The 62,676-nt window shown below is 35.4% G+C and overlaps 5 protein-coding genes and 1 pseudogene across 5 annotated transcripts; 5 read left to right on the top strand and 1 right to left on the bottom strand.

The window, feature by feature from the left end:
* Window positions 1–9,414: 9,414 nt before the first annotated feature.
* On the top strand, window positions 9,415–12,402 carry LOC146937342 (exopolygalacturonase-like). The gene is made up of 4 exons (XM_085757776.1): window positions 9,415–9,653; window positions 9,751–10,056; window positions 11,209–11,730; window positions 12,125–12,402. The coding sequence occupies exons 1-4, from the start codon at window positions 9,522–9,524 to the stop codon at window positions 12,350–12,352; spliced, it is 1,188 nt and encodes a 395-aa protein (XP_085613902.1). The 5' UTR covers window positions 9,415–9,521; the 3' UTR covers window positions 12,353–12,402.
* Window positions 12,403–14,359: 1,957 nt separating this feature from the next.
* On the bottom strand, window positions 14,360–15,038 carry LOC146937341 (uncharacterized; annotated as a pseudogene).
* An 8,804-nt stretch (window positions 15,039–23,842) lies between these two features.
* Window positions 23,843–38,906, top strand: LOC146937340 (uncharacterized). The gene is made up of 2 exons (XM_085749399.1): window positions 23,843–24,019; window positions 37,731–38,906. Exons 1-2 carry the CDS (start codon window positions 23,843–23,845, stop codon window positions 38,904–38,906), a joined length of 1,353 nt encoding a protein of 450 aa, XP_085605525.1.
* Window positions 38,907–39,898: 992 nt separating this feature from the next.
* On the top strand, window positions 39,899–40,507 carry LOC146937339 (uncharacterized). The gene has a single exon (XM_085749398.1). It carries the CDS (start codon window positions 39,899–39,901, stop codon window positions 40,505–40,507), a length of 609 nt encoding a protein of 202 aa, XP_085605524.1.
* Window positions 40,508–46,237: 5,730 nt separating this feature from the next.
* Window positions 46,238–46,750, top strand: LOC146937338 (uncharacterized). The gene has a single exon (XM_085749397.1). The coding sequence runs from the start codon at window positions 46,238–46,240 to the stop codon at window positions 46,748–46,750; it is 513 nt and encodes a 170-aa protein (XP_085605523.1).
* Window positions 46,751–59,117: 12,367 nt separating this feature from the next.
* LOC146937337 (transcription factor PRE3-like) lies at window positions 59,118–60,777 on the top strand. Its single transcript, XM_085751706.1, has 2 exons — window positions 59,118–59,529; window positions 60,437–60,777. Exons 1-2 carry the CDS (start codon window positions 59,401–59,403, stop codon window positions 60,584–60,586), a joined length of 279 nt encoding a protein of 92 aa, XP_085607832.1. The 5' UTR covers window positions 59,118–59,400; the 3' UTR covers window positions 60,587–60,777.
* The last annotated feature ends 1,899 nt before the right edge of the window (window positions 60,778–62,676 follow it).

Below are 62,676 nucleotides of genomic sequence, written 5' to 3'. Positions count from 1 at the left end.
TATTTTTCTATTGTCATCTAAAAGTGACAAATAAGTTGCCCAAGTTCTTTTACACTTCGATCAATATTTTTTTGTCAAGTAGTTTAATAGATAAAATTTCACCTTTAAGATAAACTAGTAATAGTCCTGTGCTTCCGCACGGGTCAAGTAACATTAAGGTAATGATATAAAAAATAATTACATTGTTAATATTGTTAATTATTTAAAAAATATTAAATGAAAGTTATCAACATTAATATAATGTTTTTATTGAATATTTTTTTCTTATATATAGAAAAATATGTTAAATATTTGAACCGCGTATGTTGTGGATTTTGTTTTCTTATGTAAGCGAAAACAAATTTTTATATACATATATGAAAAAGTCAATCAAATAATTTTTTTAAAACTCATGATTATTTTCAAAATATCAATATTGTGCGCTCTCCTCTCTGACTGCCTAGCCATGTTCGACTGGCAGGCGGAACTGGCTCCTCCAATCCCAATTCCACTGGTGCAATCTCAGTCTCCACCCTCTCTAAGTGTTGTGCGTTATGCACTTGTTGCCCTCGTGGTTGCTCAGACTGTTCCACCTCCTCCCAAATCGTTTGCTGCGATTTTAGGGGGTGCCTCAACTTGTGTTGCAGAAGATGTTCCTTTCCCGGTTCCCTGCCTGAAGGGCGATACTCTCTCAATCAAAATTGGCTAAGACGAATACTCTAAAGGCTTGGCTGAATGTCAGTATGCACTAAAGGCCCAGCTTACCTTGATTAAGTGCGACAAACCTTACACGGCACACGATTTGGCTTCCAAATTAGGCAAGATTTGGAAAATGGTTCATGAATGGAAGATGGTCTCGCTCGGACGTGCTTTTTATGATTTTCTTTGGGCAGCGGGCAGTGTTTCTCTTCAACCGGGTCTTCTTCGTCTCTCACATTGGACGAAAGACTTCCATCAAGATTCTCATAAACAAACTCATGCTTCATTATGGATTAGACTTGTTGCACCAAATTTTTTTTCATCCAGCAACTTTAGCTTTGCACTCAATAATGTCGCCAACTCAATCCCTCAAGGTGCGCTTCCTAGACCAACCATTCCCGTGTTAGATTTGGTGACAGTTGATGAGCATGATGATGAGAATATTGCTGAAGAGGAGGGGATGAAAAATACGGTCTCTAAGGAACCTGTTCTTTCTTCTCCATCTGTTTTGAATGTTGAGCACTCTACTGTAAATGATGATAATGTTTCCCGAACTCAAGTTATTCCCTCGAATTTTCCAAGTATTGATGCTCCGGCTGCCACTGCCCTTGTTGATACTGACACCCAATTGGCAATAGCTCAGACATCCACATAACAAGTTATGGTTTCACCTACAGCTACTGCAGCTTGTGTAGTGGCACCTTCAAAGTCAAGTACTGCAGCTGATGTGCATTTGATAGGCAGCTCCATCGCATCCCAGGATGATGTCCCTGTACAACATGTTAATCCAAGAATTCAACAAGATTTAGAGCTTTGGCAACGAATTAAAGAGTATGATAAAAAAGCGGCAGAGGAATCTCCATTCACTGCGGTTTTGACGAAGAAGCAAAAACAAATGATGAGGAAGGAACTTCTTGATGGGAAGCCGTCGTATATCACCCGTTCTGGGGATCCTCTCCAACTCCCCAATGAATTTTTTCTATTGGAATATTCGAGCTTCAGAGGTGTTTTATAAGCAGTCTACTTGTTATATTGCGGCAATTTAGAAGGCAATTGTTGTGCTGACAAGTTGGCTGCCATGGGACATGCGGCTCATGTAACACCCCGTTTTCCCAATATATAAATAATATTAAATAAATCAAAGTTCATCACAACAGGATGTCACATTTCGTTCTTCAAGATATCACTAAATGTAAATAGAGTTAAATCCACTATATAATTAAACAACTGCTTTCAATAATTAAAACAATGTCGCAGCGGAAAATATTCAATGTTTAAACAATACTTGGCACTAAGGCCTCAATTCAACAACATAACAAAATTCCACGTAAAAGTGGTCCAAGATGAACTTAGAAAAAGACACGTAACAAAGGAAAAACAAAACACATAAACATCCCCATCCCGTTACGTATCAGAGCATGACTCCTATGATGACACGAGGAATCAACTCACATCAGCGGTTACTTCTGGATATCTGCACGTTACCCACGTAGAGGCAACATTCAAACAGAAGGGGTGAGATTTCACATTCGATAATAATAAGTAATAATTCTGTAAAGGAATTTAACAACACAAAACAGCAACAATTCATCATTAACAATGCTTCACATAAGTCCAACTACAATCATCAATTAACTTCGCTCAACAATGCAACAACAACGACTCAACAAATGCAATGTCATGCGATTATGCATGTGGTACCAACAGAGCTACAGCTCCCTTCGCTAATGTCGTGATTCGGCTTGACAGGCTACAACCCCCTTCGCTTATAAACAACAGAGCTACAGCTCCCTTCGCTATTGCCGTGATTCGGCTGGACAGGCTACAACCCCCTTCGCTTGACAATGATTATGCAATGACACAACTAAATGCTACAACAGCAACATCAACTTCACATCATAATCTCACAATTCTTTAACATGAATAACATCATATAGACATCATATTTAACAACAATAATTCATTCATACATCTTCGTAAAAACATGTTAAATTATCCACAAAAGATTTTCACGTCAAACCAAGACTACTGGAAAGTTAACACAATTATTTTAGACCCACCGCTGTCATTGTTAACTAACTTACACTCACCATTACTCCAAAGGTATCATTTTTAAACACGCTTAATTATACTTCTCCTGCTTAATTACCGTACTTACATAACTTAATTAGATTGTTTATATTGGTCCTACAATAATTTTAGATGGCCAAGGGGTGTTAAAAATAGCAAAGTACAAAAGAAATGATCTCACAACATCGTTTTTGACACTTGCCATCGAAAATCGCTTCATGATTTGGAAAAATCGCTTCATGATTTTGACAACATCAAACATACTGAAATTACAGATTTTCTGTCAATATCGCCTCATGATCACTGGAATTGCCTCATGATTTCGACAGCATCATACATGCTGAAATCACAGATTTTTCTGCGATTTTCTACCATGGGAGCCTCCTTGGCTCCGTTTCTTGACCCTAAACTCTCCAAAATAGTCCAAAATCATCACCATATGATTACCCTATCATGAGAATGTTAATCCCTCACTAACCTACCTGATTAACCACTCTTTCCATCGTTCAATTCTATGGTTCACTTTACCCTAGGTTATTTCTCTCAAATTATAATCTCTCAACAATCAAATTTCAATTCAAACCTAACTTCTATAACATCAAAATTATCAACAACAACAAAATTAAACCCTTTTTCAGAATTATAGACTCATGATTAAAGAAGGTTAGTCCCACCCTTACCTTAGATTGGTTAGATTCTGGATTCTACAAGCTTTCCCTTCTTCTCACAAAGCTCTTCTCTTCTCTGACTTTTCACTTTCTCTTTTTCTCCCAAAAACTGTTTTTACGTGTTCTGACTCTCTATTCCTAACCTCTCTTATTCTTAACTTACATATTCTCCTTTATTCCAATTCTGCCCTTATGCCTCATTAATCTAATTTAATTATATTCCCTCACTAATAATGCTCATATTAAGCTACTAATAATTTCCAACATATAAGACATCACAATTATTCAAATAATTTATACAAAAAGACACTAAACTCGATAAAATAAATATAAATTATACAAAAATACACTAAACTCGATAAAATAAATAATTAATAAAATAGGGCGTTACAGCTCACGACACAGTTTAGTTAATTACTTTACCCCCAGCTTTGAGTACATATTTTGTTAGGGACAGAGTTGGTCTGCCTAATTACATATTCCCTTAGTCTGTTGTTTTTTATTATTTTTTTTCGGTTTTCATTTTTTTCCTTCATCGAGGGTCTTGGCCTAGTCCCCCCTATTGTACATATTTTTCCCCATTTTTTAATAATATTTTGAGTTTGACGGCATAGGATAGAGGTTCTCCGGAGTGCCAACCTAGTTGGGATGTCGGTGCTTCCTCTTGATGCTTGCCCTCTCTCCTGGCTTATCCAAAAAAAAAAAAATCAAATAACTTTTTATTTTATATGCAAAACACTGTTTAATGTTTGCATCGCACCCATTGCAGATTTTAAGCATTTTATGTGCATAAACAAATTTTTATGTAAATATATGAGAAAATTGATATGATAAAATTGTGGAAACTCGTTAACATAGTCAAAATATAAACATTAATATGGTGTTTCTATTGAATAAGTTATTTTTTTATATGCAAAACACCGTTCAATTTTTGCACCGCACCCATTGCAGATTTTATGTGCTTATATATGCATAAATAATTTTTATGTAAATATATGAGAAAATCGATATGATAAAATTTTGAAAACTCATGACTATTTTCAAAGTATCAACATCAATGTAGTGTTTCCATTAAATAATTTTATATTTTATATGCAGAAAATCGTTCAATGTTTGCACCGCATCCGTTGCAGATTTTATTTGTTTTATCTGCAGAAATAATTTTTTATGTAAATATATAAGAAAGTTGAATGATAAAATCGTGGAAACTCATTTATATTGTCAAAATATAAACATTAATATAGTGTTTCTATTGAATAACTTTTTATTTTATATGTAAAACACTGTTTAATGTTTGTACCGCACCCGTTGCAGATTTTATGTGCTTATATATGCATAAATAAATTTTTATGTACATATATGAGACAATCGATATGATAAAATTTTGGAAATTCATGACTATTTTCAAAATATAAACATCAATGTAGTGTTTCTTTTAAATAACTTTTTATTTTATATTTAAAACACCGATAAATATTTGCATCACACTCGTTGAGGATTTTATAAGCTTATATATGCAGAAGAAATTTTTTATTTAACGATATGTGATAGTTGATATGATAAAATTTGGAAAACTCGTGACTATTTACAAAATATCAACATCACTGTATAGTTTTTCCAAAATACCGTTAAATATTTACACCGCACTCATTGTAGATTTTTTGAAAACTAATGATTATTTTATAAATACTAACATTAATGTATTGTTTCTATTAAAAAAAATTATATGCAAATTAGTAAGATTAATAGAGATTGGAATAAATTATTTTTCTATACTTATGGCATAAAAGAGTAACATAAACTATTTTCTTAAATTCCTTGTCAAAAAAATTGTTTTCTTAAATTTATGAGATAATACACTGGTTTTTCTTATTATTTAATAGCAAATTGATCATGAAACTCGCTAAATTAATGATATTAGAAGCCTAACCGAGGGTTTTTTGTACAATTTATTTAAAAAATAAAGAGAATCAGATAATAAGAAAAAGAAAGAAGAAACAAATTGGCTTTTTCATTTGCAAGATATATAGGGAATTAGTTGTAGGCTTCATAGTGATAAACCAAAAAATAATAATTAAATATATAAGATAATGAGAATTATATCATAAGGAGATTAAAGATGAAACAAATTGACATTATTTATTTGCAAGATTCAGGGAACAAATTTTAGGCTTAAAAGTGATAAACCAAAAGAATTGGTTATGTTTTTTTTTTTTCTGTGGTAAAAAGAATTAGTTATACTTGAAAGTGATAAATGTACAAAATGACGATATAGAGACTCGGAAGTGATAAATATAGAAAATAACAATATATAAAATTAGTTAGGCTTGGAAGTGATAAATCTAAAATATGACGATAGATAGGGAATTAGTTAGGCTACGAAGATAAACAAAAATATATATAACAATTTTTTAAAAATGAATAAATTTGATTTTTATTTTGTAAAATGACGATTGAACCCATAAAATAAAGAAGATTATGAGTTTAATGAAGGATAATTATGAAATTTCACTGGAGTAAGATTTTCTTATTATAGTAGTAGTAGTAGTAGTAGTATAGATTAGTAAAAGTAGATATTTAAATTTATTGTGTGGAATTGAAAAGATAGTTGTCTGTAACTATCATGATAATAATATATTGACTTTTAATAAGGACAATTATGTAATTTTGTTGGATTTTGATTTTTTAAATAATTTTTTATATATTATTAGTAGATTAAAAAAACAAATAATATTTTAAATTTAAAAGTATTCCAAAGACTTATTAATTTTGCATCCAAAAAACAAATATCAGTGGAAATTTGTTATATCAACTTATCCGTGTTAGTGCAAATTAGTTACAATTTTTTTTTTTGAAGAGAAACAATTTGCTATACCTTTTTGTTTTTAATTAAAATTAAAAAACAAATAATGTTTTAAAAGTTTTTCGAAGACTTATTTGTAGAGAAAAAATTTGCTACACCTTTTCCATGATATTTGTTTTTAAGTCATTTTTTTCAAAAAAAAAAAAAATGGCCCGTTTGTTATAGCTTTTCTTAAAATAGATTTTGGTAGTGTAATGTGTTTTTGTTATAATTTTTTTAACAAAGAAATTTTCAACGAAAGCTTCAAATGAAAATTCTGTTTGAATAGTTTATCTTAAAATGTCATTCTAAGTATTTCATACTTTGATTATAATTTTTTTATACTAAAATTTTGAAAAAATCTCTAAAAAATTTACCCCGTTTGAATAGTTTATCTTAATTTTTTTTATGTAACCATAAATTATTTTTTAACAAATAAAAATCATTTTTGAAAGATGTCATTTTGAAAAAAATATGTGATTTTTACTATGTAAAATCTCGAACAATGAATATTTAAGTTAGTGAATGTCAAAATCTCTTTTTTAACTTATCTCAAATGAGTTTGAAATAACTTATACTATTTTTGAGTAAATTTTAAAAAAATCCATTTTAAAAAATACAAAGGAAAATCCATTTTTTTTAAATCTAAAACAAACGGGCCCTAGATTGATCCCACAGTTATCCGTGAAATTTTTCCGTAATTTTTTTAACAAATTAATTAATTTCATAGTTATCCGTGAAAATTTGTTACAGTTGTGAGGATCATTATCAATAATTAGTTTTTTTTAAACAATTAAATTAAAATTTTTAAAACAAATAGATTGATTCCATAGTTATCCATGAAAATTTGCTTGAGTTGTGATGACCATTATCTGTAATCTTTTTATTAAATTAATTAATTTCATAGTTATCTGTGGAAATTTGTTACAGTTGTGAGGATCATTATGATGGTGAGAAAAACACAAGAAGGGGGGTTGAATTGTGTTTTTCAAAATTCTTCGTTTCTCTTAAGAACTGAACACACTGGTCAGAAGCTAAGTGAGACAGCTTCTGAAGTGGTAATCAAAATCTAAATGCAGTGGAATAAAACAGAGAGAGAGAAGAAGAACGACACGAAGCAATTATACTGGTTCCTTCCACAATCCGGAAGTAGTCCAGTCCCCCTTGCACTTCCAAGGAGATTTCACTAAGAGTAATATCTGATTACAATTGCTCAAGCACACCTGCAAGAGACTTCCTTTGCTCAAGCACACTTTGCAAAAGTCTTCCTTTGCTCAAGAACACAATCAAGAGACTTCCCTGCTCAAGCACAACTGCAAGTGACTTCTAACTAAACAAAATTACACAGAAAATTGTTTAAGGTTGAACACTTGATATACAATCAGAGGTGCTCACAATACAAATCAGATACAGACTCAATAACTTAGGAATTTCTAAGATGAAACTTTGAGACACAAAAATTCTAAGTGAATGCAGAACAATTTCAGCAGAGGTTTGACACTTGTAAAAATGTTGTGAATCTTTCGTTCAGCATTGCCAAATCTCTAAGTCTTTACTCCTTTATATAGAGGTGTGAAAGAGACGTTGTGAAATTGCCAGCACATCAAAGAGTCGTTGTTGAAGCTTGATCTTTCACCAATGATCTTTTGCCTGATTTGGTTGTTGTCCTATGAAGAACTAATTTGAAATCCATTCCCATTGTGAAGGAACATCTTTACAGGCATAGCTGTTATTCTTGAGCTGTTTTCTTGTCCTGTAGCGTGAACACAAAACAGATTAGTGGATAAGGTGGTTGTACAGTTCGTTCAAAGTACAATGTCAACGCTTTTTGAAGATAAGGTTCCAAGGCCTTCAAATCTTCACCAAAATGACCGTTGCAACCATCCACTAATCTTCTGCAGTGTTTTCGAATCCAATAGACAGCTTTCGAAGTGTTGATCTTTGAATCTTCAGCTTGTGGTGATAATCAACTTCTGATGAGCTTCAGCTTCTGATGAAGTTGCTTCTGAACTATCTGCTTCTGATGGCTATACGCTTCTGAAGGCTATCTGCTTCTGTTGACCTTCAACTTCTGATGACCTTCAGCTTCTGATGACTTTCAGCTTCTGATAATCTTCGGCTTCTGATGACGTCATCATTCTTCAGCAACACTTATGGCTTCAGATGCACTTCTTTTCAGATGCTTTCAAGCTTCCTTTTCTTTAGTCCATAGCTCTCTACTTGTTCTTCAGAACCTTTATATGATGTAAATTTTTAACTATGGTCCTGTACACTTGAACAAATATTAGCTAGTCCAATTTACAATTTTTAATACCTTGTTATCATCAAAACTCTTTAAGGTTCATTGTTAAACACATTTTGTTCCAACACATTATCCATAATTAATTTGTTTTAAAACAATTAAATTAAATTTTCAAAATGACTATTATGCACATAAAATAAAGGAGATCATGAGTTTTAAAAGAAGACGATTATGAAATTTTGTTGTACTTCAACTTTTATATATTGTCAGTAAATATATTGTTAGTATATAGATATATTGTTAGTAGATAGATATATTGTTTGTAGAAGTAGATGTTAGTAGATAAGTGAAAAATTTGAAGTTCGAAGCGTAACTCCTACAAATTTCAATGTATTATCCCTTTCAACCGAGCTATACTTACGAAGACCTCACTTGAACAAATTTATCATTAGTCAACATTATACTTTTTTTATAAAATAAAAAATATCTCAACTTCTGTTCATTCAGAATAATTAATAATAAATTAAATAGTTAATAAATACAAAAAGTAATGTATATTAATTTTCAATCAATCAAGTAGACGGACTTACATTGTTCATTCAGAATAAATGATCTCCATTATTACTATCCATTTTTCCTATAAGTTATGGAAAAATTTGTACAAAAAAAAAGGTTATAGAAAAATTATAACCAAAAAAATGTTTTAGAAAATCGAAAAATTCATTAATTTGCTTGATAACAAAATTGTAGTATTTCCAAAATAAAGTCACTGAATTCTCTAACGATCTTCATAATAATCAATTGACCTATTGTAAACCTATTGCAAATCAACAGCATTAAATCAATTTTAATGCTTGTTTCAAGGAAAAAAAAAACAATTTCAATGCTGAACATAATATATAGAGCTCGAGTGCTATACTTTTATTTTTACACTATTCTGAACAGGTGAGATCCAAGTCAAAAAGTTTGGTATTCTGAAAAGTGAGATTCAAGTATAAAATTTGGAAGAGAGAACATAAAAATGGTTGGAAATTTTTTGTTTGTGTTTTTCTTACTAGCAGTTTGTATTTCAAAATCACAAGCACGAGTCACAAACGTTTTTAATGTGTTAAACTACGGTGCAATCGCAGATGGAGAAACTGATAATAAAGAGGTATATAACCATAACCATCTTCACTCCTTCTCTTTTTTATTTCTTAAAATTTTGATTTAGATTACCTAACTAATTTGTTATTCTCTTGTAAATATAGGCGTTTTTGAATGCATGGAGTGATGCATGCAAATCAAAAGGAAAAGTCACTATTTTGATCCCAAAAGGAACATATATGGTGAAGCAAGTAATCTTCATTGGACCATGCAAAGGATGGACAACTTTCAAAATTGAAGGGACCTTGAAGGCTCCAACTGATCCATATTTTGCGACTGATAAATGGATTAATTTTCAGTACGTGAATAATTTGATCGTGAGTGGACCTGGGACATTGGATGGTCAAGGATCTTCGGCTTGGTCGGTAAATGATTGTAAAAACAATCCTAATTGTCCCCATCTTCCGATTGTAAGTTCATTTCTTAAATCAAATTCTATAGATCCTTAACAAAAATAAATAAATCATATTCTATAGATCGATCAATGGATTTTTTTTAACAAAAGTATATATTTTTTATCGTATATGTTGATAACATTTACCAAGAGAAAGTAAATTGGAATAACCATAACAAACGATGCCAAAGTGAAGGGATTGTTACTATCCGGAAACAATAAGATTAGCAAAATTGTTACTATTCATTAATAATAGAAAAATAGTTTTAAATTTGTTTGTTACGATAAGAGGAATAACTGGGAATTTAGTTTCTATACTATCGTGTTATATTATATATGTTTAAATAGTTTCTAGCGATCCCTTTTGTTATAATGTTCTAGTGATAAATTTGTCATAGCTACCATCAAATCAAAATTATGATACATACCAATATGAAAATAAATCATGAAAAAAATCATCAATAGAAGAAAAACAGTCCCGTGGTTGTTCTTTTTGTTCCCGCATTTTAGTTTTTATTTCTATGGGTTAATTAAGTAAATGGTACCTATAAATATTCAAAATTTTGTTTTTAGTCCGTATAAAATAAAATCACACTTTTTAGTGACTGTGACATTTTCCTTAAGCATTTTAGGGACCAAAAATGTTGACAGAAATATTTTACAAGGACTCAAAATTATGAAATTTTTTTATAGGGACTAAAATTAACTAAAAATGCTGACAGAAAATTTTATAGGGACTAAAAAGTGTGATTTTATTTTGTAGGGATTAAAAACAAAATTCTGAATATTTATAGGGACTATTTACTTAATTAACCCTATTTCTATTTATAGCGTGTGTGTGTGTGTATATATATATATATATATATATATATATATATATATATATATATATATATATATATATATATATATATATATATATATATTATATTTAAGAGTTTTTTTTTTGAATATATATATATATATATTTAAGAGTTATTAGTAGTTATTTTTTTAATTGAAGTATATCTTCTATGGATTAAGAGAACAATTTGTAGCCAGACCAATATGATTTATCTTTTTAACGGGAGTCTACCAATATGTTAAATGTTACATATTTTTTTATTATACTAGTTATTAATTTTTGTTTAGCATGATATTAATGCATTGGTGTTTTTTGTTTTCTCAGTCCATGACATTTGATTTTGTCACAAATGGTACCATTCACCATTTGAGATCTTTTAATAGCAAAGGAGCACATTTTAAGTTGTTTGCTTGCGAAAACATGATTTTCACAAAAATCAGAATTTCAGCCCCGGGTGATAGCCCAAACACAGATGGAATAAAAATAGGCAAGTCAAACGGGATAACTATTAAAAACGCGAACATTGGCACCGGTGATGATTGTATCGCGATGGTCTCTGGCACTAGGAATGTTTGGATCTCTGACGTTTTTTGTGGTCCTGGACATGGAGTTAGCGTTGGAAGTCTTGGAAAGTTTGATGGAGAAGAAGATGTTGACAACATAAATGTGAAGAACTGCACCTTTAGTGACACAACTAATGGTCTTAGAATTAAGACTTGGGCTTCTCCCCTCACTAAAACTTTGAAGGCTTCTCATATTGTGTATGAAGATATTGTGATGAATAACGTGGATAATCCCATTCTTATTGATCAAGAATATTGTCCAAATCGTGGTTGCAGCAATAAGGTTAATACTTTTAACCTACATCCTAATTTAATATTAAATTTAAATCACTTTTTTACTCACTTTTTTTTGTTAATTTGAAATATTTAATATTCATAAAATTTGAGATGAATTTTTACGCCAATTTGATTTAATCGGGGATATGAGTCGTCAAATTTTCATTCAAACTATGATAAAAACATTACCATAGAGAGTTTGTATTTTTTTTCCTTCTTTATTGTGCTGGTTATTGGTTAAAAGGTAAAATTTTGATTTGAGGTTTACTAATATTTTTAGGATACCTAATTTTGGGAGATATTTTATAAGTATTGATTGAAAATATAGATTAAATACTGATAATTGACATGACCTTACATATGTACCATAATCTAATTTCTGCCAATTAATTTTGCTGTAGGTGGCATCAAACGTGCAAATAAATAGTGTGTCGTACAAAAATATCAGAGGAAGTGTGAATAGTCAACTTGCAATGAACTTGAAATGCAGTGAAAAAGAGCCATGCCAAAATATCATAGTGGAAAACCTTGATTTGTGGCCTAATGATGGTAAAAGAAAACTAAACAACTGGTGTTCACATGCTGATGTCTCTTCTTTTGGAAAACAAAATCCTCCATCTTGCCTATAGTGTTAAATATTTTTCTTAATGCTGATGATGTTCACATACTTTCTGAAACTTAGTTTTTTGCAATCTCATTGATACTTGATAGTCTCTGTTCGAAGACAAGAATATTATTGTTTTTTTTAGAGGAAGGATATTATTGCTATTTTTGTTATTATCATTTTTTTGAAGGATCTTCATGTTTAAAGGATCTTCAATTCTTTATGGTATAATCACTAGGTTATAAATACCAATAAATAAATAAATAAATAAATAAATAATCACTAGGTTATAAGAAATATAATGAAGGTCAGTCCGGAGATCACCATCTCCCTTGTGATGGCCGATGGGGGTTTGGTCGAAGTCTAACCACGAGACTAGCTGCCTCATTAACATTTAAACATATAATTCAAATCAACTCTCAACATTATATAATAAGTTAACAACTAATGGATTAGAGTTCTCTCCTAGGGTTTCATCAATCGTCTCCTTTGTAAGAGTTTGTTGTCGATTAGATTGCCTTCAATCTTAATGGTGCTCCTTAATTCTTGTTTCACGTTGTCATGGTTGATTATAGCCAACAATATCCACATGTGTTGAGATTTTAATCCTTTGCTTTTTCTCTTGCGTTGAGATTTCACTAATATTCACCTTGTCATGGTTGGTAAAGATTCCTAATAAACATAATCCGAGTGGCTGGTATTTATTGAATTATGACTACATGGTGGTGGTGTTTCAATTATGGTTCTAATTGTTTGGTATCGGCAGGACTGATCTCCAGATTATGCTTTCAAAAAGGGGTAGGCCATGAGTACGATAAGATGCTTTCCTTACTCCAGTGCAACATCACACAAAGTTTGGTACAAAAATGAGTTGTTAAGCTGGAACTGCCTTGGTTTAGATAGCCCAAGTGCAGTTCCTAATATAAAATACCTTGTCCGACATTATAAACCAGAGGTCCTCTTCTTAAGTGAGACGACACTAACCCATTGAAATAAAATTGAGGAACTAACTTATGTATTTGGTTTTGACTCTTGCTTGTCTGTTGATTGTATTGGTAGAGGTGGCGGTTTGGCTCTTTTCGAACAACCATATTACTTTTGAAGTTAATGATAAAGATATGGGTTTATGGCGTCTCATCGGCTACTATGGATATATCCAAATGGAGGTCGTTTCCGCATGGGATTTTCTTTGATAGTTGTCACAACAGTCATATCGACCTTGGTGTATATTTGGTATTTAAACCATATTATGTTCGCAAGTGAAAAATGTGGCAGAACAACTCGTTCCAACTGGTAAATTAATGGATTTAGATAGGTTGTGATTGACTATGATTTATCTAATGTCCATATTGAGGGGTATCCTTTTACTTTGTTTAAGTGTGTGGCACCCCATGTGTTGTTGAAGAGAGGATTGAAAGAGCGTTAGCTAGCAATGCTTGGCTCAACTATTTCCCCAGTGCAAAGCTTGAAAAACTTGCACTTGCAACATCAAATCATTATCCAATTTTGCTTGACCGTTTTCTTGATGTTCGGCTTCCCTGTACCCAACACAATTTTCGCTTTAAAATCGCATGGAAGCTTGAATTAGGCTTTGATAATATGTTGAAGGAGAGTTGGTAGGCGCATAGTGAGCATTCGGTTCACACCCGTTTGAATAGATGTGTAGAAGACATTTATGCATGGAGTCGAGATCATTGTAACACGCTAAAGAAAGATATAGAACTGAAGGAAAATCAAATACAATAATATACAACGAAATAAAATTTTCGATTTTCTTTCCTTGGATCATTACGAATTTGACATGTCCAGCGATAGGTTGTTACCTCTTGTAGTGCAGAAAAGATTCTCGATCACAACAAAGCAAAAGAGCAAAGCCAGGAATTTTATTGAGCCTGGGCGAAAAATTTATCGCAAATTCATATGTCACATAATATATATAAATAATCATAAATCAAAATAAAAGAAGTTTGTCATTTGTTCAACAAAAGTACAATTTGAAATAAGAGATGATATATAACATGTCAATAGCGTGCTAAATAAAATTAGGAGGTAAATGCCCTTTCCGAGACCTCTTTATGATGAATGTTCGAATAATATCAACATCATCAAGTAACTTGAATATCTCCCGCTCGGTCAGATCTTAAAGAGCTCGCTAAGTCGCCATTTCTGTTGCGTCATTTTTCGGAGATCAAGACTATTTGATTAGCGTTTGACTCACTAATTTATTTCACGACTGAACATTTTATTTTTTTAAGAAAAAGGGGAAAAAAGTTCAAACCACCCCATTTTGAAAATATCATCAAGTCAATGAATAACACATTGTTGATCTTGTTGCACAATTTAGTCTTAATAATCTTCATAGCTGAAAAGCTCTTTCAACGGATACTATCGACACAGACAATATCAAAGCCAACTCAATGAGTTTGTAGACAAATGGAAATACCAAATATTTCTCACTTTGAACCATCTTCATAGTCAAACTTTGAACATCTTCACAAGAAGAAAAGGAAGCATGCCTTTTCACTTGAAGTACATAAGTGTCAAGTTGCTCCCTTATTGTTCCACGGTCATCATAAGAAAAGTCTGCATGATAAATATCAGCAAGACGAGCAAGCTTATCAACATCAAACTTGAAGAAAGAATTCTTGGAGGTCAAGACATAAGAAGCAGTCAAGCACAATGTTACTTCCTTCACTAAAGCGATGATCCATCTCCACCCATACGATAAACATCTTTGAACTTATATGGTAATTTTTTTTTTAAACTATTCTTATAAAAAAAACCATGGATAAATAAATACCACCCACCAACCAATCCCTCACGTGACAGTTTAAACCCACTTCAATTTTTACCTCCTACACTTATAGGAAAATAAATACCACCAACCACCACCTCTTCCTTCCCTTCCAAAACTCATAACAATTTCTCTCTCAACGCATTCAATTTCAATTCATAGTACACTACCAATAACAAAAAATCTTCATAAAACTATTTCAATTTCTATGATATTTGTTGCAGCACCAGCTTCAGCCGTCTCTCCTTCGACCTCCTCCCTTCCTCCTCACCGGAATCTCTCTTCATCAAACCTCACCGCTCCTCTGACTTAGCCTACACCCCCATCCGCAAATTCGGCCTCACCTTCCGTGACTTCCATCTTCTCCGCCGTATAGGCGCCGGCGACATAGGCACCATTTACCTCTGTCGTCTCCGTGACTCCTCTGCAAATGAACTTCTTTACGATGATAACACTTCCTTCTACGCCATGAAGGTTGTTGATAAAGACAATGTTGCTCTTAAGAAAAAGTCTCATAGCAGAAATAGAGAGAAAGATTCTTAAGATGCCCAATAATTCTTTTTTTAAGTGTGTTAATGTGCTTTTGGATTGGACCTAATGCAAAGAAATTATCGATTGAGCCTGGGCGAGTGCCCGGGGTCGCCGAGCGGTGAGACCGCCACTGTGTGTAGAAGACATTTATGCATGGAGTCGAGATCATTGTAACACGCTAATGAAAGATATAGAACTGAAGGAAAATCAAATACAATAATATGCAACGAAATAAAATTTCCGATTTTCTTTCCTTGGATCATTACGAATTTGACATGTCCAGCGATAGGTTGTTACCTCTTGTAGTGCAGAAAAGATTCTCGATCACAACAAAGCAAAAGAGCAAAGCCTCTACTCGTCCACACGAACGGTGCTCCTCTGGTTCCAGTGCTAGCCAAGCGATAAGAGGTTCAGAGAATTAGGGTTTCTATGATGTGTAACCTCTGACTTCAGCACAAGGGTTCTATTTAAAGAACTCCAAGTGTGTTCTGAAAGTCAGAATTCACTATTGGGCTTCCGTAAGACCATTAACTCGTTTAGCCTTTTGCTATCTAATTAGCCTTATTTGCTAAACGCACCCATCATACAAGTCTTACTCGTATTTCTCTTTTGACCATTCTTTTGTGTCTGACACTATATGTTCTAGTCACATTGGCAATAATATTAAATCTAATATTTAATATTATAAACAATGAGCGGTATCTAACAACACATCATTGCTATCCTAGTGATAAGAATGTCAAGTGATTTGACGAAACCTTTTCCATGATAATATAAATGTGTACAATTACTCCTCTGTCCTCATATCTATATTGATCACAAGGCATAGATTTTGTCACTCTTGTATATATCAATATTTATATTTCTTGATCCTGAAATATACTACATAACGAATAAGCCCAATATCTAATATTGACTTAATTCGGCATGACCATGCAATTTTACAGTCGTATTTCATCAAGAGGCCTAAACATATATCTCCAGTTATGAAGGAGGGACAAATCCCATCTAGGACACTCATGTCCCTTAGCATGATTCGTTAAGTGCCCATTAACCAACATTATGGTCAGGGGCGGATCCAGACATTTAGTATATGTGGGGCTAAAATTTTGAAGAAACAATAATGCAAACTATATTAAAAATAAGAATAATTTTTTTTCTATCATATGCAAATTTGCACATGTTAAGAAATTTAAAATGGTAAGTTGTCTAAGCGACTTAAGAATTTTTAATAAATAGTTGTTTTTTTTTTCAATGAAAAGTTACTACTTTTAGTTGCCTTCACACTAAAAGTTGAAGAGTATTGTCTAGGTTTCCTCGTTTGCGCATACGGTGCATCCATATCAAGCACATCAATATCATTGTTTGGTACCATTAACAAGTGACAAAGTTTATTATGAAAAATTAGGAAAATTTCATGTGGGGCTTTAGCCACACATGGACTACAAGTGCATCCGCCCCTGATTATGGTCATCCTGTTATAGACAACGTTTGAATGTCAATAAAGCACTTGAGTCCACATCAAGGGATCATAGTGGTTTTAGGACTAAGAGTTGTATACACCATTATCATTGTGAGAATATCTTATTACATTATCATAACATACTATGTAATATTCTCACGGTGGGTCAATCCAGTATAAATATTACTCTTAATATTTATACCTATGCATAGATTTAATATCTCATATTCATGAGCAATGAGAAGTCGTCATCAGTATACATACATAATAGTCTCTACGCTTTATTATTATCCCATTTATATATTAAAGCTTGAATACAAATGCATTTAGGAATAATGTTCTTTATGTTAATGTAATCTCATGATTGAGTCACACTTAATATTTCATTACATGAACTATATATTCTAGGGACCTTATTAATTTTACAACAATTATAATAAAGAATTCTATATATTATTAAATAATAAAAGTCATGATACATAGCATAAGCCTAACATAAACCATTGACTTATAGGACTTACACCAACAAGATTGTCACAAACAACTTTATAATTCCTGAAGACATAACACATGCACAAATCACATACAGTTGTTGTCCTTGTGCAAGCGAATGGCTCAGTTACTTATGCATGAAGACGCGTTTTGGCATCAAAGGGAAAAGAGTAATCGGTACAAAGATGGAGACCGAAACACAATTTTTTTCATGCTTCTGCTACTACAAGGAAAAAGGTAAACCATATTCTAGCTTTGGAAGACGATCAAGGTGTCAAAGTTACAAAAAACCCAGGTATCAGTGCTATAAAAAAGAATTATTTTATGGAATTGTTTCAAAGGAAGATTTGTAACACAATACTTGTGGTAGAGGCAATTCGGCATTTCATTATTGATGATGACAATGTTGTGCTTACATCACCTTTTTTTGATGCATCCAGATAAATGCCCAGGTTCAAAGGGTTATGGAGTTCTTGTAGTGAGGACATATTTAAAGATTGTTGTGTGTGGCTTGATATTGGTCAAGTCCAGACATCTCTGAATTCATCCAATATTGCTCTCATTCCTAAAGGTAATTCCCAAACTACTATGAAAGATTTGTGTCCTATTGCCCATGTGTAACGTCTTATATAAAATAATATTTAAAGTGATTGCAAACAAAATAAAAGTTGTCTCCCTAAATGTATTTCCGATACTCAATCCGCTTATGTTTAAGGTCGGTCTATTCTTGATAATGTCATGATGGCTATTGAGGTTAACCACTATATGAAGACTAAGATGAGGGATAACGATGGTTCAATGCGGTTAAGCCGACATTAGTAAGGCGTATGATCGCATTGACTGGGAATATTTAAAGGAGGTTATGCTCAAGATGGGCTTCAATGACCATTGGATTCACTAGATAACTATGTGTAATGAAGCCACGAAACCTTTCTTTACTCTACTTCTAAAATTCTCTTTTTTATATCTTAATTTCTTTGACTTGTCATTATGCAAATCTGTACAGTCAACAATGAAGTGACCAAATTTCTTGCAGTTGAAGAAACTCTTTTAATCATACTTGTTATCCTTGTAGCTTGATCCTCTAGACCCATTACTTCTACCAGGAAACCTCTTATTCTTCCCAGCCAGGTACTAAAATCTTTTAGCTAAAGAATGTCATCTCTTCAGCATCAGAACCGTCTTCAAAGTCTCCCCCATTAGTCTCTTCTTCTGATTCAACACCTTGAAGAGCCTATCATATTTACATTAGATTTCAAAGAAATATGCTTGGACTTCTTAGTAGTTTCATCACCTATAACCTCCACCTCATGACTCTTTAGAGTGCTTGTTAGATTCTCCAGGATAAGCTTGTTCAAATCCTTTGCTTTCTTAATGGTTATAACCTTAAGCCTCCATTTGGCAGGAACACTCCTTAGAATCTTCTTGACATGATCATGTACAATATAACTTTTATTTAGAACCTAAAGGCGAAATACAAGAGTGGTAAATGTTGATAACATGGTTTTAATATATTCATCTTCCTTCATTATGAAAAGCACATATTGTTGAACCAACAAGTTAGCCTTAGCCTCCTTTACATTCTGAATGAGCTAGAGCTTCAACCAAAGTTACACATACTCTGTGGTGTTTTCTAAATATCTTTCTTTGAGTCTCAGTTAGACTCATTCTATACACCACCATTCCCTTAGAATCTACAGGAAATCTGACACCATCTTGAATGATGTCCTATAGCCTGTCATTAACACCAATGATATGACTATACATCTTACTTTTCCACCAAGAGAATCGTGCAACATCTCCATTGGAAGATGGAGGTATGGCTGAATAGTTATTTTTGTCAGCCGTGGAAGAATTTTCGTAATCATAATGTATTGCTGAACCAGAACTAGTAGCAGGACCAGACTCAGAAGTGTGTGAAGCAAACATGTTTTTTTGAGAATCTTTTATGTGATACGGTTAAGTGCAGAGCATAAACCAGGCTCTGATCCCAACTGAAGGTGAGAAAAACAAAAGAAGAGGGTTAAATTGTGTTGGCTTTTTCTACCTTTTTTAAAGTGTTTATGAGAATTGATCAGAGTCTGAAGCAAACCAGCGTATGTTCAGAGTCTGAAGTAGAGTTAATTTAAAGAGGCATGAAATCAAACACACACACACACATAGAGAAAGAGTTAGAGAGAGAGAGAGAGAGAGAGAGTGAGATATAAAGCAATTATACTGGTTCCTACTACAAACCGAGAGTAGTCCAGTCCTCTTGCACTTCCAAGTAGGGGTGTTCGCGGTGCGGTTTGGATCGGTTTTGAGGCAAAATGTCAACCGATCCAAAATAAAAATCACATGCGGTTCGGTTCGGTTTGGATGAGTATTCTAAAAAAATCCGAACCGAACCGATCCAAATATATGCGGTTTAATTTGGATCGGTTTTTGGATGTCCAAAATGCAAAATATATTTTTTTATTTACTCTTTTTTGAAGAATATAATTTTTTTATTAATATTAATATTACACAAACACGGTAAAATAATAGGTTTGATGCAAAATATATTAAAAAAATAAAATTATAGCATGAAAATTATCAATTATTTTTGAAACATATGAAGTAATAATAATAATAATATAGATTAAATTAGTGCAATGTATAAGATTAAAATTTAACAAACAACATAATAATGCAATCTATAATACTAATAAAAGAATAAATAAGTATTAATATTTATTTTTGCGGTTCGGTTCAGTTTGGTTCGGTTTTAAAAAAGTTATCCGAAATCCGATCCGATTTTAGCGGTTTTTACAAAACAACATCCAAACGCATCCAAATATATTCGGTTTTTTGCGGTTTTCGGTTTTTTTGGATCGGTTTGCGGTTTTATTTTGGATCGGTTTGGATTTGAACACCCCTACTTCCAAGGCATTTCACTATAATCACACATATTACAATTTGCTCAAGAACACAAGCAAGCGACTTCCTTTTCTAAATCACACAAGAAAGAGACTTCTAATATTCAATCACAACTAAATGAGACTTCTACAATCTAACATAATCAAATAAAAGAGTGTTTTGTTTTACACATGATATACAATTAGAGGTATAATACAATGAAGTAACTCTGAGACTTAAAAATAAGATATGAAAGTTATTAAGAAATTCCCTAATTATTTGTGCGCTATAGATTTTGACAGAGTAAGGCCACCTGTTAAATTCAAAGCATTGTTCTTAGTTTCTTCGTGTCATTATATAGGAGATAATAAGAGAGACGTTGAAGAGTGCATGCGCATAAATTTGAGTTCTTGAGAAGCTTAATTCAAGATGCTGAAATATTTCTTGATTTGGTTAATAGTTCATTTGAAATTCCTTTTCTTCAATTGAGAATTATCCGTTTTATTCCTATTGTCCTTGAACTTCTTTGTTTGTTTCTGCACGTGATTCAAAAGAGGAAAAACTGTACCACTCAAAGTTTGATACTGACCTTTCTTCAGAAGATGGCAAAACCAGTTTGAGTCTTCTGATACTCACATTTCCTTCAGAGTATTGAATCATTTAGAATCTTGAGTTCTTTAAAGTATTAAGTCCATCAGATGCTTGAATACATCTGAGTATGTTCCAAGTGTTCAACTTTTCTCTTGTTTCAGTTGCTCTTTTATGTGCTCATAAATATAAAGTGTCAATGAAGTATTATTTGTCTAAGTGTAAATCGTGGATTATTTAAAGATGTGAAAATGATGTGATAGTTAATTGTGATTAAATGAAGTTGTGATATATAATAAAGTGATCATATAATGATCTGATTATATGAAGTTGTGTTATAAAATGAAGTGATTATATGATGATGTGAATATATGAAGTTGTGATATATAATGAAGTGATTATGTGATGATTTGATTAAATGAAGATGTGTCGTATAATGAAGTAATTATATGACAATGTGTTGATATGATGATGTGTTGAAATGATCATGTGTAATATGATGTTGGGTTATTTAATGATGTGTAATTTTCAAGTCGAGTTATGCATTATTGATTTCTTATATGGAGTCCAAGCATTCATAGTCAGCCTATTTGACGTTGTATATGTAAAGATGTGAATATTTGATGATGTGCAATTTGACGTTGTGTTACATGATGATGTGAATATTTAAGGATGTGATATTCAATGATGTGTTTTTATTGTAGTAACGTGTGAATGATCTACAGTTTGTTACATGTGACCTTGATGTCTTTAATTGTCATTGATGTTTGTATATGCTTATAAGGTGTTGACTGAGACTTATTAACTTGATAACATGAATATATATATATATATATATATATATATATATATATTCAACAAAATGTGAATACTCTTTGGGTATGATGAATATGTGTTTTAAATATAAATGATGTGTTGTTTACCTTAAAGATATAAATTCGTTTATATTTCCTTTATGTTGATTATATTCTCACCCTCTTGTTGTGGATGTGCCGCCTTTGGCCTTGGGAGTGTAAACTTGCTGGAAGAGGAAGCTCAATAGCTATGAGTTTTTGAGGATGGCTTTGGAGCCTACTTTCTTTGTTATTGCTTTGGTAGTCTTTAGAGTCGATGCTCTGATTATGACACTTAGGATTAAGGGATTTTGTCTTTATTTTCAGACTTTGTTAGGATTCTTTTCAATCTGTTTTGATGTTAAAACTATAATGTATCGTTGAGGTGTTTTGAATAACTATTTCACTGTGATGTTTCGTTATTCTAAATTAAAAACTAATGTTTTAATGAGATACGCGACACCCTTTATATTTATTGAATTTTCGTTGAAAAATATTTTATGGGGTTTAAGGTGCTATAAGTCCCCTTTATATAGAGAGTGGGTGTTGTAGGAGTCGTTGTGAGGCACATGTTAGGCTAGGCGGTTACAAATTCTTGGGATTGTAACCGTCGAGCGAGATTCGCAGGAACGTGGGAGGAGACGCTACTCTTTGGTTTGAATGAGTCTCATGTTGCTCCGAGCACCCCCTCCTCGTGGGGAGGAGGTGTGTTGCGAGTAATTTAGGATTTGGGTCATTTTGTATTGGACTTATGTAAATGGGTCTTTGAGCATTTGCTTGGTCCAGAACAATTTTTTTCGAAAATCAAGAAAATCCTGCTCGAAACTCTTTTGCAATAATTGCTCCCCGCATGCTCAAAACTCTTTTGCTTAATTTCTCACCACAAGTTGAATACGCTTTTTGTAACAACTCGATTTTCGCATAATCATTTTATATAATTATTATGTGTGTTTATATGTGCTTGTGTGTGATTGATTGCCTTTGTATGTATTTTATTCGGGATTACTGAATTTTGGCATGAGAGGAGTATTTTAGTCATTTTAGACACATGAGTATTTTGGTCATATGATGAGCAAGGGTAAAATAGTCATTTTCTGTGGATAATTATTTTTGGTGTTTTAAGTGGGAATAATTATATTTTTACTAAGTTACTAGTGAGTTGGGGTAATTATTAGAGACGGTAATTATTCGTTATTTTGACGGTTTAAGTGTCTAGTAACTTTGGTGAATCAGTTGTTAAGAATGTTGAGCCCATTAAGACAATTAGAGACTAAGCCCAATTATGTGGATAATATATAAACACTACACTTGTGAGAAAATTAGGTCATTACCTTCATTCACTCGTTTCACAAAAACATTTTGAGATAACGATAAAGAGAGAAAGGAGATCTAAAGGAGAAAAGAGGAGCTTAGGGGAGAGAGCTTGGGTTTGGTGGCTAGGAGCTAAATTGAAGCTATGATTTGGAATCTTGAAGAACTAGAGGTAAGGGGGTGGTTTCTCTTCATCAATTAATCATAATCTCTTAGTTTTCAATTATGGGTTTAAGTACTTTTGTGATAATTGTGACTTTTTGTGGTTGTGAATGATAAAATTCGAGCTCCTATTTCATGTGAAATTGTGGGTATGATAAACTTCATGAAATTGTTGTGTTAAAAGCTTAAACTCCATGGTTGTTGCTGTTGTTGAGTTGTTTTGATGAATCATGAATTGGTGGTTGATTGCTGTTGAAACATGTTTGAATTCACTTTATTAATGTTTGATTATGAAGCTTGAATGAAAATGAGAAAAATGTGGTTTTCGGTGAAAATGAACATAGTGATAAATTTGAGGTGAATTGGTGTTATGATTCGATGTTTATTGTTGTTTTGAATGCCTTTTGATGTTTATAAACTAATGTACAAGTTTTGGGGTCAAATTTGGGGTCAAAGGGATCAAAAATGGGATTTTTGGGTGAAAATTGGAGATTTCCCGAGAGGAAACCTAAGAACAGGGTTGTCTATTCTGGTGCAGCTCGCATGGAAAGTCCAGGGCGAGTTGCCCAGTCCAGCACCCATGTTTTGGTCGTTTCGGGCACTCGTGGTCGATCCGGACCATTCCAAACTGATTCTTTTTATGTACTTAACTGTATTTGAATTTCCTAAACCCTTGGAAACATCAATTGAGTTAGATTGAACTTGGTTTTGTGAATCGTATCTTAAGATTTTTGAAAATGGTTCAAGAATGTGAATTTTCCAAAAACTCGTTTTCTCAAAGCAAAAGGGTAGGAATAGGGTTGTGCACTGTAACCATGATTTTTTTTTTTTTTTTAAATATTTTGAAGGGTGTGTGTGAGCTTTAACATGACTTCACTTTACAAATTGAATTTCTTTTGAAAAGTGTTAAAGTGAGACGAACTTAGGTGAATTTTTGAATTTTTTGGAGTTGGCCAATGAAACATATATGTATATACTACTGCACTCATATGTGAATTGTGTGTATACTCGGTTGAGATGTTTGAACTTGTTTACTTTGATTTTAGAGCATTTATCGGAAAATGTTAGTTTTCATAAACTGAGACAAACTTTGCCAAATCAATACTTTATGGTCGGATAACTGGTAGGAAACTTTAAATTCATGTTAGTATGATTGAATGTGAATGAGTTGCTAAAGATTGGGAGTTTGAATTGATGAATGTCATAATGTGGCTAATTGTCCGTCTTTGTGTGAAACTTTATCGTTTCTTTAAGGTGTTAAATGTTGATGATGCTTATGATGACGATTGTTTTCATGATTATAAATTGATGATGACTTGTTGATTGTATGGATGTAAGTATTTGATAATGCAATCGTTGGTGAATAGCATAAATGCAAGTTGATTATGTTATTGTATGTGAAGTTGAGTCGTGCATTGTTGAGTCCTTACTTGAAGTCCATGCATTCATAGTCATACGAGCCTACTTGAAGTATGTAAATATGCAGGTTGAAAATGCGGGTTGACTATTACATAACTTCTGCAAGACATAAACGTGGGTTGATTATTATGTTAATGGATTCATTAAAGATAGAATTATCTCCGGAATCCTATGGTACCACAATCATCTAGAAGAGTCTAGAACATTGTATGCTTTTACTAATTGGTGAGTTGAGTCCTTATTTGAATATGTGAATCGGTGTATATGTGCACTGGTGAACTTTTGGTGAATACTTGAACAAGGTGAATTGTATGTATACTTGATTGAGCTTTTATATTTGTTGAATAAATTTGTTAATCATGTGAAATTAAATTGTTTTATTTATTTTCATTTGATTATGTTTAATTATGGATTGTGAACTAACCCCAAGTGGTCGTTTGGTTGACCACCTACCTTATTTGTATGTGTCATACCCCAAATTTTGACCAGTAAAATATTTTGTCCGCACTTAATTAGCTAAAATCCTTTTCCGTATAGTTAAGATCTTTATTAGCAATTTCAGTATTTAAAGCAGTTTATTCGTATTTCAGTCAGTTAAAACTTTTTTTTGTTGTTCGTATGTTATGTCCAATTATTTAAAACTTTTCTTTTCGTATAATTGAGTTTTTGTCGTATTTTTAGTTAGTGAAGTTTTTATTATTCGTATAATTAAATCTTTTTGTGCGTATTTTAAAAACTGTTATTCGACATTTAAGAAGTTTATTTGTATTTTAAAAACACTGTATTTTTTAGTCATTCAGTTGAAATTTCGGCAGAGAGGTATTTTAAAATACCTCATTTTGGTTACCAAAAGAGTTTTTTTTTCTTTCTTTTTTTGTTTTTATTATTTTATTTTTGTTCTAAATTATGTTTTATTATTATTTATTCTTTAGTTTTTATATGTATGTATATTTTCATATATGTCACTAACATGACAGTATTCCCATCCTTTTTTCTGTTTTCTTTTTTTATTATTTTTATTTCTTTTGTTTGTTTTAAGGGTCCTGTCCAGGTGGCAGTCACAGATTGGTCCTCTTGTCCCCTTTCTCAAGTCTTTGATACAAGGGCAGTGTGGTCATTTGGCTTTATCAGAGTAACCCTAATATTTTATTATAAATAGTCCTTCAGTGCACTGTAGCGCGTCAGAGTCAGTCACAATCACTGTAGCCGCAGAGAATAATCAGAATAAAAAAATCATAAACACTCCAATATTTCTCTCTCTCCCCTTTTTTGAATCAAAGTCATAAAAAGCTCATGAACATGATGAATATCATATGAATTTCATATGAACATTCAAACATTCATCTAGTTTTCAGTTATATCACACATACAAAAATATCATCAATCAACACTACAATCACAAAATCATCACAAAAACCCACATACAACACAAAACCGAACCGGACCTACTCGTTTGCATCAAAAACGAACCGGAACAACAAGAGAACCAGACCGGCCGAACCGGACCAGCTCTCAACCGAACCGGAAGCTTGTGTGAGAGGCGGCCAGAGCAAGCAAACCGACGGCGGCAGTAGCAGATCGGACCGGATTTCGCCAAAAACAAAGGTAAACGCGTTTCTATGTGAGCTCCTATGTAGATCCGATAGTTTTTTTGTGTTTCATTAAACTTTGTTTTTCAAACTTCAAACTCAGATCTACGCTTCACCGACGATTTTCTTGAAAAATTAAGCCCGGATTCGTGATTAGAAAGAAAAAGGATTGTTAAAAAGCTAAAAAAAATTGAATCGGGCCAAAAAAAATTTCCGACGCGGTGGTGCCGCCACCTCGCGGTGGTCGGCCACCGCGCCGGACCGGTGAGGCTGGTCGGAGAAGAAGGTCTGAATTGCAGAGCCTCTCTCTCTTCTTTTTGCTTTGGTTTTGTTTAGAGAGAGGTTCATTTCATGTTATGTGTGTTTTGCCTTGAGATTTTGCTTTTATACCCCTGCTTAATCATACGCACACGTACACTGTGTGTTCACCATGCTCCATCACTTCTAACCATCAGATCTATCTTGTTTGTTTAATCTAACATCTATTGTACACTTAGTTTGATTTTATGCTTGCTGTGTTATTGTGTGGCCATGTGACCTCAAGACTAGGCCGTTGGATCCTAGATCCAACGCACGAGGATGCTCTTGGGAGGACTCACTCTCTGATCTTGATCAACTTTGATCAAGTGGCTGCTATGTTCCCTGTCTTTTTTCCTTTTCTTTTTTGTTTTGTTTTTAACCTTTTAGATTGATCTAATGGCTGCTGTATTCCCAACTTTTTACCTTGATTTTTTCCTGTGTTATATTTAGCCTTTAGATCAATCTAGTGGCTGTGATGAGCCCTTTAGTGATTAAATTTGGACCCCTTGATGCATCAAGTGGTCCAGATTTAATCCTGCTGAGCCAATTTTAATTTTATTAATTTCTTCTCCTTTTTACTATTTTCTACACCACTTTTGGCATTTAAATGCCTCTTTTTATTCCTAAAAATATATCTCCATCCTTTTAAACTTTCTAACCTTAAATTTTGTTTTAATTGCTTATTTTCATTACTTTCTCCGAATGTTTGCTTGTTTATTTTTAATTGTGGTGCTCAATTTAATTTGTGCTTACTTATATTTTAATTGTGTTTAGAATTTTTGCATGCATATTTTATTTTCGCCATTCATTCTATTTTTGCTTTTGAGTTGTTTTATTATAGTTATTGATTTAGTGTGTATGTTAGGTATTGATGTAATTTATTTTTTCGCATTTTTATTTCTTGCTTTAGAATGGACCTAAGAATGGTATGTAATAGCGTAGTAATTGCACACACCGACACTTGCACCGACACCATATCACTTTATTAATCGCTTTTACCTCGCTTTATTTTTCACGTCGTTACGTTAGCTTACCGTTAGTTTTGAAAAACCTTTTTATCTCAAAAATCAAACAAGTAAAAAGTCAAATATTTTCTTAATAAACCTTGGATCCAAATCCAAGTTGTTTTCCTTTTTTATTTTTCTTAATCAAATTTCTAATGAATCTTAATTAAACTTAGACTAAAGTTCTTAATTAAAATTGAAACAACCTCACTTCCATTTTATTCTTCTATACCTTGAGGTCTCGCAACCCTTCTTAAAACCATTTTCAAAATCAAATTAAAATCAACTTAACCCACAAAAAATATTTTTAAGAGAGAACTACGGCGGTTTTGATCCCTTTTAAGGGTACGTAGGCAAGGGTTTATTCCTTCCAAATCGATCAAATAAAAATAACAAAAGCTCATACCTCTTCTCCCTCCATTCTTTCACTTAGACTTTTAGCAATAAATTTTCAAATAAAAATAACCTAGTACAAGATAAAGTTAGAAAGAGGTTCCCACAGAGTACCGTGGACGATGCGGGTGCCTAACACCTTCCCAAATCGTAACTGTAATATCCCGCTTAACAGTAACGGAATATTACCCATTAGACGCGTCAGAGGACAAATGATCATGGAAATGTCTATTAATGGCATAAGTCAGGTATGAGCTAGATATCAGAGATTAAGTGTTATAGAATGTCAAGTACGACGGAAGATGTTTTTATGAAATATCAGTCAAGCATGGGCTTATGTGTCAGTGTCAGGTAAACACGACTAAGGCGAAGGGCAAAGTGGTAAAATGTTGCAAGTGACTATATAAGGCCACAAGGGCCATTTTTCTTCATTTCCCACTTCATTTTCTCTCTCTAGGTTTTTGGGAAAATATTTCTCTCCTCCTTCTCTCTAGAATTTCGCCTCCCTCTCCTCTCCAAGACATCCAATCTTCCTTCAAAACATGATCAAGTATGGTTTGGATAGCTTAGCAACCAAGAAACAAGTGGAGGAAGAGATTAAAGCAAGGTTTGGAGGAAAGGGCTATAGATCAAGCATGAAGCAAAGCTAGGGTTGATGCTTGGAAATTGCAAGGATTATGTTATGTGAGTTCTATAGATAGATTACCACCCTTTGGGTTGTGCAATTCCATGTTTAAAGGATTGATTCATGTTTATGAGGGGATTAGAACCCTAATACTCTTTTGATAAATTCTTGTAGATTAGATGTTAAATTGCCATGAAATATGTTTATAAATGTATATACATGTTGCTGGATGATTATGGTGCATTGCAGGATCAAACTGAACAAGTTTTGGGTCAAAACTGGAAATTTGGTACCACAGACCCGAAGAGCTACGCTATTAGCGAAATCTACGCTAATAGCGAAATTGACAGGATGAGCCACGCCCCAGCTGAGCTATTAGCGCAGCTCTCTGGACTTGGCCAACTTGCTTTGGCCTGTTGGCCCAGTTCAGGGTCTGTGGTGCATTCCGAAGCTTTTCTTTCGATGTTTTACAACTATTTAACCCCAAAACAACACCTAAGCAATGCACATAACATCAAATGATTCTTGAAATGAAAATCATGGCAATCTTAACATGAATGGCAAGAGTGATTCAAGAGAGTTTAGCCGAGTTACTCGGGTAGCAAAGAACTAGGCATGGGATGAAAATAGAGCCTTGACATAGCTTGTCAAGAACTAGAATACTTAGTAAAGAATAGAATGCTAGGCATGAGTGGTATGCTTGACTAGAGGCGAAGAGATATAGAGTATTCTCTTCGCATAGAAACTAGAGAGCCATACGAGTATGGCAAGACGTGAATTGATTAGACATCTCTTCACATAGCAAGTTAAACAAGCATATAGTTTACCTCTAGTTGGATCGTATAGGCATCCGAGGTAAAAGAGATAGCTAGCATAGATTTAATACTCATGTATATATATAGACCAAGACTTTAAAGTTAAGGTGCCATGTCTCTTGTGTCCACACTAGGTTGGCTCAAGAGGTTTCCATTAGGTGAAACGGGGTTAGCCGTAAGGAACCCGCATGTCACTTAGTAAGTAAGATGTAGTGGTCGTGTCTCTTGTGTCCACACTAGGTTGGTTCAAGAGGTTTCCATTAGGTGAAATGGGGTTAGCCGTAAGGATCCCGCACGTCACTGCAGGAGTGCCGTTGGTTATACCTTAGATAGGTTTCCATCGGATAGATAGGGATTGCGCTCGGGGTTACTCCACTCGGGGCTTTCCGTAAAATGAACTCAGATAATAATTGTTTGTTAAACGCTAACTTTATGAATGAACTTGACTATGCATATTTATTAGATATATTTATGTTATGTCATAGAGCCTTGACGTAGATCGTCAAGAATTAGTAGAGCCTTGACGTAGATCGTCAAGAATAGTAGAACATAGACGTAGATCGTCAAAACTAGCATGATAGCAAGATAGAATATGTTGTTAGATACAACATAGTTATGCATAGAGCAAGAATAGAGAAAGATATACCGATGACGATCTTAGGTTTCCCCTAATCGTCCGGTTTAGAATTGTGTCATGATTATAGTATGCTTAGGCCTCGATACGTAGAGCGTATTCTTGGCATTGCGGTTTTAGATTCCCCTTGACCGCCATGACACGTATAGGAAGTGAAGCCTATAACAAGTGAGATATGTCTATGACGGCTCTAGTATGCACTACCGTCTAAGTATGCAAGTCCCCACACACGTATAATCAACCGTTAGGTTGTAATGTAGACACGTGGTGACCGTAGGTTTCCCCTGAGGTTACCTATAGCCTAGGATTTAGGGGAACTCACTGAGACATTATGTCTCATCCCAATCCTTATTTGTTTCAGATTAACAGGTTGGATTAGCAAGCTAGTAGCCGAATGGATGATGCGACAAGTGTTCGTTCGTACCGCTGCAGGATGAGATGGTTATGCAAGGACGCATTCTTTATACTTTAGAAAAGTTGAGTGTATTATTATGTACGAACGCATTTGGTTGTATACATATATATTCATTCGTAGTTGTTTTGTTGTAAATTTTAATGTATCCAGTACTAATCTAACGCACATGCTAGACTTTCTAGATACGTCTAGTATGGGTGTTACATTTGGTATCAGAGCAGGTCGATTCAGATCGTGCCTTGGGTCATTAAGTTACAACAAAGGTAGTGGGACCATTGGGTTCCGGGTAAATGTTCTAGTTGTTGTTGTTAGTTGAGCCTGATCAACTCGATTTAGCATTCGACGATTAGAATGGATGCCTGAGAGCTGAGTAGGACCCTGGAGGAACGAAGCATGTGAAGAAGATGCACCGGAAAGTGTGAACTTAGAAGCAAGAACTCAGAATGAGTATCAGTAAGAAGTTGATCGTGCCAGTAGGTGGCCGGTAAACTAAGCAAGTAGAAGTATGAATCCTCCGGGAATGTAAGGCAATGTTGAGAAGGGACGTTTAGACAGCGTTGGGTAAGTTGTTGATGATACTTCGTATACTCATAAGAGAATGATATGAAAATATCTTAGCAGGACCTGAAGCTTCAGTAAGGGTCGTAGTTAGAACGGAAATTGTATTCCAGAAGGTAAGCGCAAGGCTACAAGATAGAGAGCAGTCGACGTAGGTTGACGGGATTAGTAGACTCTCAGGAATAGCGTTATGTTATTGAGATTATGGACTTGAATGTTCAAAGTGAACAAGGTTCTAATGTTTGGGAAGCTACGTTAAGTGGTAACGCAGAGAAGTAAGCTACTCGTAGTAGAAAAGGATTTAGTGAAAGTTTTATGTTATCAGGAATGAAGCATTAGTTTCTAAAGTGCCGAGAATTGTATCGAGTTAGGTTGATGCTTGCCATGCATATATTATAGAATGTTTTACGATGCTAGGAAAGAATGATGTGCATTAGGTTACTTGAGACATAAGAATTTTCGTGCAAAGAATGTTTTTTTTCCGGAAAATTGAGCTGAAGAAACTCATCAATAGCGAACCTGGAGCGAAATTTTCGATTTTCCCGAAAACTTTCAGTTCGTCTCTAGGATCTGCAGTGACTTGGGGAGTTGTCTTCACAATCTTTTATGCGACGGAAACCTTTATAACATCAAGTGACGAATGCATATCACATCCTAAAGTTTCCAAAAGGGAAAGAGGCATGGGCAATCATCAACGAAAATCGAATCGGTTTAATGCGACTTTGGAAGTTAATGTGACAAGAGTTAAGAATGAGTTTAGACCAAAAGTTTAGAGGCACCAGTATCTAGAATGGAAGTCACAGATGTGAAGGCATGAAGAAAGAGTTAAAGTGGTGAAGAGTTTTATGAAATCGCAAGGTTCTTGAATTTTGCGGAGTTATGAGTATCCCTCAAATCTATGTTTTGCTTGATGAACTTGCGAAGGCTCGTTAGGATGCTAAATCGTAAAGTTACATGATTTTAGAAAGATATACACATAAGGGTGATTGAAGTTGGCATTTTAAAATACAAATGAATTTTTGTAGGTACCGGTTTGTTACGACTCGTGTAGTATGGGCTACACCCACTAGGACTAAGATTTGATGACACATACGTGTTATCAACTCGTCCTGAGATTTTAGAGTAACGACTGGGACCTAGATTCAGTATATGTTTTATATAGTTGAAAATCATCAACGTCAATGACCCGTGTGCTAATTTACGAAATTTTCTTTGAAAGAAAAATTAACGAGCAAGCACAGGAAGGATTAAGCAAAACATAGTATGCGAGATACGAAGATACAATGTTAGATGCATAAGAAAGTATGTCCGAGTGCAAGATGAGTCTACCGTGGGAGGTTGTAAGAGCGTTTCATGGAATAGTAGTTATGTAATTGCAAAGATGTGCTCCTTGAGTTAAGTTGCTCAGGAATAAGAATAAGTATGACATTGATATGTCCAGAGGTAAGTTTCCTTGAGATTCAATCTTACCAGCAAAGAGTAGAACGAGGTTGCAGAGTAGCATGCAACATAGAAGTATCGAGCAGAGTTCAAGCAGATATTGAGGTGATAATAGAAAAAGAATAAAATTTCCCTCGTCTCAACGGATCAGAGTATTGGTTGAGGCCAACCGGTGGAAATCAGAGTAGCGCAACGGAAGTTAATTACTTAAGTTGCGAGCAGTAGCCATGGAACATGGAAAATTGGTAGTAAGAAACTTCGTGAAGAAGTTCAGGATAGCAATGCAGCTTTAGTGAGAAGTATTATGTGGAAAGCGAGGAGTTCTCGTTATGTAAGTAAGTATAGATGCTTACGCAGCCAGTATTGATTAAAGTGAAAGTTTAAAGAGAGCATCTTCACTCAGGTAAGATGAGAAAGACTAGAGTTACACAGACGAATTAATCGGGTTGCCAATTTGGTGATGCCGAATGCGCAGAAGAGTTGTTGGTTAGCCAGAAAGAGTATGTGCTATGTTAATGGAGTACGATTTATGAGTTATGCCTGACGAAGTACATACCCTCTTATACCATACTTGTTAAATGATAACGATACTTTCTAGAATGGTGTCAAGCCACGATTTTATAACTTTTAAAGATAAGATTGGTATTGAGGAACTTGGGAACGATGGTTATTTTAAAAACATGAAATTTCACATTGTTAAAACTAAAGAGATACGTCGTAAGCGAGTAAGCTCACTTAAGACGTACAGACTTCAGGACCAGCTTGTTAGAGACAAGTGTGAAGGAGAGTCGTAAGACCTTTTTCAGATATAGAGACTCGTCCTGTGGTTCTGCAGTACTAGTATAGACTCAGTTTTAAAAATGATATTTTTCTAGTCATGTATTTATTCGTTCCAAGAACCTATGTACCAAAGTTTAGAAACTCTTAGAAACAAAAGCTAGAATGAGTATCGTTATTAACTAACAAGCAATGGCGCTAGAAAGTATGACAATACTAGAAGATAAAGTTTTTATGAATGAATGACAAGGCCCATGTGATATTAGTGTCATACGGGATGCACGGATTTGTGCTAAGAGTGTTCAATGCAAGTGCAAAAGGACTTAGTAGAAAGTTTCAAGAATATGTGAACCGCCAGACAGGTTAATAGATTGTCAGATGAATCAGTGTAGTTGAGTTCACTTCTTCATGCCAAGCTAGACAAGTTACCCACGAATTGTAGTACAGGGAGATTATGAAGAGAGAAAGGTTTCATAAGACTATGGTTAGAGATGAGTAGAATCACCAAGATAAGTAGCAACAGTAAGAAGCATAAATCGCAATGTGCGGTAAAACGGATTATGTATGCATGATAAGATGTATACATGGAAGATGTGTTAGATACACGTAAGCACTGCAGGGCAAACCTGGATATAAGTAGAACTCCAGTTTAAAGGCAAATCCTGAGTGATTCAGATAGAGAAAAGTTACGTAGATGCAGAGTTCATGCTAAGCAGAGAAGGAATAGATCCGAGACAAGCAATCCTCTTATAACAAAAGTTAGTTTTAATCACTATGTTCTCAGACAGTTCTGTGATTTTGATAAAGATAGTAAGATTGAAGAGACCATATTCAATCATATGTATAATAAGAAAGAGGATAAATTGCATGCTTTATTGAGAAAAGTATTCTTCAACCTTCCTAGAGTGGTTTTGATCAGATATTGTACAGCAGAAACCAAAGGAGACAGATTTTAGTTGCGATGATTGTGGATGATTTCTAAATTTCGAGGACGAAATTTTTTTTAAGGGGGGTAGAGTGTAATATCCCGCTTAACAGTAACGGAATATTACCCATTAGACGCGTCAGAGGACAAATGATCATGGAAATGTCTATTAATGGCATAAGTCAGGTATGAGCTAGATATCAGAGATTAAGTGTTATAGAATGTCAAGTACGACGGAAGATGTTTTTATGAAATATCAGTCAAGCATGGGCTTATGTGTCAGTGTCAGGTAAACACGACTAAGGCGAAGGGCAAAGTGGTAAAATGTTGCAAGTGACTATATAAGGCCACAAGGGCCATTTTTCTTCATTTCCCACTTCATTTTCTCTCTCTAGGTTTTTGGGAAAATATTTCTCTCCTCCTTCTCTCTAGAATTTCGCCTCCCTCTCCTCTCCAAGACATCCAATCTTCCTTCAAAACATGATCAAGTATGGTTTGGATAGCTTAGCAACCAAGAAACAAGTGGAGGAAGAGATTAAAGCAAGGTTTGGAGGAAAGGGCTATAGATCAAGCATGAAGCAAAGCTAGGGTTGATGCTTGGAAATTGCAAGGATTATGTTAGGTGAGTTCTATAGATAGATTACCACCCTTTGGGTTGTGCAATTCCATGTTTAAAGGATTGATTCATGTTTATGAGGGGATTAGAACCCTAATACTCTTTTGATAAATTCTTGTAGATTAGATGTTAAATTGCCATGAAATATGTTTATAAATGTATATACATGTTGCTGGATGATTATGGTGCATTGCAGGATCAAACTGAACAAGTTTTGGGTCAAAACTGGAAATTTGGTACCACAGACCCGAAGAGCTACGCTATTAGCGAAATCTACGCTAATAGCGAAATTGACAGGATGAGCCACGCCCCAGCTGAGCTATTAGCGCAGCTCTCTGGACTTGGCCAACTTGCTTTGGCCTGTTGGCCTAGTTCAGGGTCTGTGGTGCATTCCGAAGCTTTTCTTTCGATGTTTTACAACTATTTAACCCCAAAACAACACCTAAGCAATGCACATAACATCAAATGATTCTTGAAATGAAAATCATGGCAATCTTAACATGAATGGAAAGAGTGATTCAAGAGAGTTTAGCCGAGTTACTCGGGTAGCAAAGAACTAGGCATGGGATGAAAATAGAGCCTTGACATAGCTTGTCAAGAACTAGAATAGTTAGTAAAGAATAGAATGCTAGGCATGAGTGGTATGCTTGACTAGAGGCGAAGAGATATAGAGTATTCTCTTCGCATAGAAACTAGAGAGCCATACGAGTATGGCAAGACGTGAATTGATTAGACATCTCTTCACATAGCAAGTTAAACAAGCATATAGTTTACCTCTAGTTGGATCGTATAGGCATCCGAGGTAAAAGAGATAGCTAGCATAGATTTATTACTCATGTATATATATAGACCAAGACTTTAAAGTTAAGGTGCCATGTCTCTTGTGTCCACACTAGGTTGGCTCAAGAGGTTTCCATTAGGTGAAACGGGGTTAGCCGTAAGGAACCCGCATGTCACTTAGTAAGTAAGATGTAGTGGTCGTGTCTCTTGTGTCCACACTAGGTTGGTTCAAGAGGTTTCCATTAGGTGAAATGGGGTTAGCCGTAAGGATCCCGCACGTCACTGCAGGAGTGCCGTTGGTTATACCTTAGATAGGTTTCCATCGGATAGATAGGGATTGCGCTCGGGGTTACTCCACTCGGGGCTTTCCGTAAAATGAACTCAGATAATAATTGTTTGTTAAACGCTAACTTTATGAATGAACTTGACTATGCATATTTATTAGATATATTTATGTTATGTCATAGAGCCTTGACGTAGATCGTCAAGAATTAGTAGAGCCTTGACGTAGATCGTCAAGAATAGTAGAACATAGACGTAGATCGTCAAAACTAGCATGATAGCAAGATAGAATATGTTGTTAGATACAACATAGTTATGCATAGAGCAAGAATAGAGAAAGATATACCGATGACGATCTTAGGTTTCCCCTAATCGTCCGGTTTAGAATTGTGTCATGATTATAGTATGCTTAGGCCTCGATACGTAGAGCGTATTCTTGGCATTGCGGTTTTAGATTCCCCTTGACCGCCATGACACGTATAGGAAGTGAAGCCTATAACAAGTGAGATATGTCTATGACGGCTCTAGTATGCACTACCGTCTAAGTATGCAAGTCCCCACACACGTATAATCAACCGTTAGGTTGTAATGTAGACACGTGGTGACCGTAGGTTTCCCCTGAGGTTACCTATAGCCTAGGATTTAGGGGAACTCACTGAGACATTATGTCTCATCCCAATCCTTATTTGTTTCAGATTAACAGGTTGGATTAGCAAGCTAGTAGCCGAATGGATGATGCGACAAGTGTTCGTTCGTACCGCTGCAGGATGAGATGGTTATGCAAGGACGCATTCTTTATACTTTAGAAAAGTTGAGTGTATTATTATGTACGAACGCATTTGGTTGTATACATATATATTCATTCGTAGTTGTTTTGTTGTAAATTTTAATGTATCCAGTACTAATCTAACGCACATGCTAGACTTTCTAGATACGTCTAGTATGGGTGTTACAGTAACCGACCCCCGGATCCAAATAAGGGTTTAACTCATTTTCCCTTCCCACGAAAAATCGAGAAAGTCCAAACGATTGAGGGTTCAAAACCAATCAATGGATTGATACCCGAAAATCATGGTCTACAAAATTGGCGACTCTGCTGGGGATCCTACGCGGGTTAAACCCACCTTTCTTTCTTTATCTTTTATGCTTCATTATTTGTATATACTTTGTAAATATTTATACGTGAGTGGTGAGATAAGCTCTATACCCGGGCTTGAGCGAAACATAAGATAGGAGTGGTAGACTCACATTGCCATACCGAGAGTATTCTCGTGTCTTGACACACGTGAGATAACCACGCTTAGCGGAGGATCTTAAAGTAATATATGTCGGCGGGTGTTGTCACGCTTAGACTCTATTGCTTTTAAGTTTCCGTTGAACGCTATGGACCTTAGTAACCCTTAACCCATCTTGGCCTTTTTAGGACGTAGTGCGGTGGGCTAACCGGGTGATTTCTCGGTATTAGTCGACTTGCAATGCTACACTCGAACTAGACTTTCCTACGAACGTTATTGGACCGGGTGTTGTCACGGTATCCAATAAAGTTCTGTGGCGGTTGTAATTCGGGAACCTTGGTAGAACCCTTGTTACTTGTGCAAATGGAAACCATAGTCCTTACCAAATGGCGTTGTTATCCCTAAACTCCAACATTGTATACTTTAAACCTCATATTTTTTATGCATAATCATACATACATTCATCCATTCATAAATAGTTCCTTTTCTCATCCAACAAAAAAAAATCGAAGGACTTATGTAGAAGTTTTTTTGTAAACATCATAGGAAATCGAGGATGCAAGGAGAACTCATGGGTATAAGTTCAAAAAACCAGACTTGGAGAGCTTAAGGAGGTTACCAAGGAAATTGAGGGATCCAGATCATTTTCGAAATCGGTATGGTTGCTTGATGGATATTCTCATGGTAAAGGTGGATGAGGGCCTTCTCAATACTTTGGTCCAATTTTATGATCCGGTCTACCACTGCTTTACATTCCCAGATTTTCAGCTCTTTCCTACATTAGAGGAGTATTCCCATTGGGTTGGATTGCCCGTACTCAACCAAGTGCCTTTTGAAAGTCCTGAACTCACCCCTAAAAAAATCCAAGCTCTCGCAAAAGCCCTTAACCGCAACTTAGCCAATGTAAGAAACAAATTTACTCTTAAAGACGGACTTCAGTGTTTATCCTACGACTTTCTCTACCAAATAGCCACCACATGGCTTGACGACTTGAAGTTGGATGCTTTTGAATCTGTTCTCGCTTTACTCATCTATGGTATTGTACTCTTCCCAAATGTTGACGGCTTTGTTGACATGAATGCCATCCAAATTTTCCTAGATCAAAATCCGGTTCCCGTTTTGCTTGCTGACACCTATGTTTTTATCCATGATCGAACCGAAAAAGTAAAAGGAACCATCATTTGTTGTGCACCTCTACTTTACATGTGGATCAACTCACATTTACCTCGCCCTAAGTTTAGACCAGAATATCTCCCTTGGTCTCAGAAGCTCATGGCCCTTACCCCTGATGATGTCATTTGGTTTAACCCAGCTTGTGACCTCGACTCTATCATCAACAGTTGTGGAGTTTTCAACAACGTACCACTTCTTGGCACACGTGGAGGAATTTGTTATAGCCCCATTCTTGCTAGACGACAGTTCGGATACCCTATGGAAATGAAACATATGTATCTCATTCTGGACAAAGATTTCTTCCTCTACAAAAAGGATGATAAGAACCTAAGGGTGCAATTTGAAAAGGCTTGGCATTCCATCTTCAGGATGGATAGGAACCTATTAGGAAGGAAGTCGGTCATTATTCAGGAAGCTTATGTACAATGGGTCATTGACCGAGCAAACCAATTGAAGATGCCTTACCCGCGACAAAGGTATGTGACTGCAACTACTCCAACCATACCTATGCCTTTACCTCCTGAAGCAGTTAGATATCGAAAGGCGTGAAAGGTCCATTGTGGAGGGAAAGCTCCGCAAAAAAGGGCAGGATTATGAGATAGTGATGGATCTGTTGGAGAAAGAAACTTGGGCGAAGCACCAGCAGAAGATTGAAAATGATAAGCTAAAGAACATCATCAAGGAACAGAGGGCTATGCTTGAGAGGGTTTCAAGGAGTAAGAAGAGGCGCATGGATATGTTTGCCGGTGCACACCCAAATTTCCTGGAGTAGGAGTTTGAGTCTCCCAGTTGCTTTTATGTTATCTTTCAGGTTTTTGCTTATGTACTTTGGAGTCTATCCCTTGGCTCAGTCTGTTAGAAAGGGAATTACCTTGTAGTATTTTATATTTGGAGTCCACCCCTTGGCTCAGTCTGTTAGAAAGGGATTTATCTTGTAGTGTTTTATATTTGTAAGTCTATCCCTTGGCTTGGTTGCTAGAAAGAGAATTATCTTGTAGTACTTTTATCATTAATGTAATGTTTAAGTTGTTATGTTTACAAAATTACTTCTATAAGTCCTTCGAAAAAACAAACTGCATATCTTTACATTTAGCATATCATGCATCATTTGCATTCATAAAGTGTCAAAATCAAGTCTCACACTTTACTCCTCTCTGCCGCAGTCTTTTAAAGTGGCCCGACGAATTCAGTACAAGCCTACTCGTATTCACCACACTAGAGCTTACATCAAAAAGAAGATGGCAACTACAGAACAGGAAAATGTTCAGCTCAGAGCGGATGTTAGTAATCTGAAGGCAGAGTTAGAGAAAGTGGCACTTATGATGGAGACTCTGATGGCCGAGAGAGAGCAAGCAGTGGTCTCTGAGCCAATTCCTACTATGGTCGCTTCTGCTGCACCTAATGGTACTCCGCAGCCAATACCTACTGCTGTTACATCTGCCGGGCCTGCGCAACCTCTCATGATGGGTTTTTCATCTGGTGATATGTACAATTAGAGCTTCCGTCCACCTGGTCCTTCCGGTGTTACTTCTCAATACTACATGCCTCCAGGTTATCCTTGGTGCATGCCACAGATGATCAATGATGGCGTTCGTCCTGGCACCACGGAAATGCCGTTCCCTTATGGTCAACAATCGACACCTTTTGTTCAGCCTAGCCAGCCAATTCCTCAGGCTGTTGTGACCCATGCAGGACCCCTTGTCCACGCTACTCAGCAAGAAGAGGAACAGGTGTACCATTCAGGGAGTGTGGCAGGAAAAGATGGAGTGGAAGACTTGCGGGAGAAGTACGATGAAATGTGGCAGGAGGTGAAAGCTCTCCGTGCAAAAGATGCTGCTGGTCCAGAGGCCCATGAACTTTGCTTGGTTCCGGATGTTGTGATACCGCCCAAGTTTAAGTTACCAGAATTTGAGAAGTACAAAGGAAATACTTGTCCTAAGCTTCATTTGGCTATGTATGCTCGAAAGATGTCAGCCCATGCTAGAGATGATAAGTTACTCATCCACTATTTCCTCGACAGTTTGGCGGACCCCGCGTCGAGGTGGTACATGAAGCTAGAGAAAGACAAGATCCATACCTTCAAAGATTTGGGAATAGCCTTCATTCAACAATATGATTACAATGGATTCCTGGTTCTAGATAGAGAATAACTCAGGGCCGAAAGTCAAGGAGACAAGGAAAGCTTTAGGGCATATGCCATGAGGTGGAGGGAGCTGGCATCACAAGTTGTCCCGACAATAGGAGATCTGGAGATGACCAAAATCTTTCTCAAGACTCTCAACCCATTCTATTACAGAAATATGGTTGTTATAGCTCCTAACAATTTCAATGATATGGTTATCATGGGAATGCGTCTGGAAGAGGGGGTCCGAGAAGGACGTTTGTCTACTGAAAATGGGTCGTCAGGAAGTTCCTTAGGGGTTTCATCGAGTGGTTCAGCAAGTGGCTCATCAAGTGGTTCGTCTAATGGCAATAAGAAATTTGGAAATGGATATCCGAGGAAGAATACCCAAGAGGTTGGCATGGTGGCCCATGGTGGATCTCAACTGGTGTACCCGAACTACCCATATGGGGCTAATGTTGCGCCATAAATGCCTCCTCCACGAAACCCAAATTATCAACCACAGAGGCCTCAGACCCCTCCACCATATTATCCACCATTGTACCAACAACCTTATCAACCATACAATCCTCAACAACCCTACCTACACCCATACTATCCTCCACCACCTCAACAACAGTATCGTCCTCAAGCTCAACAACAGCCTCGCCCTCCTAGAAACCACTTTCCTCCTATACCTATGTTGTATAAGGATTTGTTGCCCTCCCTACTCTCCAGAAATCTGGTACAACTCAAAGCACCCCCTCGCATGCAAAACCCTTTACCTCCCTGGTACCGTGCCGACCGCACCTGTGAATTCCATCAAGGGGCGCCAGGGCACGACATTGAACATTGTTACCCTCTTAAAGAGGAGGTTCAGAAGCTAATCCAAAATAAAGAGCTAGCTTTCTCAGACCCTGACCCCGTTGTCCCAAACAACCCTCTGCCACCTCATGGGCCGGCCATCAATATGATTTAAGAAGACAGCTATGTTCTATATGCATGTGATATCAAGACTCCTTTGGTTCCAATCCATATGAAGATGTGCGAAGCAACTCTCTTTAGCCACGATCATGAGGCTTGTGGTATATGTTCAGTGGATCCTCGTGGTTGCGAGCAAGTCCAGAACGATGTGCAAGGGATGTTAGACAGGAAAGAGCTTGTTGTCACCAAAAAAGAGAAAGATAGAAATGTTTGTGTTGTTACTCCGGTATTCAGAACCCGGGAACCACTTGTGATAACAGTCAACCGTGCAAGACCAGCCGGCACACCTCTGGTGATCTGCCCGCCATAACAGTTGCCTTATTCTTCTCAGAAAGCCGAGCCATATAATTATGAATACACAATTCTGGAAGATGGGAAAAAGGTACCTCTTGATTCACCAGTCCCTGTGGACAATATTGCGGAAAGTAGAAAGATTTTGAGAAGTGGACGGGTGCTCCCTGGTGTTGTTCAGAAAGAAATTAGTATTCCAGCCGAAGAACCGATAAAAGAGCGGAATCTGGGTAAGGGTAAAGCTGTAGGACAACCCAACGAGATTGTCTATGAGGATAGTGATGAGGTCCTGAAGTTAATCAAGAGGAGCGAGTACAAAGTAGTGGATCAGTTGCTACAAACTCCTGCCAAAATCTCTATAATGTCTCTTCTATCCAGCTCTGATGCCCATAGAGACGCTCTGATGAAGGTACTAGATCAGGCTTATGTGGAGTACGATGTAACTTTGGGACAATTTGAAAGCATTGTGGGGAATGTGACCGCCTGCAACAATTTGAGTTTCAGTGATGAAGACCTCCCAATGGAAGGAAGGAATCATAACCTAGCATTACTTATCTCAGTCCTTTGCAAATCAGACTCTCTCTAATGTCTTGATAGACACTGGGTCCGCTCTAAATGTGATGCCGAAGTCCACTCTGAACCAGCTCTCATATCCCAAGGATCTCTTACAGCCCAGCAATGTGATAGTGAGAGCATTTGATGGAACCAGAAGGTCAGTATGTGGAGAAATAGAATTACCCATCTCAGTTGGCCCACACGAATTCAAGGTTACCTTCTAGGTTATGGAGATTCAGGCCTCTTTCAGCTGCCTCCTTGGCCGGCCTTGGATCCATGATGCGGGGGCAGTGGCATCCAATCTCCACTAGAAATTGAAGTTCGTAAGTCATGGAAAACTGATAACCGTGAATGGGGAGTCGACTATATTGGTCAGCAATTTGTCTGCTTTCTCTTACATTGGTGGTAATAGCTCGGACGGGTCATCGTTCCAAGGTCTCTCTGCTGAAGGAAGTGCGGGGAAGGTCAAGACTTGTATGGCTTCTTTGAAGGATGCTCAGAAGGTGATTCAGGAAGGGAAAACTAAAGGCTGGGGTCAGCTAGTGAAGCTACCAGAGAACAAGTGCAAAGAGGGAATTGGTTTTCCAGATAGCAAGCCTGGGGAATTCAATCCTGCTGGAGGTATTTTTCACAGTGCTGGTTTCATTCATGAGGAAGTGGCACCTGTCTTTGTGACACCTGGAGGAGCCTGCTGCAACTGGATCGCTGTGGATATTTCTTCTGTGATACCTCGTTCTAAGTAATATGTTTGTCTTTGTTTTTGTTTTTCTTTAAGAAAACTCCTTTCGTCCTGCCCCTGACGAAAGTGAAACTTTGTAGGGCTTTGTTTTGTTTCAAGTACTTTTGTTATGAATGAAAATCGTCGTTTCTGTCACGACCTTTATTTTATTTTATTTTATTTTACTTTAGTGCTTTTTATGGAAAAATGGTAGTACATAAAACCAAAAATATTTGTTCTCTTTAACTTTTAAAAATCAAACTCAAAAGTCTGCATTTACTCATTTAAAATCAATCATAAATCATGTGCAGACTAAACATAAATGAGCCCGTTGAACACGATAACCCTATGCTTCCTCCCAACTTTGAAGTCCCTGTTTATGAGGCTATGGTAGAGGGGGATGAAGAGATTCCTGATGAGATCAGATGGATGTTAGAACGCGAAAGAAAAGCCATTCAACCTCTTCAGGAAGAGGTAGAAATATTGAGCTTCTCAGATGGATGTTGGATGCCACTGTTAAGGAAAGAATTATTGAGCTTCTCAGAGAGTATGCTGACATTTTCGCATGGTCATACAAGGATATGCCAGGGTTAGATGCCGAAGTTGTGGAACATCGTCTGCCTTTAAAACCCGAGTGCCCTCCTGTTAAGCAGAAGTTGAGGAGATCTCATCCCGATATGGCCCTCAAGATCAAGGAAGAAGTACGAAAGCAGATTGATGTCGGTTTCTTAAATCGCATCTGAATACCCTCAATGGTTAGCCAACATAGTACCTGTTCCAAAGAAAGACGGTAAGGTCAGAATGTGTGTTGATTACCGAGATTTGAACAAAGCTAGTCCAAAGGATGATTTCCCTTTACCTCACATCGACGTATTGGTTGATAATACTGCTAAATGCAAAGTGTTCTCCTTCATCGATGGTTTCTCCGGGTATAACCAGATCAAGATGGCTCCTGAAGATAGAGAGAAGACATCTTTCATCACACCGTGGGGCGCTTTCTGCTATGTGGTGATGCCGTTCGGATTAATAAACGCTGGTGCCACTTACCAGAGGGGCATGACCAAGATATTCCATGATATGATACACAAAGAGATCGAGGTCTATGTGGATGATATGATTGTCAAGTCAGGCACTGAAGAAGAGCATGTTGAGTATTTGTTGAAGATGTTTCAGCGGTTGAGAAAGTACAAGCTCCGTTTGAATCCCCATAAGTGTACTTTCGATGTCAGATCCGGGAAACTCCTGGGTTTCATTGTTAGTCAGAAGGGTATTAAAGTAGATCCCGACAAAGTCAAAGCTATCAGAGAAATGTCTGCTCCAAAAACAGAGAAACAAGTCAGAGGATTCCTTGGTAGGCTGAACTACATATCCCGATTCATCTCTCATATGACTGCTACATGTGGGCCGATATTCAAGCTGCTTCGCAAGGATCAAGGGATCGTGTGGACCGATGAATGCCAAAAAGCCTTTGATAGTATCAAGGAGTATTTGTTAGAACCTCCAATTCTTGTCCCTCCAGTGGATGGAAGGCCTTTGATCATGTATTTGACTGTGTTGGAGGACTATGGGTTGTGTACTTGGTCAGCAAGATGAAACCGGTAAGAAAGAACATGCAATTTACTACTTGAGCAAGAAGTTCACCGATTGTGAGACTTGATACTCCGCACTGGAGAAAACTTGTTGTGCTCTAGTCTGGGCTGCCAGGCGTCTCCGCCACTACATGATTAATCACACTACTTGGTTGATATCTAGAATGGATCCAATCAAATACCTCTTTTAGAAGCCTGTCTTAAATGGAAGAATTTCTCATTGGCAGATGTTATTGTCCGAGTATGATATCATGTACCGCACTCAGAAAGCTATCAAAGGTAGTATCCTCGCTGATCATTTAGCTCATTAACCAATTGAAGATTACCAGCCTATCAAGTTCAACTTCCCGGATAAAGAGATCATGCATTTAAAAATGAAAGATTGTGATGAACCATTGTTGGGCGAAGGCCCTGATCCTGAGTCCGAATGGGGTTTGATATTTGATGGAGCCGTTAATGTCTATGGTAATGGAATCGGGGCAGTCCTCATTGCTCCCAAGGGCCATCATATCCCTTTTACCTCAAGACTACGGTTTGATTGCAAAATAACATTGCAGAGTATGAAGCTTGTATTATGGGTATTGAGGAAGCTATTGACTTGAGGATTAAGAGAATTAAGATATATGGTGATTCAACTCTGGTGATTAATCAAATCAAAGGAAAGTCAGAAACTCATCATGCTGGGTTGGTACCTTATAGAGATTATGCCAGGCGGTTGTTAACTTTCGTCAACAAAGTAGAGTTGAACCACGTATCTCGTGAGGAGAATCAAATGGCAGATGCTTTAGCTACTCTATCTTCAATGATCAAAGTGAATCATCACAATCATGTGCCTTTAATCAGTGTCAAATTCCTTGACAGGCCCGCTTATGTGTTTGCTGCTGAAGCAGTCTTTGACGACAAGCCGTAGTTTCATGATATCAAGGTTTTCCTTCAGACACAAGAGTATCCGTCAGGGGCATCTCGCAAAGATAAGAGGACTCTAAGAAGATTGGCTGGTAACTTTTTCTTGAATGGAGATGTGTTGTACAAAAGGAACTTCGATGAGGTTTTGCTCAAATGTATAGATCGGCGTGAAGCAGATTTGTTAATGCATGAGATACATGAAGGCACGTTCGGGACTCACGCCAACGGCTATGCAATGGCTAAAAAGTCGTTGAGGGCAGGCTATTACTGGATAACAATGTATGCTGACTGCTATCATCATGCCCAGAAGTGTCATAAGTGTCAGATTTATACAGATAAGATCCACATACCGCCAACTTTGCTCATTGTTATCTCCTCCCCGCGGCCTTTCTCTATGTGGGGCATTGATATGATTGGTCGGATTGAACCAAAAGCTTCCAATGGACATCGTTTCATACTAGTAGCTATTGATTACTTCACCAAGTGGGTTGAAGCGGCATCTTATGCTAATGTGACCAAGCAAGTGGTGGTCCGATTCATCAAGAACAATATCATCTGCCGATATGGTGTTCCTAACAAGATCATCACGGATAATGGTACTAATTTGAATAACAAGATGATGAAAGAATTGTGCGATGATTTCAAGATTGAACATCATAACTCTTCTCCTTATAGACCACAGATGAATGGTGCAGTTGAAGCTGCAAATAAGAATATCAAGAAGATTGTGCAGAAGATGGTGGTCACTTACAAGGACTGGCATGAAATGTTACCCTATGCTTTGTATGGTTATCGTACCTCAGTGCGTACTTCGACAGGGGCAACCCCTTTCTCTCTGGTATATGGTATGGAGGCTGTGCTTCCTGTGGAGGTTGAGATCCCGTCTTTAAGAGTTTTGAAGGAAGCTGAGTTGTCTGAAGCTGAATGGTGTCAGGATAGGTACGATCAGTTGAATTTGATTGAAGAAAAGCGTATGACAGCTTTGTGTCGTGGACAGCTATATCAGTCAAGAATGAAACATGCATTTGATAAGAGGGTGCGTCCTCGCGAATTTAGAGAAGGAGACCTCGTGGTCAAGAGTATCAAGTCTTTTCAACCATACCCAAGGGGCAAATGGACACCTAACTATGAAGGTCCCTATGTTGTTAAGAAATCTTTCTCGGGTGGTGCTTTGATTCTTACAAATATGGATGGAAAGGAGTTACCTCGTCCTGTGAATTCTGATGCAGTCAAGAAATACTTTGTCTAGAAGATATATAAGAGAATAGCTCGGTAGGTCGAAAACCCGAAAGGGCGGCCTAAACCAAAAATGAGCGTCTCGATGGATTGAAAACCCGAAAGGGTGGTCCATGCAAAAATTAGAGACAAAAAAAAAACAAAAAAAAAAGAAAAGAAAAGAATGTTTACCCTGATAGATTGAAAACCCGAAAGGGCGATCTATGCAAAAGTTAAAGGTTTATGACAAATAACTACATCAAACTAAGCATCACTCACTTAGGGCACCTTAGCTGTCAGAAATTCTCCGATATCAGAGCATCATAGCAGTGGATTTCAAAGTTGTTAGGGAATATAGTGGTTATTGTGTTCAATGTACGTTCCATATATTAATTACCATTTTCCAAATTTTGTAATCCGTGGTGCCATGCCTTTGGCCGGTTACCATTTCTAATACATTAATTTGAGCCTGTGCTTTTATTTGGAATTCTTGTTTATTCTATGTGCAAAATTTCTTCCATTTTTTAATATTAGTACTTGAAACAAAAACTTTGAAAAATCTTTTTAAAATTTTTGTGTTTTCTTTGAAAAAAAAACAAAAATGACAAACATATTATCTCTACAATTATGTATCATAGAAGCATGTGTCAACATTCGGTCTAAAAGCAGGTAGATACAACAAATGGACATAGTCATTGCTAAAAAAATAAGAGAAAAAAAAGAAGAAGAAGAAGAAGAAGAAGAAGAAGAAGAAGAAGAAGAAGAAGAAGAAGAAGAAGAAGAAGAAGAAAAAGCTCGCTAAGTTGAAAACCCGAAAGGGCGATTTAGGCGAAAATGAGCGTCCTGGTGGATCGAAAACCTGAAAGGGCGGTCCATGCAAAAATTAAGGACATGAAAAATGCAAAAAAAAATATATTCCCGGTGGATTGAAAACCTGAAAGGGCGATCCAGGCAAAAGTTAGGGATTTCGAAAGAAATGGAAAAATATACAAAAGAAAGCAATGGCTATGTGAAGCATGAATTCGAGAAAAGTACCTCGGTCAAGAAATGGCGACTTCTGCCAGTAATTTATTGGAAGGGTTGTACCCCGGTTGTGTTTTAGTTCATCCCCAATGATATTATCCCCGATGAAGGGTACTGGATGTTGGTAATGTGATGACGGGTCACTTTCTTTGGACCTGCCCAATCTTGTCTCAACAGTCTCACCAGTATACTGTCACATGAGTAGCATAAGCATTCATTCATGCATACATAGCATGCATACAAATATCATTCATACATAGTTGCATTATTCTCCTGTGGTTTACTCTAATACGTAAAAATGTCATCCTTAGTTGTGTTTGATTCAAGTTCAAGTGGCAGGTCCCACCTTTTCTTGTACCAGTAGCTGTTGATTCTTCATATGTTGGTCATTACCCCAGTAAAGGTAACTGACGGTATTTCCTTTCGTATGTTGGTCGTTACCCCAGTAAAGGTAAGTGACGGTATTTCCTTTCGTATGTTGGTCGTTACCCCAGTAAAGGTTACTGACGGTATTTCCTTTCGTATGATGGTCGTTACCCCAATAAAGGTAATTGACGGTACTTCCTTTCCTACGTTGGTCGTTACCCCAGTAAAGGTAACCCATTTCGTATTTTGGGCATTACCCCAGTAAAGGTAACTGACGGTATTTCCTTTCATGTTTTGGTCGTTACCCCAGTAAAGGTGATTGACGGTATTTCTTTCCGTATGTTTGGTCGCTACCTCAGTAAAGGTAACATACAATATTTCGTTTCGTATGTTCGTCTTTACCCAGTAATGGTAATAGACAGTATTTCTCTTCGTATGTTCGTCTTTACCGCAGTAATGGTAGTAGACAGCCTTTTCTCCCCAGGGATACTTATCGGTTTTGTTCCCCAATCAGTATGTGTTCTTCGCCTTTGCATTCGTAATTGCATTGCAGGCATTCATATCATAATATTCGTAAAGCATTGCATTCCCAGCTTTTCAACTGGTCAAAATTGGCGTACTTAATATTTAAGTCTCTCCGATCCGTTGCGTTAAAATTTCATTTTTTTTAAATCCCCGTGACGAAGAAACTTAAATAGGGGCATCTATCATACCCCAAATTTTGACCTGTAAAATATTTTGTCCGCACTTAATTACCTAAAATCCTTTTCCGTATAGTTAAGATCTTTATTAACAATTTCAGTATTTAAAGCAGTTTATTCGTATTTCAGTCAGTTAAAACTTTTTTTTGTTGTTCGTATGTTATTTCCAATTATTTAAAACTTTTCTTTTCGTATAATTGAGTTTTTGTCGTATTTTTGGTTAGTGAAGTTTTTATTATTCGTATAATTAAATCTTTTTGTGCGTATTTTAAAAACTGTTATTCGACATTTAAGAAGTTTATTTGTATTTTAAAAACACTGTATTTTTTAGTCATTCAGTTGAAATTTCGGCAGAGAGGTATTTTAAAATACCTCATTTTGGTTACCGAAAGAGTTTTTTTTTCCTTTCTTTTTTTGTTTTTATTATTTTATTTTTGTTCTAAATTATGTTTTATTATTATTTATTCTTTAGTTTTTATATGTATGTATATTTTCATATATGTCACTAACGTGACAGTAATCCCATCCTTTTTTCTGTTTTCTTTTTTTTATTATTTTTATTTCTTTTGTTTGTTTTAAGGGTCCTGTCCAGGTGGCAGTCACAGATTGGTCCTCTTTGTCCCCTTTCTCAAGTCTCTGATACAAGGGCAGTGTGGTCATTTGGCTTTATCAGAGTAACCCTAATATTTTATTATAAATAGTCCTTCAGTGCACTGTAGCGCGTCAGAGTCAGTCACAATCACTGTAGCCGCAGAGAATAATCAGAATAAAAAAATCATAAACACTCCAATATTTCTCTCTCTCCCCTTTTTTGAATCAAAGTCATAAAAAGCTCATGAACATGATGAATATCTTATGAATTTCATATGAACATTCAAACATTCATCTAGTTTTCCAGCTATACCACACATACAAAAATATCATCAATCAACACTACAATCACAAAATCATCACAAAAACCCACATACAACACAAAACCTAACCGGACCTACTCGTTTGCATCAAAAACGAACCGGAACAGCAAGAGAACCGGACCGGCCGAACCGGACCAGCTCTCAACCGAACCGGAAGCTTGTGTGAGAGGTGGCCGGAGCAAGCAAACCGACGGCGGCAGTAGCAGATCGGACCGGATTTCGCCAAAAACAAAGGTAAACGTGTTTCTATGTGAGCTCCTATGTAGATCCGGTAGTTTTTGTGTGTTTCATTAAACTTTGTTTTTCAAACTTCAAACTCAGATCTACGCTTCACCGACGATTTTCTTGAAAAATTAAGCCCGGATTCGTGATTAGAAAGAAAAAGGATTGTTAAAAAGCTAAAAAAAAATTGAATCGGGCCAAAGAAAAATTTCCGACGCGGTGGTGCCGCAACCTCGCGGTGGTCGGCCACCGCGCCGGACCGGTGAGGTTGGTCGGAGAAGAAGGTCTGAATTGCAGAGCCTCTCTCTCTTCTTTTTGCTTTGGTTTTGTTTAGAGAGAGGTTCATTTCATGTTATGTGTGTTTTGCCTTGAGATTTTGCTTTTATACCCCTGCTTAATCATACGCACGCGTACACTGTGTGTTCACCATGCTCCATCACTTCTAACCATCAGATCTATCTTCTTTGTTTAATCTAACAGCTACTGTACACTTAGTTTGATTTTATGCTTGCTGTGTTATTGTGTGGCCATGTGACCTCAAGACTAGGCCGTTGGATCCTAGATCCAACGCCCGAGGATGCTCTTGGGAGGATTCACTCTCTGATCTTGATCAACTTTGATCAAGTGGCTGCTATGTTCGCTGTCTTTTTTCCTTTTCTTTTTTGTTTTGTTTTTAACCTTTTAGATTGATCTAATGGCTGCTGTATTCCCAACTTTTTACCTTGATTTTTTCCTGTGTTATTTTTAGCCTTTAGATCAATCTAGTGGCTGTGATGAGCCCTTTAGTGAGTAAATTTGGACCCCTTGATGCATCAAGTGGTCCAGATTTAATCCTGCTGAGCCAATTTTAATTTTATTAATTTCTTCTCCTTTTTACTATTTTCTCCACTTTTGGCATTTAAATGCCTCTTTTTATTCCTAAAAATATATCTCCATCCTTTTAAACTTTCCAACCTTAAATTTTGTTTTAATTGCTTATTTTCATTACTTTCTCCTAATGTTTGCTTGTTTATTTTTAATTGTGGTGCTCAATTTAATTTGTGCTTACTTATGTTTTAATTGTGTTTAGAATTTTTGCATGCATATTTTATTTTCGTCATTCATTCTATTTTTGCTTTTGGGTTGTTTTATTATAGTTATTGATTTAGTGTGTATGTTAGGTATTGATGTAATTTATTTTTTCGCATTTTTATTTCTTGCTTTAGAATGGACCTAGGAATGGTATGTAATAGCGTAGTAATTGCACACATCGACACTTGCACCGACACCATATCACTTTATTAATCGCTTTTACCTCGCTTTATTTTTCACGTCGTTACGTTAGCTTACCGTTAGTTTAGAAAAACCTTTTTATCTCAAAAATCAAACAAGTAAAAAGTCAAATATTTTCTTAATAAACCTTGGATCCAAATCCAAGTTGTTTTCCTTTTTTATTTTTCTTAATCAAATTTCTAATGAATCTTAATTAAACTTAGACTAAAGTTCTTAATTAAAATTGAAACAACCTCACTTCCATTTTATTCTTCTATACCTTGAGGTCTCGCAACCCTTCTTAAAATCATTTTCAAAATCAAATTAAAATCAACTTAACCCACAAAAAATATTTTTAAGAGAGAACTACGGCGGTTTTGATCCCTTTTAAGGGTACGTAGGCAAGGTTTTATTCCTTCCAAATCGATCAAATAAAAATAACAAAAGCTCATACCTCTTCTCCCTCCATTCTTTCACTTAGACTTTTAGCAATAAATTTTCAAATAAAAATAACCTAGTACAAGATAAAGTTGGAAAGAGATTCCCACGGAGTACCGTGGACGATGCGGGTGCCTAACACCTTCCCCAATCGTAACCGACCCCGGGATCCAAATAAGGGTTTAACTCATTTTCCCTTCCCACGAAAAATCGAGAAAGTCCAAACGATTGAGGGTTCAAAACCAATCAATGGATTGATACCCGAAAATCATGGTCTACAGTATGGATGGGTAGACGGCGTGCATGACTAGTTTGCTTATCTTGGTGAGTTGCTTGAGGATAGCTTTGGAGCTACGTCGTTTGTTTTGGAGTCTATAGAGTCGGACTCTGATTTAGGGGTGTTTGTCTGTTTATTTTTCCGTTATGACTTGTTGAGATATTATGTTCACTCAGTGTGTTGAGTTGAGAATTTATATTTCTGGATGTAGTATGTTTATATGACATGACTATTTGGAGATGTGTTGTTTTATTTGATGAGAATTATTACTATTCTGCTGTGATATATGTTTATGAGAAAAATTATTTATGCATGTTGTTGAACTTATTCGAAGATGTAACATCTAAATTCTTGTACGATCATATGATTAGCGTAATTTATCGCTTTAAGGGTTTAGGGTGTTACACTTTTGCAATGAATGTTCTTCGCGAGCACAAAATCATACTTTGCGAAAACTAATTACATACTTACAAAATATTTGGCTTACATCTACATAATCTACTAGAAGTCACCACTCTTGACTATCATAATGATGACTTGGGGGCAACCGTTTTGTGTAACGACCCGTTTTTGCTAGGATTATTTTATTTATTTGTTATATGTGTTTAGTTGCTTGTTTGTGTGTTTGATTTGGAATTATTGGATTTTTTAGGCGAGAAGGGTATTTTTGTCATTTTTAGGACTAAGGATATTTTGGTAATTTGAGGAGTGAGGTTAAAATAGTAATTTTAGAATGTGGAACATTTTAGTGTTTTAGTGTGAATAGTTATTTTTAGTAGTAACTTGCAGTAAATATTTTGAAGTGGTAATTTATTCGATGTTTTTAATGAGTTAAGTGTATAGTAACTTTTTAGAATTAAGTGATAAAGAGTTTTTAGGCCCATTATGAATTAAGGTAACCTATCTCATTATTGGAGTATATATAGATAACTTATGAGGGAAAATTAGTGTTAGCTCATTATACACATTTTCACACAAGAGAGGCTAGAGAAATGATGAGTCAATAATTAGTGTTTTTTATATAATATTTGAGTTTGTTTTATTTAGATTTTATATGTTTTTATTTCCTTTTTAGAGCTATATTTTACTTCAATTGCAAGTTATTTTATTTTAGGAACAAATATTTCAAAGATTGTGTCTTGAAGCAAAAGAAAGGTGATTATGAGCTGATTTGTGCCTGAAATATGAAGACCCTGGACAATTTTATCAGGCACGGCCGTGCCTAGCAATGACATGGCCATGCCTTCAAGATTTCAAGGTCAACACAAGTCAGAAGACCTGGCATGACCCGTGCTTGCAGACAGCTTTTTGCTGCTTTTGCTTCTTGTACAAGCTACCTATTTAGTTTATTTTTGACCTAAAGGCTATGGTTTCTTGTGGAACATTTTATTGACGTATTTCTTGGGGCTTAAGTAGTTGTAGACTATAAATAGAGTAGCTAGCAATCATATTCAATCATCTTTTGTTCTTGGAAATAATAAGTGACAATTGTTTCTTTTAATAAAAGTTCTTTATTTTATTTTATATTCTTCTCCTTCTTCTCTTGTATTTCTACGATGAACATGAGTGAGTAGACTCTTCTTGTCTTGGGATTGTTGGATGAGTCTAATGACCTAATCCTAATCAAAGCAAGCCTCGAACCCTAATTTTATGTAAATATATTTTCTAATCTAATTTCACCGTTTTTATAATGAATTAACAAGTATCAAACTCATAATGCGATAGAGGAGGGTTAGTACTTGTTAATTCATCATCACAAATATCAAAGCGAAGCATCGAAAGAAAAAGTTTGGATATTGGAATAAGTGAAATTAGACAAGGATTGCAAAATATGATAATAGTCTAGCAAAACTTGAGACAATAAAGTTTCGTTCTTCAAGGATTCCAATAGCAATCAACCATGAGAATAGGCGTGGTTGCTAGAGAAACACACTCACTGAAACCGAAAGGAGATGTGATAGGCTAAAGAGAAACTTGTCTTTAGAAAATAGTTCCAACATAAAGTTATAGGTTTAGGGTTTGGTTTGTGAAGGGTTTGTCACCATGAAGAACCAATAATCCCAAGGCGCTTTTCATTATTACTTTTAAACCGTTAAAATCCCAAGTTTTCAACTGAAACTCTTTTCTAATCATTCATAGAGGTTAATTGAATTCAACAACTCCTTGTCAGAACGATACTCTTTATTACTACAGTGGTAAACCGTGCACTTGCGGATTTACTACATCAAGAAACTTAGAGAGAATTGAAAGAGAGGTGAAGAATAGAAGAGAAAGAGGAAGCCCCAAGGAAGTGAGGATTCCTGGTGATTAGCTTGAACTTATGGAAAACAAGGTAAGAGGGATAGGTTTGCTATACTTAATAATCTATAATCAATTTTTAGCTTATGCGTCAAAATCATTTTGGTTGAATTATGAAAATTGATCATTATATGTGTTGAATTTCGTGCTTGAAATTTTGTGATAATTTTGGTATATGAAAGTTGTTGAAAAGTTATTGTTAATGCTTAAATTCCATTGTTGATATATGCTAAGTTGTTTACTTTGAGAATTTGAATTAATTTGGTGAAAATGATGATGTTGTCGTTGTTTAATGTTGAATTCATGATTTATACTCTATGAATGTTGTTGGGTATATGTTTTGTTTAGAATCCATGAAATTGGTGTGATAAATGTGATGTTTGGATTTAGTTGTAGTGTTTTGGTGATTTTTGTGAAAATGGGTTAAAAGAGGAGAAGTATGATTTTGATGATTGTGAATGAATCATGAAGTTGTTATATAGAATTAGATTGAGTAGAATTTCTGTTTTTGATTGGTATGTTTTGGTGAGGAATCGATTAAGTGAAAATTGGGTTTTTAAGCTAACAATCATTTTAAGTGATTATGTGAATTAAGTTATGTTTGACCATCAAACTTAAGCTGTTTTGGTATGAAAATGATGTTTTAAAGTAGAACTTGAATGGCTTAATTGATTGGGACACATTGATGAAAACGGCATCGAAAACGGATTTGAAAAAAGAATTTTGAGCGTGAAAACGCAAAATGAAAAATCGGAAATTTCAAGTGCTGTCAGACTGGCAGGACCGTGCGCCTGTAGGCACGGATCGTGCATGTGATTCGCTGATGGGTTGCACGACCGTGCGACCCGATGGCGGGACGCTGAGTGTTTTGTGCACGGAAAATCCGATTTTTCAACTTTTAATGAGTTTTTAGGTATACTAAAGGGTCTCAAACACCTAACCCTAATTAATTAAAGTGTAATTGAGTTTATATGATTGGTTTAACATGGCTTTGCATTGAAAAAGAATTGATTTTGAAATATGATGAAAATGAGACGAACTTTGTGAATTTTTAAAAATAAATGGAATTTGCGAAACAAAGATGCTATGATTGAATTACTGAGATGTTATATGGTATGTAGGAATGTTTTAATGATATGTAAGAGCCTTGTACCCTACTTTTGTTGAGAAAATTGAAAATAGACGAACTTTGTGAAAATGAGGAATTATGAATTGAAAACATGTAAATGTCTTATATGCATGATAGTATGATAGATTAAGAACGAATCATTGTTTGTTGAGTGTAAAATATGTTGGTATCTTGTTATGAGCGATTGTCCGTCTATTATGCCAATTGTGTCTTATGAGACGATGTTGTTTCTTTGTTGTGTTAAACACTTGGTGATGATGTTTATGCTTGATTGATAGCTTGATGATGATTGCATATATGTATATAATGATGATGAATACACGTATACTTTTGATGGTGTTAATTATGGTGTCGATGTTGGTGTTAAAGTGGTGATGTCTTGTATAAACGTATGCATTTGGTGAGTCATATGTTTATACATTCATTAATTTTGGTGATTTGGATATTTATAATATCCAAGTGGAGATAGGATCCCTCAAAGATATTATTTCCGACATCCATGTGGAGATCGGATATTTATATCCAAGTGGTGTTAATTGGTAAAATGACTTCGACATCCAAGAGACCAGTACCGCATGCATGTAGAGGTGTCTAGAACATAGCATGCATATAAATTGTGTGATGTTGTGATTTGGTGTATTATATGAATATGTGATTCGATGAATGATGCAAACTTATGTGAAATCGGGTACTTGGAATATAATTGATTGGTGATGTTTGCCCACTTGAATTGATGTTGTTAGTTTGTAAATGAGTGTTGATTTAATGATGAGGATTTGACGTGATATGTGATAATTGTGTTATGAACGAAATATGATAATATTCACATGAAGTTGGTATCTTAAGAATGATAAGTATGTGTATGTGCTATACTTGAAATTCTTGAATATTATCTAACCCCAGTGGTCGTTTAATTGATCACCTATCCATTTGTATGAATGATGTAGATGACGTGCATGAATGACTTCTTTTTGCTTATGAGTGCTTGAGGACTAACTTTGGAGCTACCTCTTTATCGTTTTGCTTGGAGTCTAGTTAGACCAATAACAATGGTAGGTGCTTCATCTATTTAGCACCATATTAAATAGGCACCCCCATTGTGGAGTATAATATATGGGTGGCGATTGAGAAGGGTGACTATGGAAGCACCACCATCTTAAATTTTGTTGAAATGTAATGACATATAATTATTTGTAGGACCTATTTAATAATTTCTTTTGAGGTGCTGTGTTGGAAAAAATGAATGCTTATTAAGTATTACTGTGAAATGAATGATGTGGGCATATGAAATTAATTTAAGCACCTAGTTTAAGATGCTTTGTTGTGGATGGTCTTAGATTTTGATTTAGGAGTGTCAGGACTTTGTTTCTTTTATGTCTTTTATTTGTTGATGAATTTATGTTGAGACTATCGTTATGTGAGACCTATGATACGATGTTGAGATTTTGTAACTCATGTATTTGAGGATGTTTACATGCTATTGAGATATTTTTGTACAATGATTTCCATTGTGAGTTTTGTGAAAACTGTATTTATGAATGTTTTGAGAAAATGACGACGTGACATTTAAACTATGTTGATTAATTGATTTAATTGCATATTTTATTGCATTCGGGGTTTAAGGTGTTACATTTTGGACTGCCAAAACTGCCTTGCTCGCTAGTTTAAGGCATAAAACTTTTAATATGTAACGCTCACCAGGATCAGAGCATCAACATAGACCATCAACACATCTGAAACGTCTCCTTCTCATTCAATATATAACGCTCGACGGTTACAAAATTTCATTCTGCCAACGTCGACCAACGACATTCTGCCATCATTGGTAGAATTTCATCCCTCACTTATTTAAGTGGATTCAAACAATCCTCAAGGTAGGATTTATCTCTTCCTTTTACTCCTACAATATTTTACTCACATAATGACTTGAGCGCTGAAGTGTTCTTCTGATTATCTGAGATCAAAAGGTAAAAATTGTATTTGAATCAACTTCTTCTTTAAGTTAGAATTGACAACATATTTCAAAAAGAAAGTATTTTTAATTTAAGGTGAAAAAAAAGTACGAAAGAAATGATCATCAATATCGTTAATGCTGCTGGAAAAGAAATATAAAAGTAGCTGCAGATGAGATTGCTCAGCATGCATCTCGGCGCACATGACATTGGATCCAATTAACAGCGAGGACGGTGCTATTGGTCACGTGCATCTCTCATTTCTTAATTTCATTCTTAATTAAATATTAATCAAACCCTGAGAGGGTCCAACAAAGATATAATACGATCTTTGCATATGCTCTCTGCGTGACACTTCATGTATTATATATTAAACCTGTTAAGTAATTAGTCTGTTTTATCAGACAATTTTTTAACTATTAATCTTCTCGAACTTGCTGATACATTGATCCATAGTCGGTGCTCAAAACGACGTATTAACATATTGCATTTCTTGAGAGTTATTTTGAAGAATTGAGTTAAGTCTAGCTTAAATTTAAAAACATTGAGTTGTTTTTTAAATTTAATAATTTGGCCAAAATTTGGCAACTTGTAGTAGTGAATCAGACTTTTGATATTTAAAATTTAGGAAATTGTGAATTTGTTCTTTACAATCGAAATTGTTGGGAACAACTAAACAGGTGGATTCAGCACTGCATTTTAATATAGTTACTTAAGATTTATACAAAAAAATATATAGTTACTTAATATATTAGCTATAGGAGTTATACGTTGTTCAACAACAATATTTCGATGTGACTTTTACGTACATTGATATACTAATGGTCTCTCCTTCAAATATGAGTTCATTCATTTGTGTCGGTTCAAACTAAAGTTTTCATCTACATACAATTGCACAACATCTTTGCCACTATTATCAAAAAAACTTTCCATACAAGAAACGATCACATTAGATACTATTGTTTCGATCTTATTCACATTTGACACAAAATTAATGTGTTAGTTAATATGATTCATCTACTAACCAATTTCATTACTTCTAGTGAATTTAAATAGTTGAGGCAATAAAAAATGTAAATTTAAATTCCAAAATAACGATCAACGAAAATACTACATATTATTAGGTCTTGCTAACAAATAAGTGTTATAAGGACACTTGTTAACGATTGAAAAATGAAAACAATTGATAACTTTTATGTAGAAAAAGTAACCTTTTGATTCTTCAAATTGTTGAACACATAAATCTTAAGAAAAAATTTCAATTTTAAACTTCTTATCAAGTGTCATAAGAGTATTTGTTAGCATTTATCAATATAATTTTTTTTTACTTTTTACAAATTCTCAATGTTATTTTTTAGATATATTTCAATTAATATGTCTATCAACCAAGAAATTAGGAACAGAATTAATTGAAGTTCTTTCATTTTAAAAATGAGTTGTTATTTCTTTTGTTTTATTTTATCTCTTTTACTTATTTTACTGTACGTGTGATTTAGAAATACGCATCCTATGATGATAAACGTTTTTGGACCACATTGTTATGAGTTGTTCAGTCAAACGACAAGAAATATGCCTCTGTATTATCGTAACTCATGATGTCAAACTACAATAATATCCAGACAAAAGAAATCTATCTCTGCTACCAAAATAAAAAATAATACTAAACTTTTGCACTGACAGTCTAAGATGGTCAAAAACAAAAAACAAAGCTTTATATCTTTCTCTCACTTGAAACATACACATACTAGTATTAAATTTCTAACCCTAATTTGGGAACACTAGTTTACCGTATTTCTAGAAAGTTGTTTCTATTTAGTATTTACTCTCTCTCTCCAAAACCCTATTTAAAAACAACCATAACCCTCTTCGTTCTCCCATGCAATACTTTTCTTTCTTTCTCCTTCTTCAACATCACTATCCCTTCCCCATTCCTTGTTCCTAGCTACTCACTCCTTTGTTTACCTATCACCATATCCTATTTCAATTTGTCTCTGACATTTCCATATATCACTAAGATTAAGATCACATATATATCCAAAACTAAAGTAGTATAGTATATTAGTTTTTGTTTTCTAGGCTTCACTTAGGTTTGAAATTATTGAATTTTATAAAGATGTCTAGCAGGAGGTCACGGTCACGGCAAACGAGTAGCTCGAGGAATATCACCGACGATCAGATCCATGATCTTGTCTCCAAGTTGCAGCAACTTCTTCCAGAGATTCGCAATAGGAGCTCTGACAAGGTTTGTTCCTACATATTATTTGTTTCCTAGTCTTAATCAAAAAACTAGAGTATTTCTTTTTGCTTCATTTTTTGCTTAATTACATTCATATTATTCAATTAATGTGATTTTGTTGCTTAAATACACTACCATTATTTTTGATAAAAGTCATTGGTAAGAGATAAGTAGAAAAAAGTAAATGAAAACTATAATGATGATGAGAAGAATCTAAGCTTGTAACTACCATATACTATATTTTTAATACATAGAAGAGATTAGTTTTATAGCGGATCAAAGAATCTAAGCTTGTAGAGATACCCTATTAATCTACCGGAGAGTCAGCTCTAACTATGGTGGACTCCTAAAAGCTCACAAAACAGCTCTTAATATAATTTTGCTTATGAAAAAACAAAATTTAATTGAATAAAAAAACCGTAAAGAAGTTCTTCTGAGCTTAGTTCATTTGGTAAGGGATAATGCATAATATATGCAGGGACCGGAGTTCGAACCTCAGACACCATACTTATTCACCTTTAAGGTCTCTGGCCCCTAGGCTAATTGGGACCGGAGTTCGAACCCCAGACACCATACTTATTCACCTTTAAGGTCTCTGGCGCCTAGGCTAATTGACCAAGAAAAAAAAAAACTTGAAAGGTGCAAGAGTGATTTTGTCATTTTTAAGCATCATAAATAAATACACTAGAGTAAGTATAAGAGGGTATTTAAACCAACTTAATCCTAGGTCCAGGGACATAACAAGAAAAAGGAACAACAATAGGCCTAACAAATACGAGGGGATTAAGTACTTCTATCTAGCACCAGTTTTTTCCCATCTACAAGAATTGTTGATGTTTACAATTTTTAACTATATATTTTAAGAGAATAGTTAAATATATAGCATTTACTAAATTGAATTTTACTATATCAGGTTTCAGCTTCGAGGGTGTTGCAGGAGACTTGCAACTATATTAGAAACTTGAACAGAGAAGTTGATGACCTAAGTGAGCGTTTGTCTGAGCTATTGGCTACAACGGACACAGCACAAGCAGCAATAATAAGAAATTTACTTATGCAATAGATTGCTCTTGTTTCATTATTCTTAATTAGCACTCCAGTACTTTGTGACCTGATGTATTTCTTCATCATTTTCGTACTTCATTTTTAAATTTGTATTTCCTAATTTCATCCACTTAATGCAAGTTTTTTAGTTTATGTTTTTCTTTACTTTTTTTTTGGAGGTATAAAGACAATATTATAAATCATTACCAATTAATAGCCTTTGTCTTATGTGCACGAGTAAAATAGTCTTGTACCACGCACAAATAGTATGTTTTTTATTATTGGATCCATAAGTCTCATTTATCTCGTATTATTCAATGGTGGAATTTATTGATTCAATGATTGAATCTGACTTGTGTATGATGCAAGACTTATCTCACTGTTGAACCATAGAACTAGCGAGACACATGGTCTCTGATATCTTTTTGCATCGATGGATTTGGATCGACCTACTTTGAATGGGATTTCCTTCCTCAAATTTAAAATGAGTGTAAATGGGCTCCTTTCTATATTGAGGAAACATCCAAACTGTTGGATTGATCTCAATGTTTGGTTATCTATTGGGTCCATTTATGAACCGTTGTGTTGATCAGAATTTCTAATTCTGATTGTTGCTTCATTTTGGAAGCGCTAGGTCTTTGTGTGAATTGTACTTAATAAATGACCCTGTGGGCTTTCAAAGGTTCTAGAGAGATGCATAAAAGGTCTTGGAGGGTCTATCTGAAGTCTGAACACTTTTATTTCCTTTGAACTCCTTTGCTTCTTATAGTTTTCTGCAACGCCAAGCTTTCCCAAATTCGTGCAAGTTTTCGCAGCGTTTTCGGAGTACTTGAACCTACATTTTATCAAGTTGGTTTCTATTTCTTCTTCAATATTCTTGATTGTTTAGCTTGCTAATTGTAATTTTACCCTTACGTTTAGAACTATTTATGCATTTTTTTTTTATGTTTTTTGTGGCAGTGGTGAAGGAGTATGCTCCATTTACCTCCAAGTAGGTAAATGAAGTAAATGGAGCACACCCGGACTCGTGGTGAAGTTGTCATCGCCCTTGATTTGTAATTTTTGGCTTTCTTTTGACTTATAATTGACAAAGGCGCTACTATAAGGGGTGGTCACCGTTGTATTTGAGTTTTGGTTTTCTGGGCAACGGAGTTTTATTCATGATGTGGTGCTTTTCCTTTGTCATTGCTCCGTCGTTAAAAGTTTTGGACTCTTCCTCGGCGTGTCAACCTAGTCGCTGAAGGAAGGGTGTGACACCCTAAACTCGGAATGCAATAAATCATGCAATGAATTCAAATAAATTAAAGGGAAAATTACATTGACCTCCCTTGAGTTTTACTTAAACAACACAAACATCCCCTCTAGTTTTTAAAAAACACAAACCTCCCCTTATTTTACACTGTTAAACTTCCGTTAGATAAAGAAACAAAAAGGGTTATACTTTATCATTTTTGTAGCTGTTTCTTAAAAAATACAGTGTTGAGTCATTCATTTTCTTAAGTACAGAAACCGATAAAACTTGAATTTCATGGCTGATGCGATTCAAAAGGTACATAACAATGGATTGAATATAGCCAAAAGACCAAAGTTCTGATTTGAAAAATAGTTAAATTATTATTCTAATCCTTTTTTCCCTTCTTATATTAGCCATCAATGAATGATTTAAACCCCATTAGATACTTCAACCTCTAAAAGCAACAACGACATTATCAGAATCCGACCCCTAAGCATAAACATATACAGAAACACAATAATTCATAAAATGGAACGATGACCGATACACAACCTCATGATCAGTAAAAAAAATTGTGAAATGCACACAATTTGAAAGTGTTTCTTGTTTGTTTCTTTTAGCATATATTCAAAAGTGAAAGCCATATGCAAATTGCAGAGTTAGTTTTCCTTTTGTTTCATGAAATTGAGTTTCATAAAATCCATAAAATAAACAAATTTGAAATACAGATTCATTCATGTTAGAATGTGCTGCATATTTCTAGAATTCTCTAGAATGCATTAGTAACCTATAGAATGTTATAGAATGATGTACATGCCTAGATTTCTCTAGAATGGTTTAGTATGTTTTAGAATTAATTAATACTAAACATGTAG

The sequence above is a fragment of the Medicago sativa genome, chromosome 3 (genome assembly GCF_051527215.1).
Source record: "Medicago sativa cultivar Bolivia chromosome 3, Bolivia_mono, whole genome shotgun sequence".
Classification (NCBI taxonomy): domain Eukaryota; kingdom Viridiplantae; phylum Streptophyta; class Magnoliopsida; order Fabales; family Fabaceae; genus Medicago; species Medicago sativa.
This window is presented reverse-complemented; position numbering and strand designations above follow the sequence as displayed.

Bases quoted from the DNA above. Each gene is read 5' to 3' on its own strand.
- LOC146937342 (XM_085757776.1), top strand. From the start codon at position 9,522: ATGGTTGGAAATTTTTTGTTTGTGTTTTTCTTACTAGCAGTTTGTATT. The intron at 9,654-9,750 runs GTATATAACCAT...TTGTAAATATAG, and splicing joins GAGAAACTGATAATAAAGAG to GCGTTTTTGAATGCATGGAG. The intron at 11,731-12,124 runs GTTAATACTTTT...ATTTTGCTGTAG, and splicing joins ATCGTGGTTGCAGCAATAAG to GTGGCATCAAACGTGCAAAT.
- LOC146937340 (XM_085749399.1), top strand. From the start codon at position 23,843: ATGGGATTTTTGGGTGAAAATTGGAGATTTCCCGAGAGGAAACCTAAG. The intron at 24,020-37,730 runs GTACTTAACTGT...TAAACATCATAG, and splicing joins TCCAAACTGATTCTTTTTAT to GAAATCGAGGATGCAAGGAG.
- LOC146937339 (XM_085749398.1), top strand. From the start codon at position 39,899: ATGCCTCCAGGTTATCCTTGGTGCATGCCACAGATGATCAATGATGGC.
- LOC146937338 (XM_085749397.1), top strand. From the start codon at position 46,238: ATGGTGGTCACTTACAAGGACTGGCATGAAATGTTACCCTATGCTTTG.
- LOC146937337 (XM_085751706.1), top strand. From the start codon at position 59,401: ATGTCTAGCAGGAGGTCACGGTCACGGCAAACGAGTAGCTCGAGGAAT. The intron at 59,530-60,436 runs GTTTGTTCCTAC...TTACTATATCAG, and splicing joins GCAATAGGAGCTCTGACAAG to GTTTCAGCTTCGAGGGTGTT.